General features: G+C 43.9%; 1 long non-coding RNA gene across 1 annotated transcript; it reads right to left on the reverse strand.

Annotated features, from left to right (window-relative positions):
- Nucleotides 1-14,192: 14,192 nt before the first annotated feature.
- On the reverse strand, nucleotides 14,193-47,419 carry LOC135229355 (uncharacterized). The gene is made up of 3 exons (XR_010320133.1): nucleotides 41,153-47,419; nucleotides 23,922-24,069; nucleotides 14,193-16,824 (listed from the first exon to the last, which is right to left on the reverse strand). It is a non-coding gene; the product is annotated as an uncharacterized LOC135229355 (long non-coding RNA).
- Nucleotides 47,420-72,089: the final 24,670 nt, after the last annotated feature.

A 72,089-nucleotide genomic window follows, 5' to 3' on the forward strand; every position in this document is an offset into this window, starting at 1 on the left:
TTTCCATATTCTAGGTTCTATATTCCATACTCTGTATTCTATATTGTACATTCAAATTTCTGCTCTATATATTCTTTATTTTTCTATAGGGTATATTTTTCTGTATTGTATAATCTATATTCTATATGCTATATTCTACATTCTGTATTCATGAACAGGCCCGAATAGTGGAGCCCGGCACGCACGAACAGGCCCGGATAGCGGAGCTCCGCAGGCTCGAACAAACCCGAATAACGGAGCTCCGTAGGCACGAACAGGCCCGAATAGAGGACCCCTGCAGGCAAGACGAGACCCAAAAGGACACTCCCGCAGTCAAGATTAGGCCTGAATGGAGAATTCCGCAGGTAAGAATAGTCCCGGATGGAGGGTCCCGCAGGCTAGAATAGGCCCGAATGGAGATTCCTGCAGGCAAGAATAGGCCAGAATAGAGGAGCCCCGCAGGCAACAATAGGCCTGAACAGAGTTCCACAGGGAAGAATAGGCCCGACCGAAGAGTATCGCAGGCAAGAATAGGCTCCAACAGAGAGTCCCGCAGGGAAGAATAGGTCCAAACGGAGAGCCCCGCAGGCGAGAATAGGCCAGAACGAAGAGTCCCCCAGGCCTGATAGGTCCGAAGAGAGTCCAGCAGGCAAAAATAGGCCTGAATAGAGGAGCCCCGCAGGCAAGATTAGGCCCGAAGAGAGTCCAGCAGGCAAGAATACACCCAGAGAGTCCTGAAGGCAAGAACAGGCCTGACCAGAGTCCCGCAGGCAAAAATAGGCCCTAATAGAGGAGCCCCGCAGGCAACAATAGGCCCGAATAGAGTCCCGCAGGCAAGAAGAGGCACGAACGGAGAGTCCTGCAGGCAAGAATAGGCCTGGAGTGCGCTGCAGGCAAGAATAGGCCCGAACGGAGATTCCCGCAGGCAAGAATAGGCCCAGAGTCCAGCAGGAAGTATAGGACCGAATAGAGGAGCCTCGCAGGCAAGAATAGGCCAAACACAGTCCCATAGGCAATAATAGGCCCAAAAAGAGGAGATCCAGAGGCAAGATTAGGCCCGAACAGAGAGACCCGAAGGCAAGAATAGGCCCGAGTACAGGAGCCACGCAGGCAAGAATAGGCCCAACCAGAGTCGCACAGGGAATAGGACCGAATAGTGGAGACCTGCAAGCACGAACAGGACCGAATACTGAAGACCCGTATGCATGAACAGGCCCGAGTAGAGGAGCCACGTACGCTCAAACAGGCCCAAATATCGGAGCTCCGCAGGCTCGATATGCCCTGAATAACAGAGCTCCATAGGCATGAACACTACCGAATAGAGGACCCCCACAGGAAAGAGGAGGCCCAAAAGGAGACTCCCACAGCTGAGAATAATAAAGAACAGAGTCCCGTAGGTGAGGATAGGCCCGAACGGAGAGTCCCGCAGGCGAGAATAGGCCCAAACAGAGAGTCCCGTAGGTAAGAAAAGGCCCGAGCGGAGAGTCCCGCAGCAAGAATAGGCCCGAATAGAGGAGCCCCGCAGGCAAGAATAGGCCTGAACAGAGTCCCGCATGCAAGAATAGGCCTGAAAAGGGGCATTCCTCAGGCAAGATTAGGTCCGAAGAGAGTCCAGCAGGCAAGAATAGGTACGAATGGAGTGTCCCGCATGCCAGAACAGGCCCGAACGGAGATTTCCGGAGGGAAGAATAGGCCCGAAAAAGAGTGCCGGAGGCAAGAATAGTCCTGAGTAGAGAAGCCGTGCACGCAAGCATATGCCCGAACAGAGTCCGGCAGGCCATAATAGGCCCGAACGGAGAGTCCCGCAGGCAAGAATAGGCCCAAATAGAGGAACCCTGTAGGCAAGATGAGGGCCGAGTAGAGTTCTGCTCGCAAGAATAGGCCCGAACAGAGAGTCCCGCAGGCCAGAAAGGCCCAAACGCAGAGTCTCGCAGGCAAGAATAAGCCCAGAGAGTCCCGCAGGCCAGAATATGAAAGAATGGAGAGTCCCCCGTCCAGAACAGACCCGAAGAGAAGTCACGCTGGCGAGAATACTCCCAAACTGAGAATCCCACAGGCCAGCATAGGCCCAGAGAGTGTTGCAGGCAAGAATAGACCTGAACGGAGAGTCCTGCAGGCCAGAATTGCCTGAAAGGAGACTCCCGCAGGTCAGAATAGGCCCAAACTGAGATACCCGCAGGCAAGCATAGGCCCAAAAAGGGGAGCCCTGCAGGCAAGAACAGGCCTGAACAGAGTTCCGCAGCCAGAATAGGCACGAATAGAGGAGCCCCGCAGGCAAGAATAAGCCCAAACAGAGTCCTGAAGGCAAGAATAGGCACGAGTAGAGGAGCCGTACAGGCAAGAAGAGGTCCGAACAGAGTCCGGTAGGCGAGAATAGGTCCGAACGGAGAGTCCCGCAGGCCAGAATAGGGCCGAAGAGAATTCACGTAGGCGAGAATACTCCCAAACTGAGAATCCCACAGGCCAGCATAGGACCGAACAGAGAGTCCTGCAGGCAAGAATAGACCTCAACAGAGAGCCCCGCAGGCTAGAAAGGCCCGAATGGAGAGTCACGCAGGTCAGAATACGCCCGAACGGAAAGTCCCGCAAGCCAGAATAGGGCCGAAGAGAAGTCACGCAGGTAAGAATACTCCCAAACTGAGAATCCCGCAGGCCAGAAAAGTCCCGAATGGAGAGACCCGCAGGCTAGAACAGGCCCAAATGGAGATTCCTGCAGGCAAGCATAGGTCCGAACAGAGTCCCGCAGGCCCAAATAGGCCCAAACGGAGATTCCCGGAGCAAGAATAGGCCTGAACAGAGTCCCGCAGTCAAGAATAGGCCCGAGTAGAGGAGCCGTGCAAGCAAGAAGAGGACCGAACAGAGTCCACAGGCAAGAATAGGCCCAAATGGAGAGTCCTGCAGGCAAGAATAGGCCCGAACGGAGATTACTGCAGGCAAGAATAGGCACGTACGGAGTCCCCTAGGCAAGAATACGCCTGAGTAGAGGAGACATGCATGCAAGAAAAGACCTGAAGAGAGTCCCGCAGGCAAGAATTGACTCGAACGGAGAGTTCTGTAGGCAAAAACAGGCCCAAATGGAGATTCCTGCAGGCAAGAATAGACCCGAACAGAGTCCCGCAGGCAAGAATAGGCCAGAACAGAGGAACCCCGTAGACACGAATAGACACGAATAGAGTCCCGCAGGCAAGAATAGGCCCGAGTAGAGGAGCCGTGCAGGCAAAAAGAAGCCATAACAGAGTCCCGCAGGCCAGAATAGCCCCAAACGGAGAGGCCCGCAGACAAGAATAGGTCCGAACAGAGAGTGCCGAAGGCCAGAAAGGCCCGAACAAAGAGTCCCGCAGGCAAGCATAGGCCTGAACAGAGTCCTGCAGGCCAGAATAGGCCTGAACGGAGATTCCCGGAGGCAAGAATACGCCCAAACAGAGTCCCGCAGACAAGAATAGGCCCAAGTAGAGGAGCCATGCAGGCCAGAAGAGGCCCAAAAAGAGTCCCACAGGCAAGAATACGCTCAAACGGAGAGTCCCGCAGGCGAGAATAAGCCCGGAGAGTCCCGCAAGCCAGAATAGGCCGGAACGGAGATTCCTGCAGGCAAGCACAGGCCGGAACAGAGTCCCGCAGGCCAGAATACGCCGGAACGGAGATTCCTGGAGGCAAGAAGAGACCCGAACAGAGTCCTGCAGGCAAGAATAGGCTCGAACAGAGAGTCCCACAGGCAAGAATAGGCCCGAACGGAGATTCCTGCAGGCAAGAATAGGCAAGTACAGAGTCCCACAAGCCAGAACAGGCCCGAACAGAGATTCCCACAGGCAAGAATAGACTTGAACGGAGAGTCCCGTAGGCAAAAATAGGCCGGAATATAGATTCCTGCAGGCAAGAATAGGCCCGAACAGAGTCCCGCAGGCAAGGATAGGCCCGAACGGAGATTCCTGCAGGCAAGAATAGGCACGAACAGAGTCCCGCGGGCAAAAATAGACCCGAGTAGAGGAGCCATGCAGGCAAGAAGAGTCCTGAATAGAGTCCCGCTGGCAAGAATAAGACCGAACGGAGTGTCCCACAGGCAAGGAAATCCTAACGGATACTCCCGCAGACGAGAATAGGCCCGAATGCAGAGTCCCGCAGGCCAAAATAGGCCCTAACGGAGATTCCCGCAGGCAAACCTCGATCGGAACAGAGTCCCGAAGACCAAAATAGGCCCCAACAGAGATTCCGGAGCATGAAGAGGCCCGAACAGAGTCCCGCAGGCAAGAATAGGCCTGAACGGAGAGTCCCGCAGGCATGAATAGGCCTGAATAGAGGAGCCCCACACGCACGAATAGGCCCGAGTAGCGGAGCCCCGCACGCACAAACAGACCTGAGTAGTGGAGCCTCGCATTCATGATCAGGCCTGAGTACCGCCCCGCATGTACGATCAGGCCCGAATAGCAGAGCTCCACAGGCTAGAACAGGACCGAATAACGGAGCTCCGTAAGCACAAAAGGCCCAAATAGAGGAGCCCCGCATGCAAGAGGACACCTGAAAGAAGACTCCCGCAGGTAAGATTAGGTCCGAACGGAGAGTTCCACAGGTAAGAATAGGCCCGAACAGAGAGCCCCGCTGGCAAGAATAGGCCCGAACGGAGAGTCCTGCAGGCGAGAACAGGCCCGAAGGGAAGTCCCTCAGGCGAGAATACACGCAAACTGAGAATCCCGCAGGCCAGCATAGGCCTTAACGAACATTCCCGCAGGCAAGCATAGGTCTGAACAGAGTCCCGCAGGCCAGAATAGGCCCGAACGGAGATTCCCGCAGGAAATCATAGGCAATAACAGAGTCCCGCAGGCGAGAATAGGCCCAAAAGGAGATTCCTGGAGCAAGAATAGGCCCGAACAGAGTCCTGCAGGCAAGAATAGGCCTGAGTAGAAGAACCGTGCAGGCAAGAAGAGGCCCGAACAGAGTCCCGCAGGCAAGAATAGGCCCAAACGGAGAGTCCTGCAGGCAAGAATTGGCCCGAATAGAGTCCCACAGGCAAGAATAGGCTCAAACGGATAGTCCCGAAGGACTGAACGGCCCGAATGCAGAGTCCCACACGTAAGAATAGACCCAAACGAAAATTCCCTCAGTCAAGCATAGGCCCGAACAGAGTCCAGCAGGCCAGAATAGACCCAAACAGAGATTCCCGGAGGCAAGATTAGGTCCGAACAGAGTCCTGCAGGAAGAATAGGCCCAAGTAGAGGAGCCATGCAAGCAAGAAGAGGCCCGAAAAGAGTCCCGCAGGCAAGAATAGGCCCGAATGGAGAGTCCCGCAGGTGAGAATAGGCCCGAACAGAGAGCCCCGCAGAAAGAATAGACTCGAACGGAGTGTCCCTTAGGCAAGAATAGGCCAGAACGGAGATTCCTGCAGGCAAGAATAGGCCCGAACAGACAGCCCCGCAGAAAGAATAGACTCGAACGGAGTGTCCCTTAGGCAAGAATAGGCCAGAACGGAGATTCCTGCAGGCAAGAATAGGCACGTACAGAGTCCCACAGGCAAGAATAGGCCCGAAAAGAAGTCATGCTGGTGAGAATACTCCCAAACTGAGAATCCCACAGACCAGCATACGCCCGAACAGAGAGTCCTGCAGGCAAGGATAGACCTGAACGGAGAGTCCCGCAGGCCAGAAAGACCCGAAGAGGGAGTCCCGCAGGCCAGGATAGGCCTGAATGGAGAGTCCCGCAGGCAAGAATAGGCCCGAATGGAGATTCCCCCACGCAAGCATAGGCACAAACAGAGTCCCGCACGCACGAACAGACCGAAGTAGGGAAGCCCCGCATGCACGATCAGGCCCAAATAGTGGAGCTCCGCAGGCTAGAACAGGACCGAATAACGGAGCTCCGTAAGCACAAAAGGCCCAAAGAGAGGAGCCCTGCATGCAAGAGGTGACCCGAAGGAGACTCTCGCAGGCAAGATTAGGTCCGAATGGAGAGTTCCGCAGGTAAGAATAGTCCCGAACGGAGACACCTGCAGGTGAAAATAGGCCCGAAGCAAGTCCCACAGGTGAAAATACGCCAAAACTGAGAATCCCGCAGGCCAGCATAGGCCTGAACGGAGATTCCCACAGGACAAGCATAGGCCCGAACAGAGTCCCACAGGCCAGAATAGACCCGAATGGAGATTCCCAGAGCTAGAATAGGCCCCAAAATACTCCCGCAGGCAAGAATAGGCCCAAATGGAGATTCCTGAAGGCAAGAATAGGCCCAAACAGAGTCCCGCAGGCAAGAATAAGCCCGAATAGAGGAGCCCCGGAGGAAAGAATAGGCCCGAATAGAGTCCCGCTGGAAAAAATAGGCCCGAGAAGAGAAGCCATGTAGGCAAGAAGAGGCCCAAACAGAGTCCCCAGGCAAGATTAGGCCCGAATGGAGAGTCCCACAGGCAAGAATAGGTTAGATCGGAAAGTCTCACAGGGAAGAACAGGCTCGAACGGAGATTCCCGCAGGCAAGAACAGGCCCAAACGGAAATTTCTACAGGCAACAATAGGCCCGAACAGAGTCCCGCAAGCAAGAATAGACTCGAACGGAGAGTCCCGCAGGCAAAAATAGGCCTGAATAGAGACTGCTGCAGGCAAGAATAGGCCCAAACAGAGTCCCGCAGGCCAGAATAGGCCCGAACAGAGAGACCCGCAGGCACGAATAGGGCCGAAGGGAAGGCTCGCAGGCAAAAATACGCCCAAACTGAAAATCCCGCGGGCCAGCCTAGGCCTGAACAGAGATTCCCGCAGGCAAGGATAGGATCGAACAGAGTCCCGCAGGCAAGAATATGCCCAAGTAGCGAAGCCCCGCACGCACAAACACGCCCGAGTAGCAGAGCCCCACAAGCACGATCAGGCTTGAGTAGCGGAGTCCCGCATGCATGAACAGGCCCGAATAGCAGAGCTCCGCAGGCTAGAACAGGACCAAATAAAGGAGCTGCGTAAGCTCGAGAGGCCCAGATAGAGTAGGCCCGCATGCAAGAGGAGACCTGAAAGGAGACTCCCGCAGGCAAGATTAGGTCCAAACGGAGAGTACCGCAGGCAAGAATAGGCCTGAAGGGAAGTCCCGCAGGCGAGAATAGGCCCTAGTAGAGGAGCCGTGCAGGAAAGAAGAGACCCGAACAGAGTCCCGCAGGCCAGAAGACGCCCAAACGGAGATTCCCGGAGGCAAGAATAGGCTCGAAGGGAGAGTCCCGCAGGCAACAATAGGCCCAAGTAGAGGAGCCGCGCAGGAAAGAAGAGGCCCGAACAGAGTCCCGCAGGCAAGAACAGACCCGAACGGAGAGTAACGCAGGCAAGAATAGGCTCAAACGGAGAGTCCCGCAGGCAAGAATAGGCCCGTACGGACAGTCCTGCAGGCAGGAACAGGCAAGAGCAGAGACCAGCAGGTAAGAATAGGCCCGAGTAGAGGAGCCATGCAGGCAAGAAGAGGCTCAAACAGAGTCCCGTAGGCAAGAATAGGTCCGAACGGAGAGTCACGCAGGGAAGAATAGGATCGAACAGAGAGTACCGCGGGCAAGAATAGGCCCGAATGGAGATTCCTTCAGGCAAGAATAGGCCCGAATAGATGAGCCCCGTAGGCAAGAATTTTTTTAAAGTCCCACTGGCAAGAAAACGTCCAGAGAGTCCCGCAGTCCAGAAAGACCCGAACGGAGAGTCCCGCAAGTGAGAATAGGCCCGAACGGAGAGTTCTGCAGGTCAGAATAGGCCCAAACGGAGAATCCCGCAGGCGAGAATGGGCCCAAACTGAGAATCCCGCAGGCCAGCACAGGCCGGAACGGAGAGCCCTGCAGGCAAGAATAGACCTGATCGGACAGTCCCGATGGCCAGAAAGGCCTGAACAGAGAGTCCCGCAGACGAGGAAAGACCCGAACGGTGAGTCCCGCAGGTGAGAACAGGCCTGAACGGAGAGTCCCGCAGGCCAGAATAGGCCCGAACGGAGATTCCTGCTGGCAAGCATAGGCTCTAACAGAGTCCCGCAAGCAAGGATAGGCCCGAGTAGAGTCCCGCTATCAAGAATAGGACCGAACAGAGAGTCCCGCAGTTCAGAATAGTCCGAACGGAGACTCTCGCAGGCGAGAATAGGCCCGAACGGATAGTCCTGCAGGCCAGAACAGCAAAGAACGGAGAATCCCGTAGGCCACAATAGGCCCGAATACAGGAGCCCCACAGGCAAGAATAGGCCTGAACAGAGTTCCGCAGCAAGAACAGGCCCGAATAGAGAAGCCCCACACTAAGGAACAGGCCCGAGTAGCACAGCCGGGCACGCACGAACACACCATGTAGCGCAGCCCTGCACATATGCTCTGGCCCAAGTAGCGAGGCCATGCACGCACGAACAGGCCCGAATAGCAAAGCTCCGCAGCCTAGAACAGAACCAAATAAAGGAGATCCGTAAGCACAAAAGGATCTAAGAGAGGAGCCTCGCGTGGAAGAGGACACCCGAAAGGAGACTCCCGCAGGCAAGATTAGGTCCGAACGGAGAGCTCGGCAGTAAGAATAGTCCCGAACGGAGAGTCCAGCATTCAAGAATAGGCGTGAATGGAGAGACATGCAAGCAAGAACAGGCCCGAACAGAGATTTCTGAAGGCAATAATAGGCAACCTCCGGTGGCACACTGCATATGCGTCACTTCTCCAAAGGCAAGGCCAAAATCAGGGCATCCAGGGTACCAGCAGTCCAGAGTCTGTGCATGGGGGCATAGGGATAACCTCTTTGAACTTACATGAGGGAGGCCTGGGCCCTGGATTGGCTCCGCTAGAGCTCCACGACCTCAGCTATTTTCCGGGATCTTTGGTCCGTGCCCTTGTGAGTGTGTGATCTCTAGGTACACTTCTCCTCCGAACACTCTCAAAAAGCCACCTGTGGATACCTGAGTGTGGAAATCAACATCGATCACCGGCTACAGTGTCACAGGTCACTAGGTGACTAGGCCCAGGCTGACCTTGGCTGTCTTCTGTCCAGGCAAGGAGCTTAATCCTTGAAAGGAAATGAGGACAAGTGGTCACTGGCCGACATCCTTTCTTTAATCCACACAGCGCTCTAGAAGAGGATAAACAGGCCACGTAGGCCAGGTGAAGGCTGAGTGCGGGGCCTAAGGCTTCTTTCCCAATCAGTAGGCAAGGCGCCTTCCCCAGCATCTATGGCCCCTCTCTGGATGTGTTCATTCAGAGGAATCTCTTCCTTCTACCCCTGAGACACATCACAAGTATGAGGGGCCTGACAGAGAGCCTGGAGATGAAACGGGGGAGGCTTCTGGCTGGACCGCTTCCCCGTGGGTAGACAATAGCAGGTAGTCTCTCTGGAAGGTCTTAGCTTCTGTTGATTGACATGGGCAATACAGTAGGGGCGGTCCCTGGCCAGGTGGAGCTTGTGGGCAGATGCAACCTCTCCGGCGACCAATAATCCCGCTGCTGCTTTGTTTGCTGAAAACCTCCCCCCGCCAACTCGGATGGGCAGAGAACATTCACCCACACCTGCCAGGGGCCTTTCCTGGGACTAAAGATCCCAACCTGGTCTCAACGTCGTCACCCTCTCAGCACACACCTTTCCTGCACACATAATCCTGCCTTTCTCCGTCAGTGCCTTATCCTACTCGGAAACAAAGCATGCCGCTCAAATAGGCCGATGCCGGGGAAATCGAGGAGACACTGCCATTTTCCAAATTTTTGCTGTCTACATGTCCCCGCCCCTGGTGCAAGGCTGCGTATGTGGCCGGGCTCCGAAGGCAAGGCCGAAATCCTGGCAGCCTGGGCCCCGGCACTCCAATGGTTTATGGACGTGGGGACACGGATGACCTGTTTGCCACATACAGGAGAAATCCTTGGGCCCTTCACTGGCTCGACATTCAGCTCCACAACGTCCACTCCTGGCCCTGGCCTTTGGCCGGTGCCCCATTCAACGTGTGCTCAGGAGCCATGTTTCTCCACCCATCGCTATCATTCTGCCACCAGGGGATATGTGAGTGTGGGAGTCACCATTTGTCACTGGCAGCAGCGTCACAACTCACTAGACTTCCAGGGACCCGCAGACCTAGGCTGCCTTCTGCCTCAGGCAAGGTCCCGAATCCTTTATCCCAGATGCTGACACCTGGCCACTGGCGGACATTCATTTTGATCAACACAGAGGTCTGAGTGAGGGTCAGCAGGCCGGGTAGGTGAAGTGAAGGCCGGGTGGGCGGGACTAAGGCTTCTTTGCCATCACCATGGAGACAGTCTCCCCACCGGAAGAGTAGGCGCAGCTTATGATGGGCCTGGTGACAAGACTCAGCCAATGGCAGAGATCCAGCCCGCCAGGCAGATGACACAGGGCCCTCCATTGTGACCCAGGACACCTAGTGGCCACAGGATTTGAGCACACCCTGGGAAAGGCTACGCAGGCACAAGGGAGCCCCTGGTGCGGACTGCTTCAGGGCATTGGCACAGCAGGCCAGGGTCCAATTTTCCCACTTTCCTCAGGATATCAGTACGCAAGACATCCCCACTCAGCATCTCCTGCCTCTCTCTCTGTCTCTCTCTCTCTCTGTATGTGTTCATTCTCTGAAATCTCTTCCTTCTCCCCCCCAGGCGCTTCACAGCTTGGAGTGCCTGACAGAGTGTCTAGAGACGAAAGAGCAAAGGGGGAAGGCCTCTGGCTGTACTGGTTGCCCAAGGGCAGAGAAGATCTGGTAGTCTATCTGGAAGGACTAGGGAGTAGTGATTGATTGGGGAGCTACATCACGGGTGAACCCTGGCCGGGTGAAGCTTGTTGACACGGGGCAGCCTCTCCGGAGACTACTAATTCCGCTGATAACATTGTATTCAAATACCCGGCTGAGTGCCATGGGCAGAAAACATTGACACATACCTGCCAGAGGCCTATCCTGGGTCTGAAGAGTCCACCCTGGTCTCCAGCGACTCATCATCTCAGCACACACTTTGCCGGCACACATGGAATCCGCCTCTCTCCAGGAATGCTTCTCCTGCTAGGAAACACAGGATGGCACTCAGCCAAAGGAGAACACAGGCAAAGTCAAATGAAGCCCGCATTTTCAAGATTTTGCTTCTGCTGGGCCACAGCCCCCGGTGGCACACTGCATGCGCGTCACTTCTCCAAAGACAAGGCCGAAATCCGGGCATCCAGGGCCCCAGCAGTCCAGAGTCTGCGGATGGCGGCATACTCTGCAGATGGTGCCACCTATTTGCCAAGCACAGGACGGAGGCCTGTGCCCTAGACTGGCTCCGCTAGGGCTCCACGACCTCAGCTATTTTCCGAGACCTTTGACCCGTGCCCTCGTGAGTGTGTGATCTCTAGTTACACTTCTCCTCCGACCACTCTCAATCCGCCACCTGCGGATACCTGAGCGTGGAAATCTACATCTATCACTAGCTGCAGTGTCACAGGTCACTAGGTGTTTAGGCTCAGGCTGACCTTGGCTGTCTTCTGCCCGGGCAAGGAGCGAAATCCTTCAAAGGAAATGAGGACACGTGCTCACTGGCCGACATCCTTTCTTTCATCCACACGGCGGTCCAGATGAGGGTAAAGAGGCCACGTAGGCCAGGTGAAGGCTGAGTGCGGGGCCTAAGGCTTCTTCCCCAATCACCATGGAGACAGCCACCGGAAGGCTGGCCGGAACTTCTGACGGGGACGGGTCACAAACACTGAGCCAATAGGAGAAGTCCAGCCTAACCGGCCAGTTCTGCAGAGCCCTCCATGGTACCCATGGACACACAACAGGCCCTTGTGTCTTTGGCCACAAAATCGAGGGCACCAGGGAATAACTTCACAGTAGCCAATCCCTGATGTGGACACGTTCGACACACTGGGACAGCAGGCAGGTACCTCTTTACCACTTACGCTAGGATGTCAGTAGGCAAGGTGCCCTTCCTCAGCATCTATGGCCCCTCTCTGGATGTGTTCATTCAGAGGAATCTCTTCCTTCTACCCCTGAGACACATCACAAGGATGAGGGGCCTGACAGAGAGCCTGGAGATGAAACGGGGGAGGCTTCTGGCTGGACCGCTTCCCCGTGGGTAGACAATAGCAGGTAGTCTCTCTGGAAGGTCTTAGCTTCTGTTGATTGACATGGGCAATACAGTAGGGGCGGTCCCTGGCCAGGTGGAGCTTGTGGGCAGATGCAACCTCTCCGGCGACCAATAATCCCGCTGCTGCTTTGTTTGCTGAAAACCTCCCCCCGCCAACTCGGATGGGCAGAGAACATTCACCCACACCTGCCAGGGGCCTTTCCTGGGACTAAAGATCCCAACCTGGTCTCAACGTCGTCACCCTCTCAGCACACACCTTTCCTGCACACATAATCCTGCCTTTCTCCGTCAGTGCCTTATCCTACTCGGAAACAAAGCATGCCGCTCAAATAGGCCGATGCCGGGGAAATCGAGGAGACACTGCCATTTTCCAAATTTTTGCTGTCTACGTGTCCCCGCCCCTGGTGCAAGGCTGCGTATGTGGCCGGGCTCCGAAGGCAAGGCCGAAATCCTGGCAGCCTGGGCCCCGGCACTCCAATGGTTTATGGACGTGGGGACACGGATGACCTGTTTGCCACATACAGGAGAAATCCTTGGGCCCTTCACTGGCTCGCCATTCAGCTCCACGACGTCCACTCCTGGCCCTGGCCTTTGGCCGGTGCCCCATTCAACGTGTGCTCAGGAGCCATGTTTCTCCACCCATCGCTATCATTCTGCCACCAGGGGATATGTGAGTGTGGGAGTCACCATTTGTCACTGGCAGCAGCGTCACAACTCACCAGACTTCCAGGGACCCGCAGACCTAGGCTGCCTTCTGCCTCAGGCAAGGTCCCGAATCCTTTATCCCAGATGCTGACACCTGGCCACTGGCGGACATTCATTTTGATCAACACAGAGGTCTGAGTGAGGGTCAGCAGGCCGGGTAGGTGAAGTGAAGGCCGGGTGGGCGGGACTAAGGCTTCTTTGCCATCACCATGGAGACAGTCTCCCCACCGGAAGAGTAGGCGCAGCTTATGATGGGCCTGGTGACAAGACTCAGCCAATGGCAGAGATCCAGCCCGCCAGGCAGATGACACAGGGCCCTCCATTGTGACCCAGGACACCTAGTGGCCACAGGATTTGAGCACACCCTGGGAAAGGCTACGCAGGCACAAGGGAGCCCCTGGTGCGGACTGCTTCAGGGCATTGGCACAGCAGGCCAGGGTCCAATTTTCCCACTTTCCTCAGGATATCAGTACGCAAGACATCCCCACTCAGCATCTCCTGCCTCTCTCTCTGTCTCTCTCTCTCTCTCCGTATGTGTTCATTCTCTGAAATCTCTTCCTTCTCCCCCCCAGGCGCTTCACAGCTTGGAGTGCCTGACAGAGTGTCTAGAGACGAAAGGGCAAAGGGGGAAGGCCTCTGGCTGTACTGGTTGCCCAAGGGCAGAGAAGATCTGGTAGTCTATCTGGAAGGACTAGGGAGTAGTGATTGATTGGGGAGCTACATCACGGGTGAACCCTGGCCGGGTGAAGCTTGTTGACACGGGGCAGCCTCTCCGGAGACTACTAATTCCGCTGATAACATTGTATTCAAATACCCGGCTGAGTGCCATGGGCAGAAAACATTGACACATACCTGCCAGAGGCCTATCCTGGGTCTGAAGAGTCCACCCTGGTCTCCAGCGACTCATCATCTCAGCACACACTTTGCCGGCACACATGGAATCCGCCTCTCTCCAGGAATGCTTCTCCTGCTAGGAAACACAGGATGGCACTCAGCCAAAGGAGAACACAGGCAAAGTCAAATGAAGCCCGCATTTTCAAGATTTTGCTTCTGCTGGGCCACAGCCCCCGGTGGCACACTGCATGCGCGTCACTTCTCCAAAGACAAGGCCGAAATCCGGGCGTCCAGGGCCCCAGCAGTCCAGAGTCTGCGGATGGCGGCATACTCTGCAGATGGTGCCACCTATTTGCCAAGCACAGGACGGAGGCCTGTGCCCTAGACTGGCTCCGCTAGGGCTCCACGACCTCAGCTATTTTCCGAGACCTTTGACCCGTGCCCTCGTGAGTGTGTGATCTCTAGTTACACTTCTCCTCCGACCACTCTCAATCCGCCACCTGCGGATACCTGAGCGTGGAAATCTACATCTATCACTAGCTGCAGTGTCACAGGTCACTAGGTGTTTAGGCTCAGGCTGACCTTGGCTGTCTTCTGCCCGGGCAAGGAGCGAAATCCTTCAAAGGAAATGAGGACACGTGCTCACTGGTCGACATCCTTTAACCAACACTGAGTCCCTGGTCAGCATCCTGGTGTCCTGGCAAGAAGAGCCAGGCACCTCCAGGAGCATCTGGAGGAGGAGACAAGGGCTGAAGTGACTGCCACACCTACTGGTGCTGCTACACATGTGGGAGACCGGGCTGCAGAGGGTCCAGGCATGGCCTGAAGGTCAAAGGAGAAGCATCTGAAGACGTGCTAGGCCTCTTAGGCTGAGAGAAGCAGGATGTCTGGACTGAAAATATGCACCCTTCAGGGAAGAACTTCATTCAGGCTTCTTAAACCCACCTCTCCTGGAAGATCCATCCTTTTAGCCTTGTGCCCCTTCCACGCCCCCTCTATTACATGGAGAGATCCAGCCCTAGAGCACCAAGGTGGAAGAAGGCCCAGGATAGCTGTCCAAAGACATGAGGTCCACTCCAAAGCTCCCCCCGCCAAGGAGAGAAGAGGACAAGACTCACCTGCAGTTGAGGTCTCAGGGCCCTGAGAATGAGCATAATGTTTGTAAGGAAAGAGAAATGGGATTTCAGTGGGACATGGAAGTCTGAGAAAGAGCCTCTGCAAAGATAGCTCTAAGGGAGGTGTGACTGTGAAGGTGGGCTGGTCACTGAGTTCTTTGTAGTACAAGGTACCAGACAGAAGCCAGACTCTGGAGGGAACCTGCCTGCCGGTGAGCAGTGGGCTTAAAACCCTAAACCAATGAGAATCGAATCCCTTCCCAGCAGCTTCTGCACAGATCAGTGATGTTTGCTTGGTCTTTCTCTTTTCTGTGGTCTAACCTGATCTGTCCTGAGATCAGAGAGTTGGAATAGAAAAGCCTGACTGAAATGAAATGAGCAAAGAGAAGACAAGGCCTCCTAAATCTGGTGAAGACAGAACACAGATAACCAAAGGTGAGGATGGGAAGAAAGAGATTGAGTTCCAAGTCCCATCACAGTATCCCAGGGCCTGGGAATCCCTGGAAGTGCCAGAGGTGTGTACTCCCTGGGAGATGTGACCCCAAGTGTCAGAGGAAGCCCTACGGAGCAAGGAAGGAAGGGCAGGGACTCTAGGATGGGCACTTCCATACAGGCTGCCCATGTGAATTTCTCAGAGTGACCGTGACAGATCCTGAGAGGGACAGTTTGAGGCAAAGGAAAGTAAGTTTTCTGAAGAGGGGTGAATTCCACAGTCTCCTGATAATGAAACAGAAATCCCGTCCTGCTCAGAGGTACTGAGTAGGAGGGATTGTGAATTCCCATCCTGCACAGAGGCTGGCTGGGAAGTTCGACTGTCTAAAGACAATGTGGCCAAAGTCTTTTTTATCTTTCAAAGATATATCTTCAACTTCCTGCAAATTCAATCCTGGAAAAAAGCCTAGAATATACAAGTGTGGGTTTTTCAGGAGAGCAACAAGGGGAGAAGGTGATAGTGGCATATCAGAGAAGGAAAACAACAGTCTAATAGTCCCTGTGTTACTTAATGAATCACACATGGTGTCCAGCATTCTTCCTTATCTGTAGACATGTAAATGCAGTAGATGTTTTAGCAATAACTGAATTAATCCTCACAGAATTCTTTTTGGCCATTTCCAGGTACAGAGACCAGAAGAAGTCATTAGTTACAAGAGCAAGCAATAATTCGCTGGTCTGAATTTTGTTCAATATCTGTGTTTGCCCTTCATAGATTGATAAAAGTCTCTGAATCTGGCATTGAAGACAGTGTTTTCTCTATTGTTATGGATTGAATAGTGTCCCCCAAAATGTGTGTCAACCTGGCCAGACCATGATTCCCAGTATTGTGTGGTTGTCCTGCATTTTGTGATCTGATGTGATTACTTATGTGTTGTAAATTCTAACCTCTGTGATGTTAATAAGGCGGGATTAGAGGCAGTTAGGTTAATGAGGGAGGACACAATCTACAGGATTAGGGTGAGTCTTGAGTCAGTCTCTTTTGAGATACAAAGAGAAGAGTCAGCAGAAATGAGAGGGACCTCATACCACCAAGGAAGAAGTGCCTGGAGTGGAGCACGTCTTTTTGACCCAGTGTCCACGCGCTGAGAATTTCCTAGGCCAGGGGAAGATAGATGACAAGGACCTTCCCCCAGAGCCACAAAGAGAGAAAGCTTTCTCCTAGACCTGGTGCCCTGACTTCAAACTTGTTGCTTCTTAAACTGTGAGAGAATAAGTTTCTGTTTGTTAAAGGCATCCACTTGTGGTATCTCTGCTATAGCCACACTAAAAAAAAAACTAGATAACTAAAAAACACATATATGAAATAGTCAAAAGAAAAAAAGTTTCAAATACACACACATACATGTATGATGTTATTAAACTTTAAAAGCTTTTACATTCTTATAACACATTTAACAATAGAGATTTGTATATAGAAGTTATAATAAGAGCCATCCCCACATAAGTATATTGTACCTGCTCCCCTGAAGTGTCCAGTGTCCAAAGATACATATGTACCCTTTTACACACTTCTTTTTGCCGGGACACATGTAAGTACATTCATTTGTTTGTTTTTATGGAAATTAGGTCACACTCTACCCATGTTTTTCTCTGAATCACTCTTCACTTGGTCAATATCATGAGTCAGAATCAGGCCAGGGGCTGACTGCAGAACAGATGATCAGTTGCTCATATTCACGTTCAAGTTGAAGCTGAAGAAAATTAAAACAAGTCCATGAGTCAAAGTATGCCCTTGAGTATATCAAACCTGAATTTAGAGACCATCTCAAGAATAGATTTGATGCACTGCACACTAATGATCGAAGACCAGATTAGTTGTGGGATGATAGCAAGGACATCATATATGAAAAAAACAAAAAGTCATTAGAAAGACAGGAAAGAAAGCAAAGACCAAAGAGGATGTCACAAGAGACTCTGAATCTTGCTCTTGAATGTACAGTAGCTAAAGAGAATGGAAGGAAAAATAAAGTAAAAGAGCTCAATAGAATACCTGAAAGGGAAGCTGGAGAAGACAAAGTATGATAATATAATGTGAACAGATCTGGAGTTAGAAAACCAAAAGGGAAGAAAACACCTGGCATTTCTCAAGCTAAAAGAACTGAAGGAAATATTCAAGCCTCTAGGTGCAATACTGAAGGATTCTATGGGCAAAATATCGAACAACAGAGGAAACATCAAAAGTAGATGGAAGGAATACAAAGACTCAATACACCAAAAACAATTGGTCGACGTTCAACCATATCAGGAGGTAGCATAGGATCAAGAGCTGATGGTACTGAAGGAAGAACTCCAAGCTGCACTGAAGGCATTGGCACAAAACATGGCTCCAGGAATTGATGGCATACCAAATGAGATGTTTCAACACAGGGACGCAGTGCTGGAGGTGCTCACTTGTCTATTCCAATATATTTGGAAGACAGCTACCTGACCAAATGACTGAAAGAGATCTATATGTGTGCCCATTCCAAAGAGAGGTGGTCCAACGCAATGCGGAAATTATCGAGCAATGTCATTAACATTACATGCAAGAAAAATTTTGCTGAATTTAATTTAAAAACAGTTGCAGCAGTACACAGACAGGGATCTACCAAAAATTCAAGCTGGATTCAGAGGAAGACATGGAACGTGGGATATCATTTCTGATGTCTGATGGATCTTGGCTGAAAGTAGAGACTATAACTAAGATGTTTACCTATTTTTGTTTACTATACAAGCACACTCAACTGTGTGGCTCATGACAAATTATGGATAGCTTAGCAAAGAATGGGAATTCCAGAACACTTAACTGTAGTCATGTGGAATATCTACGTAGACCAAGAGGCAGTCATTTGAGTAGGGCAAGGGGATACCGTGTGGTTTAAAATCAGAAAGTTATGTGTCATGGTGGTATCCTTTCACCATACTTACTCAATCTGTATGCTGAGCAAATAATCTGAGAAGCTGGTCTGTAAGAAGAAGAACATGGCATCAGTTTTGGAGAAAGATTCACTAACAACCTATGATATGCAGCTGATACGACCTTCCTTGCTGAAAGTAAAGAGGACTTGAAGCAGTTACTGATGAAGAGCAACCACTACACCCTTCAGTATGGATTACACCTCAACATAAAGAAAACAAAAATTCTCACAACTGGACCAGTAAGCAACACCATGATAAATAGAGAAAATACTGAAGTCATCGAGCAATTCATTTAACTTGAATCCATAATCAATGCCCACAGAAGCAGCAGTCAAGAATTCAAACAATGTATTGCATTGGGCAAATCTGTTGCAAAAGACCTCCTTAAAGTGTTGTGAAGGAAAGATGTCACTTTGAGGACTAAGGTGTGCCTGAGCAAAGCCATGATATTTTCTATTACCTCACATGCTTGAGCAAGTTAGACAATGAATACGGAAAACCGAAGAACTGATTCATTTAAAATATGGTGTTGGCAAAGAATACTGAATATACCATGGACTGCCAGAAGAATAAACAAATCCATCTGGGAAGAAGTACACCAAGAATGCACCTTAGAAGCAAGGATGGAGAGACTTCGTCTCACGTGCCTTGGACATATTTTCAGGAGGGACCTGTCCCAGGAAAGGCTCATCATGCTTGGAAAAGCTGAGGGTCAGAAAAAAAGAGGAAGGCGCTCAACAACATGAACTGACACACTGGCTGCAAGAATGGGCTCAAACATAGCAATGATTGTGAGGATGGTTCAGGATCAGGCGGTGTTTCATTCTGTTTTACACAGGATCGATGGCCTCTAACAGCCACAACTAACATATGTAAGCATATATGGGTGTGTGTGTGTGTGTGTGTGTGTGTGTGTGTGTGTGTATACCCATTGCCGTCGAGTCGGTTCCAACTCATAGTGACCCTACAGAACAGAGTAGAACTGCCCCACAGAGTTCCCAAGGAGCGCCTGGTGGATTCGAAATGCTAACCTTTTGGTTAGCAGCTATAGCTATTAACCATTATGCGACTAGGGTTTCCATATAAAAAAAAAAAAAAAATTTTTATATATATATATACACACACTCTTTTTTTTTTTTTCATATATATGTGTGTATATATATATTCTGTTCACCAGTTTTGCATCTCTAGAGATCCCAGGCTAAGACATTTGGTACCTACACTGGTTCCAGAGGAACCAAATCTTAAGGACGAGTTTTCTGAATTGATTCTCAAGTCTGGCTAATCTTAAAGGCACTGATGACTGCCTCCAGTAGTAAATAGGCTATTGCTAATCCATGGTGGGAGGTGACAATAGAAATACGCAAAATACTACTACAACTGGATCAAATATTTGTGAGAGACAAGGCTCTGCCTGATTACATATTTGATACTTTTCTATAATTTTGTCAGAATAAGAATAATAAGGAAGCTGCTTGGTTGGTCCTGCTTTTGCTAGCCACACTGGTGAATGAAAGAAATGGACTCAAAGCTCAAGCACCACATACAAGATCTGAAAGCTGCCACCTGTGCCCAGAAAGAAAACCATATTTCTTATAGTAACAAGGCTAATGCTGCCAAAAATAAACTCAGATTCTTATCATAAGAGTGACTGAATTAAAGCGCCAGTTGAATATCCAACCTCAAATGGTTTCTGAAGTTAAAGTAAGGGCACTGATTGGGAAGAAATGGGATCCTGAAACTTGGGATGAGGACATATGGGCAGACAGTCAGGAAGCAGGGGACAATGAACCTCCAATTTCTGTTGAATCGCTCTTCCTAACAGAACCAGACCTCTTACTCCCATCTGAAGAGATTCTCTAACTTTGCCGGCTAAGCCACCCTTCCCAGTAAAACAATTATCCCTTCCACCTCCATCTGATGAGATTACCCCAGCTGTGCCTGAAGTGTCTTGTTTGAGTTGTCTCCTGGGGTGGTATCTGGGGCATTGCCTGGGGTATCACCTTAGGCAGATGCCTTATAAGACACGGCTGAACATCCCACTGCCACTGTCCATTTTTGCTTCTAGACCTATACCTAGACTTCAGTCCCAACAAGCCCCAAAAGGTGAGCTATGAAGTGTGACCCAGGAAAAGCTATGCTAAACTCCAAAAGAACTGCTTGATTTTTCTAATATATACATACAGAAACCTGGTGAATATGTGTGGGAATGGCTATTATGGGTGTGGGATAACGGTGCAAGCAACATAAAGGTGGATTAGTCTGAGTTTATTGATATAGACCCAGGAAGCATAGATTCTTCATTCAGTGTTTCAGCTTGAGAGGTTAGAAAAGGATCTCATAGTTTATTTGGCTGGTTTACTGAAGCATGGATTAAGTGGTGGCCTAAAATAAATCAAGTGGAAATGGCAGATCTGCCATTGTATACTGTAGGAGAAGGTATCCAAAGGCTGAGGGAAATTGGAATGTTAGAATAGATTTATTAGGCTGGACCCACAGACCCACACACGGAGTGCCCAGAGGGCTCTCTTTTTACCATAGCAGTGAGGTACAAATTTGGGAAGCAAGCCCCAGCATTATTGAAGACTTCTGTGGTTGCTATTTTATGTAAGTAAGAGTCCACAGTGAGAACTGCCCTAACTGAATGAAGACACCTGACTACAATGCAGTTGACTGGACCCCATGGTGGTAGCAGCCAAGTGGTGGCACTCAATCAACAAAGACAAGGTGGGTGTGGTTACCGTAACAGACAGTAGAGTCAAAGCAGTAATCAGAACAGTCTGCTCGCGTGGATTTATGGCATTGGCTACTTAGTCATAGTGTCCCTGGGAGTGAAAGAGCTGGGAAATGTACATCTCCTGGTACCTAGCGTCTTAGATATCTAGTGCTCCTGTAACAGAAATACCACAAACGGATGACTTTAACAAAGAAAATTATTCCCTCACAGTCTGGGAGGCTATAAGTCCAAATTCAGGGTGCCAACTCCAGGGGAAGGCTTTTTCTCTCTGTCACTCCTACGAGAAGGTCTTTGTCACCAATCTTCCCCTGGACAAGAAGGTTCTCAGCACAGGGATCCTAGGTCCAAAGGATGCACTGCTCCTGACACTTCTTTCTTGGTGGTACTGAGGTCCCCCTGTCTCTCTGCTCTTTTCTCTTTTATATCTCAAAAGAGATTGACTTAAAACACAACTTAATCTTGTAGACTGAGCCCTGCCTCCTTAACATAACTGCTTCAAATCCTCGATCATTAACATCATAGAGGTATGATTTACAATACATTGGAAAATCACATCAGCTGACAAAATGGTGGATAATCGCACAATACTGAGAAGCATGGCCTAGTCAAGCTGATATATACATTTTGGGAAGACAGAATTTAATCTGTAACACCTAGTATGCAGCTATCGACCTGTTAATGCCTTTTTCTCCATACCTGTTTCGAAGTATCACCAGAAACAGTGTGCCTTCTCTCTGACCTAAGTATATAAAAAAAAAGGACCAAATAATGTACAGGAATCTCTGTTACATTTTCTCCATCTTACCATTATTTGGCCTCATACGCAGACCCAGTCACTTAATTGCGCAGCAGAATGAAGAGATTAAAGCCCCAACATTCTTGCCAGTGGACCAGGAAGGTAGCTGCTCAGACATCAGAGAGCCTCAGAGAGACAGAGACCAGGCAGCTCAAGAGAGGGATACCATAAAGTTGTTTTTCATACCCCTCCCCACTCCCACAGTTGCATATGCTTTGCTCTGACCCTAAAAAGTAGATCAATCCTTTGAGAACTGCGTTATGGGTTAGAACACCAACAAGGTCCCAGACTGAGTGACACTCCCATAGATTACATCCAAATATCACTGCAAAGTCTTCAAAATCTGAACTGACATCTGAGCCACAGCACACAGAAGTTGGGAAAGAACATGCAGCCTGAACATAACTGGGTCAAGTGATTCCTAAAACAAACAACATCGACATTTTCTGTAAGATTGAAGTAAGACACAGTCTTGGAAACACAGACAAAAACTTTAAAAAGCTACTTTAACCATGCTCAAAGAAGTAACAGGCACAACTTAGAAAAATAGAAAAATACACAGAAACCATTCACAAATGAAAATTTTAGACAGGAAAAACAGAAAAATAGAGATAAAAAATTCACTTGATCAGCTCTACAGCGGAATGCTGTTGACAGACAAAAGGATCAATGAGATGAAAACAGTTCAATTGAAAATATACAATCTGAAAACAGAGAACAAATATTGCAAAAAAATGAACAGAGCCTCAAAAATATCTAACATTTATTTATTGGAATTCCATACGGTGTAGAGAAAATATGTGGTGTAGAAAAAAGTATCTGAAGAAATACTGGCTCAACACTTTCCCAATTTGTTGAAAGACATAAACTTACAGATTCAAGAAGCTATGCAAACTCCAACAAGTTAAACTCACATAATTTTACGCCCAAATGCCTCACGGTCAATTGTGGAATAACAAGGACCAAGAAAATATCTTCAAAGAAGCTAGAGAGAAAACAACTCATCTCACACAGGAGAAACAATTGGAATGACTCTGTATTCATCATCAGAAGCCATGGAGGCCAAAAGGCTGTGAAAACAACATTTTTTCAACACTGAAAGAAAAGAAACATTAACCCAGTGTTCTATAGGCTGTTATTTCCTTCATGAGTAAAGGAAAAATATTGACATTCTCAGGTGAAAGACGCTTAAGAGAATTCATCGCCACCAGACTTGCTCTAAATGAAACACTAAAGGAAGTTCTTCAGGTGGCAGGCTTGGAATTTCAGGAATTATGGAAAGCAACAAAGTGGAAAGTATCTTCGGAAGTTCGCCCTCCACCAAAGATTAGACAGGTCTATAAAACAAACAACAACACACGTGAAGAAAGTGTTTCTTAGTTCAATCATGTGTATGAGACCAAAAGTACAAAACCAGCCCAAAAGCACTGAAAAGAGGGCAGGATGGAACAGGAATCATGGCGGATGGAAACGGGGAACTGGAGCATAGGAGAGGACAATATTGACACATCATGAATATTGCAACCAATGTCACAAAACAATTGTGTATAAATGGTTGAACAAGAAAGTAATTTGCTCTGTAAAGTTTCAAATAAAGCACAATAAAAAATAAAAAAAAGTGGTAGGTATCTCGGTAAACATATTATGCCAACCCTGTTGTCACTGCACAACATGGCGCAGGACTCCCCTCTTTGGATAGACTTTCTAGCCTATTGGAAAAACTTTGGAATATACTCTTGGTGGCAAATTAGTATTAGAGAATGGGATTATTTTGAAAATATGAGATGTCTGTACTCATGCCTGGTTAATAAACTGGATAATAATATTTTCAGAGCGAAATGAGATGTTCTAACAGAAAAATAGGCCTGAATTCCCACGTGGGCCATGAGCCTACTACTCTGAAAGTCTTTCCCAGAGAGGCATTTCAGGCACTTCTAGAGCAGCAGGAGCGCTGGGGAATGCAGGTGTCAACCTCCCCCAGGGCCTTCTCTGAGGGGTAAGTACCTGCTTTAGTACTGAGCTTAGTGGTTCATAAATTGTCATTCTGCATAAGGTCTTCAGGTTCAAGTCTGTAATCCAGCTGGGATTCTGTGTGTGCTGCATCTCTGCATCAAAAGAACATGCTTCTAGAAGCAGAATGCCAGGAGAGAGGCGGTTGGACAGTTGGCGTTGGGGGGTGCTGCGCAGACAGGGGTGCCCGAGGGAGGCACAATATAGTCATTCTGCAGCAGGTCTAGTCCTTCTGCACAAGAATTAGAATGCTTCTCAATGCACAATAGTTTACATGCAGGACATAAACAAAGTTACTGAAGGACAAAGTTGAACAGTAAACCAAGCCACTCCCTGTCAATCCTTACCTGAGAGGGTCTTCATCAGGACTTCCGGGGATGGAGAAGGAAACAGTAAACGCTGATTTATTTTACCTCTTCCTTCCTCAAGAAACAGGAACTGGTGTTAAGATGTCAGGTGTCAAGCCCCAAACTCCTCTTCTGGTCTGTATTTAAGCTGTATAATAAAACTGGGAATCAGGCAATCAGCCATGAGCAGACAGACCCAGGAGTATTTCCAGTGCCCCACATCTTTGAGCTCCAGTGAGATCCTGTTCTTAGTCCCTAGATTAGCAGAGGAGCTGAAAGACTGAAATTCCGCGTTTTCAGGCAACTTGGGCTTCAAGCAGGCACTTATTGCTAAAGTCGTATTTCTCTGTGTTAATTTATGATCCTTAACTCAAATCCGGACTTTGAAGCTCATTTTGATAACTCCTCATTAGTCTGCCTAGACAAGAGTCTGCTCACAGTCAGTGATGACAATGGAGGAAACAAAGTCCCTAGCCCAGAGGAGGGACTGTTCCCCAAATTTGGGGCAATGCCCCTGGGGAGCATCGGCGAGGTGCACTGTGGCCTCTGTGGATTTGCCTTCTGCTCCTGGAATTGCACCCTGGGGGCCTCCATATGCAGACGCAGAGTCCGTGGGTGACCACAACTCCTGCCCTTCTGGGTCATCGTCCGGACGCACGTTGCGATATGCTTCCTGCCCTCCTTCCCAGCATAAGTGCTGCGATCACACGTGGCAGAACCAGTTCCCAGGTCCAGACCCTAGGTCTTGCCCTCCTTGGCCTTAGGCTTCCCCTAGTCCTGGGGGAACCCGCAAGCCTGGCGGGTGCGAGGTTAGCACCCGGCTGGGCGGGCTTGGGCCTGTCTCAAAAGGCTCATGGCGCACGCAGGTTCCACCTCCTTGGAGTCTGCAGGCTGGCGGTGGGCAGCCCGGCATCTCCTGCCTCCCTCGGGCGCCCTCTCTGGGCAGCAGCTCCCCTCCCCCCGCCCCGCCAACCACCCAACAGTCGCACTGCCTGCTTTCTGCTTCTAGAAGCGTGTTCTTTTGATGCACACATGCACACACACAGAATCCCAGCTGGATTACAGACTTGAACCTCAAACGCACAACTTTAAAACTACTAGACTGGGGAGGGGGGGTATTGGCAGTGAAAAAAGGAAAAAAAAAATAAGAAAGAGAACAATTACAAAAAAAGTATTAGAAGACTGTAACCTCACGTTATGGACTCAAGAAGGCTGCGGATACACAACTACGTAGATAGCATACTGTTGTCTCTTTCTTTGCAAATAAGTCTTAGATGAGGGAATTTGGTACCGGGAAGAGTTGCAGAGCCTGACTTTGGGGAAATCTGGGATTGATTAATTGGCTTGCATGAGGCTACAAGCCCTGATAATCAATATTTAAAGATGAGATTCGAGCAATCTAGAACATGCATCAGAATTTTTTACAAGTAAATTAGCACCAGAAGAGGCCTTTAACCACTAAATAAAATGGGTCAGTAGTTCAAGATCTCCCTACAAAGAAAATGGCAGACCTAGATCGTTTCCAGTCAGGTTCCAGCAAACATGCAAGAAACAGTCATTTTAATCTTGTACATAGTCAACAGAGATTAGAAAACCATGAGATACTCCCCTAACTTGATCCTTATGGCTAGTTTAAAAATGATAACAAATTAGAGAAGGAAGGTAGAAGAAGAGTTAGAGGACAAGCACACTCAGTAACTGAGATGCAAAACCCTACATAAGATGCCAGCAAAGGAAATCCAGCAAAGGGTAAACCACGTAACATGCCATGATCAAGGCGGTTTATTGTAGGCATACAAATTTGAGTGGACATTAAAGATTTAGTAATTTCATTCACCACATGCATAGGTGAAAGAGGAGAAGACATATGCTCACCTCAAGAGATGGGGGCAAAGCAGGTTGATAAAATCCAATCACACGGAGAGATAAGGACTAGGAGCAAACATGGAACAGAAAAGGAGTTCCCGAACGTGGAAAACTACAACTAGCATGATAGTTCATGGTGATGTGTGGGACATTCTCTTTAAAATTAATAAAAAATAAAATAAGGATGCTTCTATCATTATTTTTATTAAACATTTAACACTGGAAGTGTAAGCGAGTACAAAAAAAGTATAACTGCTATTCATAGATTATAGGACTGTCTCCATTGAAAACCGTAGAAAATATTGGAATTAATAGTAATCATAAATAAAAAATAAATTGAAATTTCAATGCGTCAGCATCAAGCGGACTCTGTCATAGCTCTTAGGTGAAAGCAAAGGACACTGATAGGGAAAGAGCAGGTTCGGGTGGGCTAGACCAAGGAGGGAAGAAAATTATTCTGCACTGGGCTGACCTTATAAGCACGGGTAGGTGTGTTAGTTACCTAGTCCCTCCATAACAAAAAATAACACAACTGGATGGCTTTTAAAGGACAGAAATTTATTTTCTCACAGTTTAGCAGGTAGTAGTTCGAATTCAGGGCATGGCTGTAGTGGGAGGTCCTTCCTTGTCTACCTCAGCTTCTAGTAGATGCCAGCAATCATTTGTGTTCCTGGCCTTCTAGAAGCATCTGTCTTCTTTGTCTGTCTTCCTTTTCACCTGTTTGTGTCTGTCTGTGTGTATTCTGCTCCTTTTATAACTAAGAAGAGTTAGGCTTAGGACCCACCCTACATTGGTATGACCTCATTCACATAATAAAAGCAGGCCCCTTATTTCCAAACAAGGTCAGAATTACAGGTACAGGGGTTAGGATTTCCACATACATTTTGGAGGGACACAATTCAATCCCTAACAGTTGATTTACCAGATATTCTGGATTGAGAGTACTCACATGAACAGCTGAGAGTAGTTCCAATTCTTTGCTACATTCAGTGGCTGAAACTTGTCTCAATGGTCACCCATAGGAATGCTGGAGCAATTTATTGTGCAGGACCTGGCCTACCATTCCTAATCATGTCCATTGTGTGGAAAAACACACACTCCCATCACCGAAGCCTTGAGAAATTCATCGATAAGAACGGAATGGTGGTTGGAACCAAGAATTGTTTCATAGCCTAGATAACATGGTGCAGCTGTTAGATATTCACATGGAGATGTCAGGTAATAAAACTTCACCCCACATGGGGATGTCAAGGATAATACCAACGGCTAATGTTCATTGAGTACCTACACTGGTGCTAGGCACTCCTGTGCTTTTCCTTTCATGTTTGCTTTTCATGATGGCCATATGAGGAATGTATCATTATAATGCATAAAGAGGTCAATACAGAGAGTTAGGCTCACATTTGAATATATGAGTCTGGACCCAGGAGGAGTTTGAATGGATGGAGGTATAAACCTCACGTCCTTAGCTACAAATAGACAGCAGTAAACTCACTGAGGCATCCTAGAGGGAGGGTGTCAGTAGAGAGAGGAGCAGGCACCAAGCCCAAGGGTACTCGGGTATCTAGAAGCCTGCCAGGTGAACAGCAGCCAACAAGCCTCTCTGAAGTCCAGTGTGGTTCCTGGAGGGTTGTCTGTCCTTGCTCTCAGCTGCATTTCCCCAGTGCTCCTCCCACCTGCACTGGGTTGTCCCCTTCATGAGGACAGGGACAGTGTGTACCTTTCACCACTGTATCTGCATAACATAGACTACTTCTGGCCCATGGAATATACTGACTGAATGAAAAATAAACAAAGGATAAGTACGTAAAATCCTTCGTAGTTGATACCTTGAAATACATTAAGGGGCTTCATGAGTAAGAGGGAGAAAAATTGATCAGGGCTGCTTCTGAGACCATCCCTTAGGCGTAATGAGTGTTAAACAACACTTAAACAAAGAGATTTAATGGCAGAGATGTATGTTAAAAAGATGTAAGTATAGCTTAAAGATTACTAGAAACATGCACATTATTGCAACTATAGTCAAATCGCTAAAAACCATATAGTACATGCACACAGAATATTACAAAGTAATTTAATGCCCTCATTAAAAAAAAACAAAAAAAAAATTACCATGAAAAGACTAATGTTGAATGAAAATATCAGGATATAATATCTGTGTTAATATACATAAATGTGTGTGCTAATACACACATAAAACCAGTTGCCATTGAGTCAGTTCTGATTCATGATGACACCAGTGTGCCAGAGTAGAACTGTACTCCATAGGGGTTCCAATGGCTGAGTTTTCGGAAGTAGGCTGCCAGACCTCTCTTTCATAGCAATTCTGGGTGGACCTGAACTCCAACTTTCTGTCAGCAGCTCAAGATATTAACCATTTGCATCAACCAGAGACTCTAATACACATACATGCCAATATAAGCAAGAAAATAGACATATCGGAACGTTAATAATTTATTTGATGCATTACGTATGCTTTCTTGTTTTTTTTTTTTTTTTTTGCATACTTTCCCATTGCTTCCAAGTTTTTGAGGAATAGAATGTACTTCTGGAAAAATTCATGAGAGATTTTTAAGTAATGAAATAATTAACAGAAACAGAATGAGTAAATCTGTGGCAAGGCAGCCCATGAACCCAAGATTACAGTAACACTGGTATGAAAAGCAGAATTGTGGAGTCCTGAAGCTCAGTGGTTCCATGCATCCATCAGGAAAGAGGGAAGAGCAAATAAACAAGGAGAAAATACAGTGAGCCAGAGGAGTGGGAGCCCTCTGTTGTGGGCACAGTTTTCTCATGAAACTTTAGATGGACACAGTGGGTGGGATTATCCACTTCCATCATACAAACATTTTTATTACCCTTGATTTTAACAGAACTATGTTATAAAAACAAATAATAAAATAAAGTATAATAAAAGAATAAATCTCATCAGTGGACTACTATCATTTTCCCCAGCCACTGAGGAGGGCAGGAGACACACAAGGGAAGGAAGATGGAGCAGTGTGAAAACTCATGCTAAGTGGAGAGGAGAGTGTTTCTGAGACAGGCCTTAGCTGCTACCACCTAGGGAAGTAGGCAGCCGTGCACAACCAACTGGAAGAAATGGCACATTATTTCTGAGACCTACTCCAGCTCATAACAAATTATGGATAACATGGGGAAGAATGAGATTTCCAGGACACTTAACTGTTTTTATGAGAAACCTGTACATAGAACAAGAGGCAGTCATCTAAACAGAACAAGGAATACAGCATGGTTTAAAGTCAAGAAAGGTGTGCATCACCGTTGTATCCTTTCACCATATGTATTCAACCTGTATGCTGAGCAAATAATCTGAGAAGCTGGTCTGAAGAAGAATAAGGCATCAGGATTGGAGGAAGACTCATTAATAACCTGAGATATGCAGATGATACAATCTTGCTTGCTGAAAGTGAAGAGGCCTTAAAGCATTTACTGCTGAAGATCAAAGACTACAGACTAACAGCCTAACAACTGGACCAATAAGCAACATCATGATAAACGGAGAAAATGTTCACGTCATTAAGGGCTTCATTTTTACTTGGATCCACAATAAACACCCACGGAAGCAGCAGTCAAGAAATCAAACGACACATTGCATTGGGCAAATCTGCTGCCAGAGGCCTCTTAAAGTGTTCAAAAGTACAGATGTCACCTTGAAAACTAATGTGCGCCTGACTCAAGCCATGGTGCTTTCAGTCGCCTCATACGCACACGAAAGGTGGGCAATGAATAAGGAAGACCAAAGAAAAATTGAAGGCATTGAATTACGGTGTTTGCAAAGAATATTGAATATACCATGGACTGCCAAAAGAATGAACAAATCTGTCTTGAAAGAAGTACAGCCAGAATATTCCTTAGAAGCAAGAATGGCGAGGCTTCGTCTCACATATTTTGGACATGTTGTCAGGAGAGATCAGTCCCTGGAGAAGCAGGTCATACTTGGTAACAAGTGGCCACAACAATCGGCTCAAACATAACGACGACTGTGAAGGTGACGATAGGTAGTTTAACATACATTTTGACCCATATGAATTAAAATTTAAACAATTATTTCATGCCTTTTTGTAGGGGTTTTAGAATATACAATTAAAATAAATGTAAACAATTAATAGAAAAAATCTCTGAAAATAAAATTTAATTTTTTTAAATCACTGCTCCATACCCCAGATCTAAATGGCTTGATATAAAGCACTGGTCTTTGTGATTCACAAAAAGGAGGTGCCAATTCCTGGAGGGGGGATGGGAGGATAGAGAGAGTTGGAAGCTGGCAAAATTGTCACGAAAGGAGAGACTGGAAGGGCTGACTCATTAGGGGGAGAGCAAGTGGGAGTACGGAGTAAGGTGTATACAAACTTATATGTGACAGACTGACTTCACTTGTAAACGTTCACTTGAAGCTCAATAAAAGTTAATATAAAAAAAAAGCCCAGCCCTGACCAATGTTTGCTTAAAAACTTTGAAAGTTTGTTCCTCTCTAAAATAAAGCAGGGTCTAACTTTAAAAATAAATAAATAAATGTAAACAATTATTAGAAAAAATCTCTGAAAATAAAATTTAATTTTTTTAAATCACTGCTCCATACCCCAAATCTAAATGGCTTGATATACAGCACTGGTCTTTGTGATTCACAAAAAGCAGGTACCAATTCCTGAACAAGAACTGAAGTGACAGGAGAAACCCCCCATGCTGTTATAGCCCTGAGTATGGGCCCTAATCCAGTGATCTGTCTTCATTAATTCCTTTTCATTTCATCTCTGTGAAAGAGGGGAGGGAGAAGGTGAGAGAGGGTTACATGTGCCTATTCTGTTCTTTAGCATCCAGTTCACTGCCAGGAATAAGTATTCGTAAGAGTCTAAAAAACGTTAAAGTACAAATAAGGAGGAAAACCTCCTAGTATATATATGTATTCGGTGGCACAAAGAGTTAAGTGCTCAGCTACTAACTGAAAGGTTGGCAGTTTAAATACACTCAGAGTTGCCTTGGAAGAAAGGCCTGGCAATCTACCTCCAAATAGTCATAGCTATTGAAAACCGTATGGAGGGCAGTCCTACTCTGAAAACTCACGGGGTCGTCATGAGTGAAAATCTACACAATGGCAACTCGATTGGTAATCTATATATGGCATAAATGTTCGGAAAATTAGTTTCTGAACATATACGCGGCATACAGAATACACTGCACATTAGTATTATGTGCCAAAACCCACTGTCATCAAGTCGATTCTAACTCACAGTGACCCCAAAGGACAGAGTAAAACTGCCCCATAGGGTTTTCACTGAAGCAGACTGCCACGTCTGTCTCCTACAGAGAGGCTGGTGGGTTCGAACCACTGACCTTTCAGTTAGCAGCCAAGTTCTTTAACCACAGAGCCACTAGGGCTCACTGCTGTCATGTACGGTGATTACATAAGCAAATTCTGAAACAAACTGCCTGGGTTTAAATCCTAACTCAATTTATCAGCTGGGTGATCTGGGCACGTTACTTTACCTCTCACTGCCTCAGTTTCCCATTTCTAAAATGGGTCTTATTCAAAAGGTTGTTACGCAGGTTAAATAAAACACACAAGGCACTTAGAAAAAGGCCTTACACACAGAATGAACACAATAATTGTTAGCTTTCATAATTATTAAGGGAATACAGACAAACGGCTAGGTTGAAGGAACTTCCATTGAGAAAGAGCTGAGTTCCAAAATTCATGTGTAAAGTCATTTACATCAACTGTTATGTATGTTTAGATTCAAGTGATTACTGAGGTGTGTTATGATCTTGAACAGAGTTCTGGGGACTATACAGGCAGACTCTGCATGCCCTTCTCCTGCACATCCATTCCATCTCCCTTGGAGCCCAGACATCATGTTATCAATTAAACCCCTCCCACGCTGGTGGTGTACTGTTTAAGAGCTACGGCTGCTAACCAAAGGGTCATCAGTTCAAATCCACCAGGCGCTCCTTGGAAAGTCTATGGCACAGTTCTGCTCTGCCCTATAGGGCCGCTATGAGTTGGAATAGACTCAGTGGCAATGGGTTTTTAACGGGTATGAGGTAACTGTGCAGTGCTTAAAGACATACCAAAAGCAACCACGAACACAAAAGTATAGTAAAAGGTTCTTATTTCAGAGTAGCAAAACCTTAGTTTCTAACACAGTGGTGAATTAGGGTGGACTGTGGATCAAGAGGAGCCCTGGTGGCATAGTGGTTAAGAGCTCAGCTGCTAACCAAAAGGTCAGCAGTTCGAATCCACCAACTAGTCCTTGGAAACTCTATGGAATAGTTCTATTCTATGCTATAGGGTCTCTATGAGTTCGAATCAACTAGGGTCTCTATGAGTTGGAATCAACTTGATGGTGACAAGTTTGGTTTGGTGGGTGTCATGGATTGAATTATGACCCTAAAAAATGTGTGTCTCAACTTGGTTAGGCCATGATTCCCACTATTGTGTAGTTGTCCTCCATTTTGTGATTGTAATTTTACTTTAAGAGGATTAGGGTGGGATTGTAACACCACCCTCACTCAGGTCACCTTTCCCTGGGGTGTGGCCTGCACCACCTTTTATCTCTCCAGAGATAAAACCAAAGGGAAGCAAGCAGAGAGTTGAGGGCCTCAGACTATCAAGAAAGCAGCACCAGGAGCAGAGCATGTCCTCTGGACCCAAGGTCCCTGCACCTGAGAAGCTCCTTGACCATGGGAAGGCTAAGGACAAGGACCTTCTTCCAGAGCCGAAAGAGAGAGAAAGCTTTCCCTTAGAGCTGATGCCTTGAATGTGGACTATTAGCCTACTTTAATGCGAGGTATTAAATTTCTCTTGGTTAAAGCCATCCACTCATGGTATTTCTGTTACGGCAGCACTAGATGATGAAGACAGTGGGTCAAGGTGGAAGGGGTGGATGAAGGACAAAAAAAGAAAAATGGACAACAGGAGAAATATAAGAATTCAGAGAACTGTGAAAATTTAATTCCTGAATATACTTTCTTTCTCCTCCCTATAACTGGAAGGACTTTTCTCATATACAGCATATATAAGTAAATCCTGGCAATATTTAAAACACTTAGATTTTTGTAAAACTCATTCTCTGAAAACTCATGGTGGCCCCATTAATTTGTGGCTTAAAAACAACTCAGAACTAAAAAGAAGCATAAATAAATAAATAAAGGCACTGCTGTCATTTGCGGGTGATATTCTTTTCCTGCTATCCACAACCCACACACTCGGGTTAATTTTCCAGGGTCAGTGTTCATAGACCATCCTCTTTCTCGCACCACCACCCCACCACCCTTAATTATTTAGAAAAGGCAGGGCCAGTCAGTGCTCCAAACATCAAGATTTCTCTCCAAAATGCCAACTGGCACTTGGGGAGCAGGCTACATTCTCAGCTATCAGCACTTCCACTAGCCCCTGCAGATAAGGAATGTGTCTCCACTGAACTGTTCATTGTAATTAAAAAAAAAAGTAAAAAAACTGTTTCTTAAAAAAAAAAAAAAAAAAAAAACCAGGCATTTCCCTATTACCCACCCACCCCACTCTCCCACACCGAGTGCTCCCCTCACCACACACACACTCAAATATTTCCTACCAAGGGTGTGTCCCAAGCACGGGGTCTGGCTCCGCTCTTCTTTTACACCCCTTGGAGGCCTCTGGAGAAACCATACTTTTGGTTGGCAATTCCCTGAACCCTGCCTATTCAAGCTGGCACTTATTCAAAAAGGCAGGTGAGTCTTCAAGTCAGGTTTTTAAAAGGAGTTTAAGAGGTGCCAGGTGATATGCCTACTCACCCTCAAATTTCTCAAAGGTAATAATTTCTTCAGATGTTTACAATGTCTCTACTATGGGTTAATTAAATCCCTTAGGATGGTGGGCATAGGAAAATCCTCCATCTCAATGCCCCCCATTTCGAAAAAAAGAGAGGGGAATCTCCAAAATTACAAATTTCAATTTCTACATACTTGATTGAACTAAGGAGTAAGTTCCTCACATGTGTTATTCTTGGTCTGAGTCCTGGTGGTGCAGTGGGTAAGAGCTAAGCTGCTAACCAAAAGGTCTGCTGTTTGAATTCACCAGCTGCTCCTTAGAAACCGTATGGGGTAGTTCTACTCCGTCCTATAGGGTTGCTAAGAGTTAGAATTCACTGGATGGCAATTGGTTTGTTTGCTTTTCAATCTTTGGCTGAAAGGTAGACTTTGTTATCAATTTATTAAATCAACTGGTAATTTGCTGGATATTTCTCATACACGAACTTATGATGTCTTCAAATCCAGCTAATCAGGTTTAGGGAGAGAGAAACTTCTCTACCTTAGCTTCCCTGCCACTCCCACACCTTTTTCACTGATTTCCATGCCCTGTTTAAGTAACATCACTCATCACTTCTCACTGTCTAGGTTATCTGAGCCAATTCATGGCAGTCAATTCCACCTGAGCCCTAGGATACCCTCATTTACATACTCTGCCCTGTTCCTTCACCAATGGCTGACCTCACATCTCCCCTTGAATGTCTACTAGGCATCTCAAACTTAATGTGGTTCAAATAAAATTCTTCGTCCAAGTGTCTTATCTACCTCCCAGTCTTCCTTATCTCAGCAAATGTTCTCACTATCCTCTGGGTTGTTCAGGACAAAAACCTAGAAATCATCCTTGATTTCTCTCCTTTATTCAAATCTTGCATCCAATCCATTGACATATTCTGGACTCTTGGCACTACCTTAACATAAATCCTGACTCTATCCACTTCTCACTACCTCCACCTTACATCCACCATCATCTCTTGGTTAAAACTGGACTCCATGCACCGATCTTCCCTCTTATAATCTACATAACAGCATCATTTCAGTGGCTTCTCATGGCAATTAGGAAAAATTCCCAAATCCTTCCCATGGTCTTTCATGATGCGGGATTTGCTCACCATACTAACATCATTTCCTAACAGTCTTCCCTCGGTTCACTCCACACTAGCCATGACTTATTTCCTGAGCTTCCTCAAACGTGCCAAAACACTTGGTTATTTAAGGGCCTCAGAAACAACTCTTTCCTTTATTGGCAATATCCCTCCCTTCAGAACTTCATACAGCTATTCTCTCCTTTGATATAGGTCAGTTATCTCCTCAAATATCCTGCTCCCATAAGCCTTTACTATTAATCTAAAACAGCTCACCCCACTCATTCCCTCACATGCAACTCTGTCTTATTTTCAAAATATTTAGCTCTCCTTGACATTTTTTGTTAATTATTACCTGTATTTTTTCTGGTTGAGAATATATGCAGCAAAACATACACCAACTCAACAGTTTCTACCTGTACAATTTAATAACACTGGCTACATTCTTGAAGTTGTGCAACCATTCTTACCCTCCTTTTCCGAGTTGTTCCTCTGTCATTAACATAAACCCACTGCTCCTTAAGGTTCCTATCTAATCTTTTCAGTAGCTGTTGTCAATCTGATGCCATGTAGACAGTTCTTAAAAGAGCATATGCTCAAGGTGGACCATTTTTATTAGTTAAGTAAGCTAATGTTCTGGAGCCCTCATGGCACAGTGGTTAAGTGATACGGTAGCCAAGCAAAAGAAGAGCAGTTTGAATCCACCACCTGCACCTTGGAAACTCTATGGGGCAGTGCTATTCTGTCTTACAGAGTCTCTGAGTTGGAATCAACAGCAACAGCTTGGTTTTTTCTTTTTCATACTTCGGTTTTAAGATGATTCAAGGGAATGCTTTTGGTGTAATGTTTAAAGATTATCTCACGGCAATAGTTTCAGGAGTTCATTCACCCTCAGTGGCTCCAAAAAGTCTAGGGTTCATTTGAAATTCTGTTCTGCATTTTCCCCCTTTTGATCAGGGCTTTTCTATGGACTCTTTGATCAAAATGTTCAGCGACAGCAGCTGGGAACCTTCTGGTTCTTCTGGTCTCATGGCATGCTAGATGTTCTTCTAAAAAACATGAGTGGATGCTGAAGGTTATCAAATACTTATTTTATTACACCTATTAATATAATCACATTTATTTTTCCTGTACATATGGCAAATTATACTGATTCATTTTCGAATGTTAAACTAACCTTGAATTCTTGGGATAGACCCAACTTGGTCATAATATATTCTTCTTTAGAGTATTGCTGGGTTTGTTTTGCCTATTTATTTTTATATTTTGCATCTATGTTCATCAGTGACATTGGCCTGTAATTTTCCCATCTTGTGCTGCTCTTGTCAGGTTTTGGTATCAATATTCATTCTACAAGCTTTATAAAATGAGTTTGGGTATATATTTCCTTTTATATTGAAGAATTTGTGAAATATTTCTTGAATATTTGGTAGAATTTGCAGGAAAAGCCATCTGATATGAAGTTTTCTTTTTGAGAATAGTTTGAGCTCTAATTCAATTGTATTAACAGTTGTGGAATTACTTTTGCTTCCTGTTTCTTCTTGAATCGTTGTTATTAACTTACATGGTATGATACGTTTGCCTACTTTACCTAAATTTGCAAATTTATTGGCTAATACGGTTCATAACATTCTCACATTATCTTTATGTTCTGCAAGATCTGTAGTCATTTTCTTTCTAATTCCTGATATTCGTTTTTTATATCTTTATTCTTTTTCACTTGATCAATCTTGCCTAAAGTTTGTCAATTTTACTAGCATTTTCTAAGAATCAACTTTAGTCTTTGTTGATCGTCTGTTGCATGTATTCAATCATTAATAGAAACAAAAATTCCTATGAATGTTTGTTTCTGGTTTTTTCCCAACATTTTGAATGGATGTTTAACTCACTTATTTTTCAAGATTTGTTCTTTCCAATTATATTTTTAAGGCTATAAGTTTCCTATATTATATTGTCTGTACTGCACAAATTTTTATATGCACTATGTTCATAATTGTTCACTTCAAAATGTATTCTAATTTTCATTATGATGTCTTTTTTGACTCATAGTATTTTAAAATATCCAAGCACATGGAGATTTTGTATTTTCATTTTCTAAGATGGTTTTTTTTTTTTTTTTAATTATGGTGTACTAACATAAAAAAAAAATGGAGATTTTGTATTTTCATTTTCTAAGATGGTTTTTTTTTTTTAATTATGGTGTACTTACATAGTATCCTCTATATTATTGCAGACTCTTGAAATTTGTTGAGACTTGCTTTATAACACAGTATACAGTTAATTTTTATACACACTATGTATGTGCATGAGATGAATGTATATTCTTTCATGGTTAGATAATACACATACACATATATCAATTTGGTATTTTTTTTACATGTTAAATCTTCTGTATCCTTGATAATTTATGGACTTCTATGTTTCTGAGGGGTGTGTTAAAAATCTATTATGATGCATGATGTCAAAAGGAGCCCCAGTAGTGCAGTGGTTAAGCACTCAGCTGTTAAACCTTTTGATTTGATCCACCAACTACTCCACAGGAGAAAGATATGACCGTTCCCTTCCATAAAGATTACAGCCTTAGAAACCTTTGGAGAAGTTCTACTCCATCCTATATTCACTATGAGTCAGAATTGACTCAACAGCACACAAGAAAAAATGTATGATGTGATGGAAACTCAGAAGTACGAAGCTAAAAAGAATTGGTCCTACCTCCAGGGTCAAAGGATGAAGGACAGAGAAAACAGCAGAGACATCCAAAAGCTTGGAAAAAGGGCTGAGAGGACAATGGTTGGTGGTTTAAGGGCTTTGAAGGGCTACCATATATACTGAGGAATCTGAAGTGCAATGTTCTTGCCTAAGGATGAAGACATGCTCATAAAGATCCTGACAAAGCTTTAGGCTTGCACCTCTGGTTGATCTTTGGGCTCCATGGGGGCAGGAAGTGAAGGCTAGGGCAGAGTTTTAGGCACTCTTGCTTAGCATTGAAAGAACGTACCAGTTCAGAGCCAATCTGCAAAGACTGGGATAATGTTACTTTTTCTTTTTGGCTACAAGCATTTAAAGAAAGCACTGTCATGTCATGAACTGACTGCTGAGAAAACAGAACAGAACTTCAGTGTCCACACATGAGAAGACATACAATCTTTGCAGAAATAGTTTGGAAACATCACTAAGCAAATGGATGACTGGCCCTCAACAATTAAAAAAAAAAAAAAGCAAACCCTAATGACAGGAGGGAATCTGATTTCCAGAGTTACATTATAATATTTAAGATATCCAGTTTGCAACACACTATTCTAAGTCATAAAAAGAAAAAAGAAAAGGATGGTTCATTTGTTAAGAAGAAAGAAAGAAGAGAAATGAACAGAAAGCATCCCTAAGGAAACACAGATATTGGGATTACTAGACAAAGATTTTAAACCAATTGTCTTAAATTTCCTCAAAGAGCTAAACAAACCATAGACACACACACAAAAAAAGGAAACCAAGAGAAGAATGTATGAACAAGTAGAAAACATTAATAAAGAAATATTATACAAAAGAACCAAATAGAAATTATAGAGCTGAAAAGTTGAATAGCTGAAATAAAAATTTCATTAGAGGAGCTCAACAGCAGATTTGAGCAAGAAAGCAGGAAAATGTAAACTTGAAAAAGCACAACTGAAATTGTTCTAACTGAGGAGCATAAAGGAAAAAGAATGAAGAAAATGAACAGAGCCTAAGGGACCTGCGGGACAACATCAAGCATACCAATATACTCATTAAGGGAGTCCCAGAAAGGAAAGAAAGATGAAACGACAGAAAGAATATTTAAAAACATAATGACTGGAAGTTTCCCAAATGTCATCTAGATATCCAAGAAGCTCAATAAACTCAAAGGACAGTAAATACATAGATATCCACAGACAGACATAATCAAAATGTCAAAAGACGAAGACAGAAACTTGAAAGCAGCAACAGATAAGTGACCCCTAATGTACAAGAGAGTCTCAACAAGTTTAACTGTTGATTTTTCATCAGAAACCATTGAGACAAGAAAATAGTCGAATGATGTATTTAAGGTACTGGAAAAAAAATACAGAAACAAAACTATGAACCAAGATGTCAATATCTAGCAAAACTATCTTTCAAAAATGAAGGGGAAATTAAGACATGCCCAGATACACAAAACCTGAGGGAGTATGTTAGCAGCAGAACTGCCTTATGAGAAATGCTACAGGGAATCATCCTGGCTGGCACGGAAGGACACTAGACAGTAACTTGAAGCCATAAAAAGAAACGAAGACTCCGTAAAGGTAACTACTTAGATAAAACAAAGTCAGTAATATTTTTATATCACGCCTCTCTTTTTTTCATATATGATTTAAAGCACAAATGCATAAAAATACTTACACATCTCTCTTAATGGACACACAATGTATAAAGATGCAATTTTTGTAACAGCAACGTAAGTAGGGGAGGTAACTGAGCTGAATAAAAGCAGAATGTTGTATACTGTTGAAGCTAAATTTGTATTAATTAAAAGAAGATTGTTATAAACATAAGATATTAATTGTAATCCTCATGGTCACCACTAAGAAGTTAAAAAATATAAGGAAAGGAAACAAGGAGAGGATCAAAATTGTACACTTGAAAAAAATCAGTCAAACACAAAAGTGGACGGTAGTGAAGAAAATGAGAAACAAAATACGTATATGACCTACTACAAAGTAGAAGACATAAGTCCTTCCTTATCATTAATCGCTTTAAATTTAAATAGATTAAACTCACAATTGGGATCATTAAAGTTGTGTGTCAACTTTGTTGGACCATGATTCTCAGTGCTTTGGCAGTTATGATGTAGTTTAGCAGTCGTATAACGAGGCAATCATTTCCATGATGAGATGTGATATAATGTGATTACCTCCATGATGGGATCTGCTGTGAGTAGCCAATCAGATCTAAGGGAGTTTCCTCGGGGGTGTGGACTGCATCCAATATAGGTGGACTTTCTGGCAAGGCTCTTGAGCTTTTGCTCACTCTGAATCCTGCAGCTGGCTCCTCTTCATCTGATCTCAAGTTTTTGGGACTTGAACTCTCAGCTTACCTTCCAATTTTGGGATTCACCAGCCTCCGCAGTCTGTGAGCCGCGGCCTACCAGCTTACCTGCCGATCTTGAGATGTGTCAGTCTTTGCAGCCTGTGAGCCACAGACCTGTTGTATGACCTGCAGATCTTGAGTTCTGCAGTCCCTGCATCTATGTGAGTCAGGAGAAGCCACAAGCCTGACCCATGGACTTGAGACTTACCAGCCTCTACAGCCTCGTGAGCCATTTTCTTGATATAAAGCTATTTATATAAAAATATATATATATATACACCTCACTGGTTTTGTTTCTCTAGAGAACCCAGCCTAAGATACCAATTAAAAGACAAACATTGGCAGAATGCATAAAAAAATCATTCGATTGCTATTAAGCTGATCTGACTCATGGTGACCCCTCCCCTCATGTGTGTCAGAGTAGTACTGACACACAAGTGTGTCAGTTCAATGGCTAATTTTTCAAAAGTAGATCACCAAGCCTTTCTTCCAAAGTGCCTCTGGGTGGACTCAAACCTCCAACATTTTGGTTAGCAGCTGAATGCATTAACCGTTTGTACCTCCCAAGGACTACAACATGTATCTATGTTTATTTCTGTATTACTTCTCTTTATACTATATACATACATACACATATACATACACACACACATAGACATCCATGAGTGGTTCATACAGATGCTTTGGACTTCAACTAGCAGGGCTCTATTAATTATTGATAGAAAAGTACTGATACCAGTTATAAATACGTATTTGTCCATTTCCCCTTTCAGATTTATTAGTTTTTGTATTTTGGAGCGCTGTTGTTAGACACGTACACATTTAGGAGTGTTGTATCTTTTTGGAGAATTGAATCTTTATTATGTTATGTCCCTACTTATTCCCAATAATACTCCTTTTTCTGAAGTATAATTTGTCTGATATTAATACAGCCACTGCAGTAGAACTGGATAATTTTCAACCATTTCAATAGGTAGCATAAGATCAAGAACTGATGGTATAAAAGGAAGAAATCGAAGCTGCATTGAAGGCATTGGTGAAAAACTATCCTCTCTCCACCATCTTCACTAACCCTGACACCAACTGTCCCTCACACAGCACTCCCTACTTCTCTGCCGGGTTCAATAACTCATTGCAATGGCCACACAGAACTCATAGTCCATATTCACGATTATGGGGTTTATTAGGGAAGTAACAGTTATAGCTCAGGCTCAACGACACTCAGAATACAGTTCTTCTATCAGGACAGCCTCTTCCCTCCTGTGCTCATAGGCGTGCCTCTGCCTGGCCTTGGGCCGGCCTCTCTCCAAAGGCACTCAGCTTTCCTTCTCCATGGGCCATCATCTCCTATAGCCGGGTCCCTGTTGCTCGGTCTCTCCTGCCATGGCATCTTACCATCTTCAGGGTTACAGCTTCCTCTCTCTATCTCAGTCTCCTGCTTCTAGGAGCTTCTCAGTGCAGGGATCTCAGGTCCATAATATACGCTCGGCTCTTGGCTGTTCTTCCTTGATGGGAGTTGAATCCTCCTCTTTGCTCTGGAACTGGTTCTCTTTGAAGGGAAAATAAACAATCCCCTTGGTGAGCCACAATTACCCTATCACACAGTCCTGCCCAAGCACCAGGGTGGATGTTATAAGACCATGGCTAGAAAGGCCACACAAAGTAAACAATCACATCACAGTACCTTGGACTCATTTTTCAAGTGAAGTACCAAAAATCCCATACAAACAGATTGGTAAAGAATATAATCAACAGCAAGAACATTTTCATACTTATGTTTTCTGTATTTGGAAGAAATCTATAGCACTATTCTTATTTTGCCAATTTAAAGGGATCACAGACATTAGTGGTAGATGTTGCAGTACCAGAAAACTCTCTGGTGAAACAGTCTGTGAGCAGTCTTACAAACACGGATATTCCACCAGAGTCAAAAGAATGATGTTACATATCATCAAAGAGAACATTTCAAGATCTAGCCTGAAGTACAATGTTGTCACTGATAGGCTAAAATCCATACACTTACAAGAAAGACTAGTTTATATGACTATTCAAATTTATGCACCAACCACTAATGCCAAAGATAAAGAAATTGAAGATTTTAAACAACTTCTGCAGCCTGAAATTGATCAAACATGCAATCAAGATGCATTGATAATTACTGGTGATTAGAATGTTAAAGTTGGAAACAAAGAAGGAAAAGTAGTTGGAAAATACAGCATCGCTGAAATAAATGACGCCAGAAATCTCATGAAAGAATTTTGCAAGACCAGTGACTCATCCACTGCAAATATTTTTTTTCACCAACATAAACGGCAACTATACACGTGGACTTTACCAGATGGAATACACAGGAATCAAACTGACTACATCTGTGGAAAGAGAAGATGGGAAAACTCATATCATCAGTCGGAACAAGGCCAGGGATCGATTGTGAAACAGACTGTCAATTGCTCACATGGAAGTTCAAGTTGAAACTGAAGAAAAGTAGAATAAGTCAAAAAGGGCCAAAGTATGACCTTGAGTATATCTCACCTGTATTTAGAGACCACCTCAAGAACACATTTTACGTGTTGAACACTAATGACTGAAGACCAGACGAGTTGTGGAATGACATCAAGGACATCACACATGAGGAAAGCAAGAGATCCTTTAAAAGACAGGAAAGAAAGAAAAGACCAAAACGGATGTCGGAAGAGACTCTGAACGTTGCTCTTGAATGTCGAGTAGCTAAAGTGAAAGGAAGAAATGATCAAGTTTTGAGTATTGAGACGCCACCAGTGATCCCTCTTACAAAAAAGACCAGAAAAAACAAGTGAAGCGATTATATTTATGACAAGCTAGGAGCCCTGAACATCAAAGGTAAAGTTAGAAAACGGACTGAGCGGCAGGGGGAGGGAGAGACTATTCAGAAGTGGAGAGGAGTTACTGGACCTGAACAGCCAGGAACCCTCAGGCACCGTTCCCTGGAGCGACTGCAGTGGGGCTGGCAGTGGCGTTCCACAGGCGTTTAGCTCAGGGAAGGACAGCAAGTTGCACAGACTACTCACACCTCCAGAACAAGAGAAGAACGGCACTCTCGGCAAAAGCTAATTACTTGTGTTTATTTTACCACGCCCCCAGCCCCCAAGCCGGCTTCAGTGGCTGTCAACTTCCCTGGGCCTGAGATAGGCCCTGGTACCACTCTGAGCCATTTCTCCATCCTTGAAGAAGGTATAAGTTCACAACTGAGGGAAAGATAATCTGCCAGCTCAATTAAGCTGGGGAGCTCAGGACAGAAGTAGCTCTTGTTCAGGCACAAACGGTCCATGGGCTTTGAATACCTTTCACCCCAGCATGGACCTGTGTGGGCCCATTTCAGGAGAATACGCCCTTGTTGCCAGACTGCAACTGTTTCAGCTGAACGGTGGAAAGATGGGTGTTTGATGTTTGACACTGCTTTGCCTATTAAACAGGGTCTTCACCTACCCACATCAGGGGCCTAAGGACTGCTGGCTCCACCCACAATACCTGGCCACCTGTGACAGGGCTCCAAGGATAAGTAGTACCGCCCAGAACTTACAACCAAAAGCATTGGGTACCCATCGCCCTTCTGCAGAACCCACCCGTGTGCTCTACAGAACAGGGATGCACTTTCCTCACAGACACTCAGAGCACAGCTGTCAGACCCCTGCCTTGATCAGACTCGGACCCCCTACTGCAGCCAGATACTTCTGCCTACACCAATAACCCCTGCCCCTCTAAGACTGTAGGACAGAGCCTGTACCTTACACTTTATGACCAACTACCTGGGCACCTGAGTTGAATCCATACAAGAAAAGTAAATGAACTCCTAGGCTCATATGCCTGGTAACAGTGCTAGCCATCTGGTGATAGTACATTAGAGCTTCAAAGGTGAAAATAATCAACCTAGTGCACTCAAGCAGCTTATTTGGGAATACCAAAACTAAACAAAGCAAGAATCTAGGATACAAAAAGCAAGCATAAAATAAACTAATACAATAACTTATAGATGGCTCAGAGACAACAGTCAATATCAAATCACATAAAGAGGCAGACACGGGGGCAGGACCAAGATGGCTGACTAGGTAGAAGATTCCGCTTATCCTTCTTGAAACAAAGACTCGAAAAAACAAGTGAACTGATTACATAAAGGACAATCTACAAACCCTGACCATCAAACACAGAACTAAGGAGTTGACCTGAGTGACGGGGGAGCGAAAGCCACGCTGCAGCAGGGACTGCTTCCGGAGCCAGTGTCCCACGCCGCAGCCTTGAGCCCTCGCGGTTTCCTGGTGTCAGAGTGGTGGGGCTGATTGTGGTTTACTGAGACAGGGAAGAACAGATATAGGCCTAACCCTCAGGACCAACCTCAGAGGGGACCCAGGCAGCACACGCAGGCTCCACACAGACGCGGCTGACAGGGAAACGAAAAACTATAGGGAAGCAGCGACTGGTTTTGGAGCCTGGAGTGCAGCGTCCCAGAAAGGAAACCTTGGTGCTGGGCTTTGGACTAAATGTGGGGGAGCCGATTGTGGCTTCTTGAGACAGTGTGAGCATGGATGCAGCCCTAACCCTCTGGGACAGTCTCAGCAGGGATCCAGCCAGCACACACGAGCGACACAATGCTCTGGAATCTCAGAAAAAACAGTTCTCACCAAACAACATAAGTAACTTTGTATGTTTTGCCAGGCTACTCTCTTCTATATATCTGATTCCACCCCTCATTGCCCCAGCCAGCTTCATTAACATTGGAATCCTCTGTGCCAGAGAGTGAAGTGCACTGCTGAATTTTTTTCTTCTTTCTTTTCTAACCCATTCTCCTGGCCTGAGAAAAGCAGCATTTAACAATCAAAGAAAAAATCCTTCCCTGACTTCCCTAAACTGAAATAACAGTACAGAATCAGCTCCATCCAGGCATTAACAGACCCATAGTCTTTGGCTTTCACCCTACAGGTAACTAGGTGGCTATTACAATGTAAAGGCAATTCTGATAGAGATCTGACCATAATTGTTTTAGCTCAGCAGTGGAAAGGCAAGTTTTGGAGGTCAGATACCTCTCTACCTACTAAACAGAGCCCTCGCTGATCCACACCAGCGAACTGAGGGCTGAGACTCCACCCACATCACCTAGCCACCTGCTAGAGGGGTCTGAGAATAGTGACGCCTACCCAAGCATTGGGTGCCTAAGATACAGCTGCAAAGCCCACCCACCAGAGTGCTCTAGAGAATAGAGCCACACCTACCTCACTGACACTTGAAGGAAGGCTGTCAGCATCCTGCCCTCCTCGAAATGTGACCCCCTGCCACTAATAGAAACTGGTGCATACAACCATCACCACTACTCCTCTAAGATAATAGGTGAGAGCCTACACCACACACTAGGTGACCAGCTATCAGGACACCTGAGCTGATTCTATTCAAGAATAGTGAATGGACTCATACACTTATATACCTGGTAACAGCTCAGGCAAGCTGGTAACAGGACGTAAGTGATTCAAAAGCTACATCAATCACGATACCACAATCTAGTAGCCCATCTGGGTGTACTGTAACAAAACAAAATAAGAAGATAAGACTCAGTGAGCAAATATAAAATATTACAATATCTTATAAATGGCTCAGAGACAGCAGTCGACATCAAATCACATGAAGAAGCAGACCATGATTCCTTCTACAAACCCCCAAATCAAAGAATCAAAATCATTCCCAGATGTAGATACATTCCTAGAATTGCCAAATGTAGAATATAAAAAAATTATATACAGAATGCTTCAAGACATCAGGAATGACCTCACAAATGAAATAAGGCAATCTACAGAAAACACCAAGGAATACGCGGATAAAGCAGTTGAAGATATCCAAAAGATTATTCAACAACATAGTGAAAAAATTAATAAGCTGTAAGAATCCATAGAGAGACAGCATTCAGAAATCCAAAAGATTAACAATAAAGTCACAGATTCAGACAACTCAATAGGAAGTCACAGGAGCAGAATAGAGGAACTGGAATGCAGAGTGGGGGAGCTGGAGGATAAGACAATTGACACAAATATAGTTGAAGAAAAATCAAATAGAATTTAAAACTATGAAGAAACCCTAAGAATCATGGGGTACTCTATCAAGAATAATTTGCGTGTGATTCGAGTTCCAGAACAGGGAGGGATAACAGAAAATACAGAGAGAACAGTGGAAGATCTGATGGCAGAAAAATTCCCTGGCATTGTAAAAGATGAAAAGATATCTACCCAAGATGCTCACCGAACCTCATACAAAATAGATCCCAAAAGAAAATCACCAAGACATATCATCAAACCTGCCAAAACCAAAGATAAAGAGAAATTTCAAAAGCACCCAAGGATAAAAAAAAAGTTACCTACAAAGGAGAATCAATAAGTTTGCACTACTCGGCAGAAATCATGCAGGCAAGAAGACAATGGGATAACATATATAGAGCACTGAAAGAGGAAAAACTGTCAGCGAACAATCATATATCCAGCAAAATTCTAAAACATGAAGGTGAAATTAAGATATTTACAGATAAACACAAGCTTAGAGAATTTGCAAAAACCAAACCAAAACTGCAAGAATTACTGAAGGAAATTCTTTGGTCAGAAAATCAATAATATCAGATACCAACACAACACAAGGTCACAGAACAAAACATCCTGATATCAACCCAGATAGGGAAATCACAAAAACAAAATAAGATTAATTAAAAAATTGCTCAAAACAGGGAATCATTGATGTGATTATATAAAAGATTACGATAGTGAAAAAAGAGGGACTAAATACAGGAGGCTTAGAAATTACATATGGAGAGGAAACCAAGGCGATACAGGGCGAAACAACTTAGGTTTTTACTTACTCAAACCAGGGTAAATATTAAGGTAACCACAACAAGGTCTAACAATTCCATACTTCAAAATAAAAACCAAGATAAACATAACGACTCACCAAAATAAATTCAACTACTATAAAAAGGAGGAACACACATTCTACAAAGAAAAACTCAGCACAAAAAAGTAAATGGAAAATGAAATTGTCAAAAACAGGTATCAAAATGACAGCACTAAACTCATACTTGTCTATAATTACACTTAATGTAAATGGACTAAATTCACCAATAAAGAGACAGAAAGTTGCAGACTGGATAAAAAAACACGATCAGTCTGTATGCTTCCTAAAAGAGACACGCTTTAGAGTTAAGAGACACAAATAAACCAAAACTGAAAGGATGGATAAAAATATATCAAGCAAACAACAATCAAAAAAGAGCAGGAGAGGCAATATTAATTTCCAACAAAATAGAGTTTCAAATTAAATCCACCACAAAGGATAAAGAAGGACACTACATAAAGATTAAAGGGACAATTTACCAGGTACATATAACTGTATTAAATATTTATGCACCCAATGATAGGGCCACAACATTCATAAAACAAATGTTAACAGAATTAAAAAGTGAGATAGACACCTCCACAATTATAGCAGGAGACTTCAACACAACACTCTCGGTGAAGGATAGGAAATGCAGTAAGAAGCTCAATAGAGACACGGAAGATCTAAGTGCTACAATTAAACAACTTCACTTCATAGACTTATACAGAACACTCCACACAACAGCTGCAAACTATAATTTCTTTTCTAGTGCACATGAAACATTCTCTATAATAGATCACATATTAGGTCATAAAACAAGCCTTTGCAGAACCCAAAACATTGAAATATTACAAAACATCTTCTCTGAATGAAAGACCATAAAAGTAAAAATCAATAACAGAAAAACCAGGGAAAAGAAATCAAATGCTTGGAAACTGCACAATACCCTGCTCAAAAAAGACTGGGTTATGGAAGACCTTAAGGAGGGAATAAAGAAATTCACAGAATTCAATAAGACTGAAAACACTTCCTATGAAAACCTTTGGGACATGGTGAAAGCAGTGCTCAGAGGTCAATTTATATCAATAAAGGCACACATATTAAAGAAGAGCCAAAATGAAAGAACTCTCCCTACAACTTGAACAAACAGAAAGAGAGCAACAAAAGGAACTGTCAGGCACCAAAAGAAAGCAAAAAATAAAAACTACAGCAAAATTAAATGAATTAGAGAATAGAAAAACAATTGAAAGAGTTAACAAGGCCAAAAACTGCTTCTTTGAAAAAATTAACAAAATTGATAAACCATTGGCCAGACTGACTAAAGAAATACAGGAAAAGAAACCAATAATCCGAATAAGAAATGGGATGGGCCATATCACAACAGATCCAACTGAAATTAAAACAATCATATCAGATTACTACAAAAAATTGTATTCTAACAAATTTGAAAACCTAGAAAAAATGGATGAATTCCTAGAAACACACTACCTACCTAAACTAACACAAACTGAAGTAGAACAACTAAATAGACCCATAACAAAAAAAAGAGATTGAAAAGGTAATCAAAACACTCCCAACAAAAAAAAAGCCCTGGCCCTGATGGCTTCACTGCAAAGTTCTACCAAACTTTCAGGGAAGACTTACCACTACTACTGAAGGTATTTCAAAGCATAGAAAAGGACGGAATACTACCTAACTCCTTCTATGAAGCCAGCATAACCCTGATACCAAAACCAGCTAAAGACAACACAAAAAAAGAAAATTACAGACCTATATCCCTCATGAACATAGATGCAAAAATCCTCAACAAAATTCGAGCCAGTAGAATTCAACAACATATCAAAAAAATAATCCACCATAACCAAGTAGGATTTATACCAGGTATGCAAGGTTGGTTCAATATTAGAAAAACAATTAATGTAATCCACCACATAAAAAAAGGACAAGAACCACATAATTTTATCAATTGATACAGAAAAGGCATTTGACAAAGTCCAACACCCACTCATGATAAAAACTCTCAGCAAAATAGGAATAGAAGGAAAATTCCTCAACATAATAAAGGGTATTGATACAAAGCCAATACCCAGCATCATCCTAAATGGAGAGAGCCTGAAAGCATTTCCCTTGAGAACGGGAAACAGACCAGGATCCCCTTTATCGCTGCTCTTATTCAGCATTGTGCTAGAGGTCCTAGCCAGAGCAACTGGGCTAGACAAAGAAATAAAGGGCATCCAGATTGGTAAGGAAGAAATAAAATTATCTCTATTTCCAAAGACATTATCTTATACACAGAAAACCCTGAGGAATCCTCAAGAAAACTAATAGAAGGGTTCAGCAAAGTTTCAGATTACAATACAAACACACAAAATCAGTTGGATTCCTCTATATCAACAAAAAGAACATTGAAGAGGAAATCATCAAATGAATACCATTCACAGCAGCCCCCAAGAAGATAAAATACTTAGGAATAAACCTTACCAAAAATGTAAAAGAGCTATACCAAGAAAACTACAAGGTACTACTGCAAAAAAAACAAAAGGGACCTACGTAATTGGAAAAACATATCTTGCTCGTGGATAGGAAGACAACATTGTAAAATTGTCCATTCTATCAAAAGCCATCTATAGATACAATGCACTTCCGATCCAAATTCCAATGACACTTTTTAAACAGATGGAGAAACAAATCACCAACTTCATATGGAAGGAAAAAAAGTCGCGGATAAGTAAAGCATTACTAAAAAAGAACAAAGTGGGAGGACTCACTCTGCCTGATATTAGAACAAATTATACTGTCACAGTAGTCAAAACAGCCTGGTACTGGTACAGCAACAGACACATAGACCAATGGAACAGAATTGAGAATCCAGATATAAATCCATCCACATATGAGCAGCTGATATTTGCCAAAGGCCCAGTGTCAGTTAATTGGGGAGAAGATAGTCTTTTTAACAAAAGTTGCTGCTGTAACTGTATAGCCACCTCCAAAAAATGAAACAGGACCCCTACCACACACCATGCACAAAAACTAACTCCAAATGGATCAAAGACCTAAACATAAAATCTAAAACGATAAAGATCATGGAAGAAAAAATAGGGACATTAGGAGACCTAATACATGGCATAAACAGAATACAAAACATTACCAAAAATGATGAAGAGAAACCAGATAACTGGGAGCTCCTAAAAATCAAACACCTATGCTCATCTAAAGACTTCACCAAAAGAGTAAAAAGACCACCTACAGACTGGGAAAAAGTTTTCAGCTAAGACATCTCCACCCGGTGCCTGATCTCTAAAACCTACATGACTCTGCTAAAACTCAACCACAAAAAGACAAACACCCCAATTAAAAAATAGGCAAAGGATATGAACAGACACTTCACTAAAGAAGACATTCAGGCAGGTAACAGATACATAAGGAAATGCTCTCGATCATTAGCCATTAGAGAAATGCAAATCAAAACTACAATGAGATTCCATCTCACTCCAACAAGGCTGGCATTAATCCAAAACACACAAAAAAATAAATGTTGGAGAGGCTGTGGAGAGACTGGAACACTTATACTCTGCTGGTGGGAATGTAAAATGGTATACAACCACGTTGGAAATCAATTTGGTGCTTCCTTAAAAAGCTAGAAATAGAACTACCATACAACCCAGCAATCCCACTCCTCGGAATATATCCTAGAGAAATAAGAGCCTTTACACAAATAGATACATGCACTTCCACATTTACTGCAGCACTGTTTACAATAGCAAAAAGATGGAACCAACCAAGGTGCCCATCAATGGATGAATGGATAAATAAATTATGGTATATTCACACAATGGAACACTGCACATCAACAAAGAACAGTGACGAATCTGTGAAACACTTCATAACATGGAGAAACCTGGAAGGCATTATGCTGAGTGAAATTAGTAGCAAAAGGTCAAATATTGTATAAGACCACTATTATAAGATCTTGAGAAATAGTTTAAACTGAGAAGAACATATTCCTTTGTTGTTATGAGGGGGGGAGGGAGGGAGGGTAGGAGAGGGGTATTTACTAAAGAGATAGACAAGAACTACTTTCGGTGAATGGAAGAACAACACTCAACACAGTGGAGGTCAGCACAACTGGACTAAACCAAAGCAAAGAAGTTTCCTGAATAAACTGAATGCTTCGAAGGTCAGCAAAGCAGGGGCAGGGGTTTGGGGACCATGGTTTTAGGGGACATCTAAGTCAACTGGCATAATAAAATCTATTAAGAAAACATTCTGCATCCCACTTTGAAGAGTGGCATCTGGGATCTTAAATGCTAGCAAGCAGCCATCTCAGATGCATCAATGATTCTCAACCCACCTGGATCAAGGGAGAATGGAGAACACCAAGAACATAAGATAATAACGAGCCCAAGAGACAGAAAAGACTACATGAACTAGAGACTACATCATCCTGAGATCAGAAGAACTAGACAGTGCCGGGCCACAACCAATGACTGCCCTGACGGGGAACATAACAGAGATCCCTTGAGGGAGCAGAACAGTGGGATGCAGACCCAAAATTCTCATAAAAAGACCAGACTTAATGGTCTGACTGAGACTGGAAGGACCCCAGTGATCATGGCCCCCACACCTTCCGTTTACCCACTACGGAAACCATCCCCAAAGCCAGTTCATCAGACATGGGTTGGACTAGACAATGGGTTGGAGAGGGATGCTGGTGAGGCGTGAGCTACTTGGTTTGGGTGGACACTTGAGACTATGTTGGCATCTCCTGCCTGGAAGGGAGATGGGTGGGTAGAGGGGCTTAGAAACTGGCAAAATGGTCACGGAAAGAAAGAGTGGAAGGAGGGAGTGGGCTGTCCCATTGGGGGGAAAGTAATTGGGAATATGTAACAAGTTGTGTATAAGTTTTTATGTGAGAGACTGGCTTGATTTGTAAACTTTCACTTAAAATACAATAAAAATTATTAAAATAAAAAAAAAAGAAGCTGACCCATGATTGCTTCAACAAGCTCTCAGAACTAAGACTCAAGGAATCTTCTGGATGAAGGTGCAATCCTGGAATTACCGGATAGAGAATACAAAAGATTAATATACAGAACTCTCAAAGATATCAGGAAGGAAATGAGGCAAAATACAGAACAAGCCAAGGAACACAAAGATAAAGCAGCTGAAGAAATTAAAAAGGTTACTCAAGCACATAATTAAAAATTTAATAAGCTGCAAGAAACCATAGAGAGACTGCAATCAGAAATTCAGAAGATTAACAATAAAATTACAGAGTTAGAAAACTCGATAGAAAGTAAGAAGAGCACAACTGAAGAACTGGAAGGCAGAATTACTGAGATAGAAGATAAAACTCTTGGGACCAATATATTTGAAAAGAAACCAGATAAAAGAATTTTAAATGAAGAAATCCAAAGCATCATGTAGGACTTTATCAAGAGAAATAACTACGAGTGATTGCAGTACCAGAACAGGGAGGGCTAACAGAAAATACACAGGGAACTGTTGAAGATTTGTTGGCAGAAAACTTCCCTGATATCATGAAAGATGCTCATCAAATTCCACATAAGGTGATCTCAAAAGAAAGTGACCGAGACATATAATAATCAAACTTGCCAAAATCAAACATAAAGAGAATTTTAAGAGAGGCTAGGGATAAAGGAAGTCACCAAAAAAGGAGAGTAAATAATAATAAACTTGGACTACTCAGCAGAAATCATGGAGGCAAGAAGGCAATGGGATGACTTATACAAAATATTGAAGGAAAAAAATTGCCAACCAGGAATCAAACCATAACCCTGGCCCTCTGGCCTTAGCCCTCTAACTCTAGCCCCTAAGCCCTAAGTCCCAAAGCCCCTAAGACCCTAAGCCCTTAGGTCCTAACCCCCAAGGCCCTAAACTCTAACCCTAACCCAAACTCTAACCCCTATACCCTAAACCCTAAATCCTAACACCTAACCCCTAACCACCCTAACCTTAACGACCCTAACCCTAACCCTAACACTCGAACCCTAACCCTCTAACGCTAACCTGAAACCCTAACCCTCTAACTCTAACCCTCTAACCCTAGCCCTCTAATCCTAGCCCTAAACCTAACCCCAACCCCCAAACCCAACGCCAAACCCTAAACCTCAAATCCCTAGCCCTAAACCTAAGAATGGGTCTAAGCCTAATCCTAAACTGTAAACCCTAACACTTAAAACCCTAACACACAAAACCCTAACACCCTTAGCCCTAACACATTCAACCCTAACATCCTAAATGCCAAAACCCTAAACACTAACACCCTTAACCCCAACCCCTAAACCCTAAACTTAAACGCTAAACCATCTAACCCTCTAACCCTAATACCCTAACACTAAACCCTAAACCCTAACCCCAGCCCCCAGCCCTAACCCTCACTCTAAGCCTTAAACCCTAAACCTTAAGTCCTAAACCCTAGGCTCTAAGCCCTAAGCCCTAAACCTTAAGTCCTAAAACCCTAAACTCTAAGCCTTAAGCCCTAAACATAACCCTCTAACCCTAAACCCTAAAACCTTACCCCAGACCCATCCCACATCCCTAAACCTGAACCCCTAAACCCTAGCCCTAACCCCTAACCCTAAACCTCTAAACCATACCCCTAATCTTCTAACCCTAAACCTCCAACCCTAACCCTCTAACCCTAACTCTCTAACCCTAACCACAACACCAACCCCAACCTCTGAACTCTGAAACCCTAACCCCCTAACCCTAAGCCTCTGAACCCTAAGCCTAAACCCTCTAACCCTAAACCCTAACCTTCACCCCCTCACACCCTCACCTTCTCACTCCCTCACTCTATAATCTTCTCAACCTCTAACCCCCTCACCCTCTAACCCCTCACCCTCTAACTCCCTCAATCTCTAACCCCCAAACCTCTAACACCCACCCTCTTACCCCAAACCACATATCCCAAACAAACCCAACACCAACCCCAACCCTAAATCTAAATCCTGACCCCTAAAACCTAACCCAAACCCTAATGACTAAACCCCAAAACCCTAAACCCCCAAAACTGTAAACCCCAAACTGCAACCCCTAACACCTAACCTGTAAATCCAAACTCTAACCTCAAATCCTAAACCTAAGCCTAACACCTAACCCCAACTGAAAAACCCTAACCCAAACCCTAACAACCCTAACCCTAACATCCCTAACCCCAAAACCCTAACCCCAACCCCTAACCCCAAACCCTAACAACCAGAACTCTAACAACCCTAACCCTAACATCCCGAACCTCAAACCCTAACCCTTTTTGTTAGCAGCCGTAGCACTTAACCACTAGCCACCAGGGTTTCCATGAGCAGTCACAGGAATAGACATATGCACACCCGTGTTCACTGCGACATTATTCACAGTAGCAAAAAGATGGAAACAACCTCAGTGCTCATCCACAGAGGAATGGATAAACAAACTACGGTACATACACACAGTGGAACACTACACAACAATGAAGACCAATGATGAATCTCCGAAACATCTCACACCATGGATGAATCTGGAGCACATCATGCTGACTAAGTCAATCACAAAACGACATATACACTAAGAGACCACTATCATAAAAACTCATGAAAACATTTACACACAGAAACAATCCTTGATGTTCACCAGGCAGACGGAGAGTGGGTAGAGAAAAGCTAACTAAACAATAACCAAAAAAAACAAACCCACCGCCGTCGAGTCGATTCCAGCTCATAGAGACCCTATAGGACAGATTAGAACTGCCCCATTGAGTTTCCAAGGAGCGCTTGGTGGCTTCGAACTGCAGACCTTTGGTTAGCACTGGTGGGTCTTAACCACTATGCCATCAGGGTTTCCAACCAAACGACAGATATGTGGTAACTCTGGTGAAGGAAGAGACGGTACACAAGACTGGGAATCAACCTCAGCCTCACTCTAACCCTAACCATAACCCTAAACCACTTGTGCCCTAGCCTAGTAACCCCAGCCCTAACCCCAACCCCCAGCCACCTAAAACCTATACCCCTCAACCTAACTCCCAAACCTCTAACCCCCCAACCTGAACCCCTAACACCAAACCCTAACCCCTAATCCTCTAACCCTTCTGCATCTCTGGGCCTCTCGACTCTCCGTCTATTTCCTCCCTCCAAATCCTACTAACACTCAGTGGAATTTTGAAGTTTGAGCTGTGCTTTGCTTCTTGTTGTCTCCACCGGTCCCATCAAGGCACTGCATCATTTATTTGCTCTGCTTCACTATTGAGTTCCAAAACCATGGCTTAGAATCACCTGACACTGAACCTCAGCGATTCGGCGCAAGGCCGCGAGAGGGCGTGCGCACCGCCGGTTCTGTTCTGCCCACCAGACCCTCCGAGCATGGGAACCTCCTGGACCTAAGCCGGGACGACCTGGGTACCGCTCCAGTGGCGACAGCAGAAGCTTTTCTTCCCGAGGGACCCAACGCCCCAGGGCGCTCTCTCAATACTCCCATTAATGCTATGATTATCCTAACCCACTCCTTCTGCGAGACCTAGTGGGTCCTCGACCAGGCCCAGCCTTCAGGACCCGCAGCCCCCTGCCGTGGTCATGTACAGGAACCTGCAGGGCCGCGCCCTCCCCGCCCAAGCTCTGCCCCTCCACACCCTGATGCCCTGCAGGCCTCTACTAGGTCCCCGCCCAGGGGAGAGTTGTCGCCCCGCACGGGGGGGGGGGCCACGAGGAAACATTCGGAAACCACCCCCCAGGCACGAAGCCGACTACCCGTATTGAGACCGTGTGAGCAGGGCTGCCCCGCCGACTGGAGCCTGCAGGGCATCACTCACGTTTGTCAGCTTCTCACCGCCCTCTGGGCTCAGGGTCCCAGAGCAGCCAATCCCCCCCGGGGGGGGGGTGGTCCGTCCGCAGGGGCTGGAAGATCGGGTTGGTGCCCATGGCCGGAGCGCTTAAAACCCTTAGAAACCCTCATAAACCGTCAGCTCCAGACCTTCAAATGTCAGCCCGAGAGACACCTAATCTCCAACCTAAAAAAAAAAACCACACCTGTTGCCATCGAGTCAATTCTGACTCATAGCGACCCTATACGACAGAGTAGAACTGCCCCACAGAGTTTCCAAGGAGCGCCTGGTGGATTCAAACTGCCAACCTTTTGGCTAGCAGCCTTAGCACTTAACCACTACGCCACCAGGGTAACCCACTGAACCCACTGCCACCAGGGTAGAGGCTCCAAATGCCACCAGTTTGAGGAACCCTCAAATCCCCTCAGCACCAGAGACCGCGTCCACAGCTACCGCTACACAGCGCCGCACAAACGTTTAAGTTAACAAACAACATGGGCGCTCAGGACCCCTTCCTGCTACCCCCACCCCCGCCACCCAGAGGGGGAGCGGGACCCGGCATCCACACTGTTAACAGACACTGAATCGCTGCTGCTTCCACAAGGAGTAGGATCCCCGCGCTGCTCCACAGATTCCCAGGACCCCTTCCTTTCCAGGTGGGGCCGGGGCCGCGCCGAGGCCCCAGCCCCGAGAGTAGACCAGCCCGGCGCGGGCGCGGGGTGCCTCAGCCTCCCAGGCACAGCGCCCAAAACAGTAAGGGGCAGTGGGGCCTTGGGCGGGGGATCGCTCTCTCCCCGCCCCTGGCACCCTACGGAGTCTGGTGGGGGTGGGACGACGAACGGGGGCGAGTGCCCCGTCCTCAGTCTGGAGTCTCACCCCCCCGGGCGAACTCTGGGCCTTGGTTTCCCCCCCTGGCAGAGGGAGCAGGTGGGGGGCGGGGGGGGCAGGCGCCCATCCCCCAGCTTGGCCCGCAAACCCGCCCCGGGCAGAGGAGGGACCTTGGCGCAGCCCTGGACACGGCCTTTCTCCCCAAGACCTTCAAGCCCCCAGGCCCGAGGGCACTCCGCAGCTGGATCCCGCGGCTGGACCCCCCCCCCCGCAAATCCATGGGGATGAAATTTCGCAGACCAGCTGCGTCTCCCGGGCCAGAGGCTCCCTCTCTCCCTCTCGCAGCCCCTAGAGTGGCTGCGTCCGCCCGGCCCCGCACCGCATCCGCCCCTGGGGATCACTCGGGACGGGGTACGCCGGAGGGGGCGATGCCAGCTGCTAACCCAACGTCCGGACTCCCCAACCTCTGGAGCCCACGGGATGCTGGGACTGGGAACCGCCCTCCTGGCGCCTTCCCTCCACACCTTCGAGGGGCCGGGCTTGTTCAGTCTGGGAGCGGGTCCCTCCACCCACCTGCCGGAGTTTCCTACCTTTCAGAAACCACGGCACGGAAAGCAGCATGAACACCGTCCGCTGTAAGGCGCGCCATCCAGCCCGGGCCCCTCACCACCCGTCCAGGCGCTTCCGGGAGTAACTGGCTGGACGGCGAGGAACATGGCTGCCGGCCCCGCCCAGCGGCCCGGGTGTGGGGCGGGCGTGGGGGGGTTGGGCCTCCAGAGGGGAGGGTGGGGTCTAGAAGCAAGGACAACGCCAAGGTGTGCGGGGTGAGGAGACGGGAGACGTCAGGAGAGGGCCCTCTCGCGTGCAGAGTTAAGTATTGGAGGTGCAACGGTTAAGTGCTTGGCTAACTGAAAGGTGGGCCGTTGGAACCCACCAGCTCAGGGGTTGAAAAGATCTGGAGATGGGCTCCCATAAAGATTCTAACCAAACAAAATCCAAACCAGTTGCTATTGAATCAATTCCGACTCATAGTGACCCTATAGGGCAGAGTAGAACTGCCCCATAGGGTTTCTAAGACTATAAGTCTTTACAGAAGCAGACTGCCATGTCTTTCTGTAAATAATCAACTGGTGGATTCGAACTGTCCACCCTTTGGTTAGCAGCCGAGCTCTTAACCATGGTGCCACCAGGGCTGCGCCATAAAGACTGCAACCTAGGAAACCTTGTGAGGCAGTTCTAAGTTGTCATACAGGGTTGATATGAGTCAGAATCTCTTGATGGCACACAACCATGATTGTACTAAGAAAAATTCCTCCAAGCATCTGCCTACATGACCCCTGAAGCACATATGCATGCACGCTATCAAAGCAGTGCGGCCAAAGACAGGAAATTGGGATAGAGACATTATAGACTGCACACTGAAAAGTGATTTCTGAGGGGCATGCAGCTCAAGCGGAGGAGGTAGCATACAACTAAATGCCCTTCTCCTTCTATTGTTCAATGGTCTTCAGAAAGAATGTGTCCCAGGAATTAACTGTAGCCCAGGAGAACTTGAAGACAGCAAATACAGAGGACCGGTCAGGATGCTTCTGCAGTGGTCAGGGTGAGCAGTGATGGTGGTAGTGCAGGTGGGAACAGTGGGCAGGCTTGAGGTGTACTTTGGAGCTTGAGCTGCCAAGAATTGCTGGTCAATCAGACGTATGGGATGAGGGGAATGGAGAATCAAAGGAGACTTCTAGAATTCAGGCTACCATGAGCGCATGGTCACCAGAGCCATTCTCTACCATGTGGAAAACCATGGAGGAACAAGCTTGAGAAAATGACCAAAAGATTTTTTTCTGGACATGTTAGATTTGGATGTCTGAGTTCGTCCAAGTGTGGAGAACAGTTCCCAGCTGTGGATACCACTCTGAGGTAGAGTAGTTTTCCGGGTTCTAAGAATTTGAAGATCATCAGCCTATAGCTGATTTGAAAGCCACTGGTGGTGCAGTGGTTATGCATTTGGCTGCTACCAAAAGGTCTGCAGTTTGAATCTACCAGTCGCTCCTTGGAAACCCTGTGGGGAAGCTCTACTCTGTCCTATAGGGTCCCTATGAGTGAGAATCCACTCAATAGCGACTTTTTTTTTTGTTTTGTTTTAGTACTAAGCTCAGAAAAGTTGTGTGTCAGGGTTGTATTTTTTCACAATACTTATTCAAGCAGTTCGAATCTACCAGCCACTCCTTGGAAACCCTATGGGTCAATTCTACTCTGTCCTTTAGGGTCGCTGTGAGATAGAATTGACCCAACAGCAATGGACTTAGAACTTGGACTTAGAGGAGCCCTTTCTTTGTCAAAGCTGAAAGTTTTACTTCATACTTTTTAAAAACTGCCATGTCTCATGTTACATGGCTACCCTTACAGGAGCATTTTTGGTGCTAACTTGACTTGTCCTTGGTGAAGGGCTCTGTATTCATTTTCTAGGGCTGCCATAGTAAATTACCAAAAACTCAGTGTCTTTAAAAAAACATATAATCCATACAGTCCAAGAAGCTGGACTCTATGAAGAAGAAGGGGCACCAGGATTGGAGGAAGACTCATTAACAGCCTAGACATGCAGATGACACAACCTTGCTTACTGAAAGTGAAGAGGACTTGAAGCACTTACTGATGAGGATCAAAGACTTCAGCCTTCAGTATGGATTACACTTCAACATAAAGAAAACAAAAATCCTCACAACTGGAACAATAAAAAAATCACAATAAACAGAGAAAATACTGAAGTCGCCAAGGATTTCATTTTACTTGGATCCACAATCAACACCCATGGAAGCAGACTTCGAGAAATCAAATGACATATTTTATTGGGCAAATCTGCTACAAAAGACCTCAAAGTGTTAAAAATCGAAGATATCACTTTGAGGACTAAGGTGTGCCTGAACCAAGCCATGATATTTTCAGTCGCCTCATGTGCAGCTAAAGCTGGACAATGAATAAGGGAGACAAAAGAACTGAAACTTGAATTATGTTGTTGGTGAAGAATAATGAATATACCAAGGACTGCTAGAAGAATGAACACACCTGTCTTGGAAGAAGTACAGCCAGAATGCTCCTTAGAAAGGTGGGTGGCAAGACTTGGTCTCACGTACTCTGGACATATTATCAGGAGGGATCAGTCCCTGGAAAAAGACATCGTGCTTGGTAAAGTAGAGGGTCAGTGAAAAAGACAAAGATCCTCAATGAGACAGATTGAGACGGTGGCTGCACCAGTGGGCTCAGACATAGCAATGAGAAAGGCCCAGGGCTGGGCACTGTTCCATTCTGTTGTACACAGGGTCACTATGTGTTGGAACTGACTCAACAGCACCTAACAACAACATCATAAACTCACTAGATCTCCTGGGGATAGAATGTCATATTCACTGTGGAGTAGATAGTTTGTCTGTTTGTTTACCATATTTACTAATACTATGATTTACATTTGATAACTTCCACAATCAGTTGGATCGCTTTTCTTTGGAATGGACACAAACATGCATCTCTTGCAGTCTGTTGGCCAGGTACCTAGCTTCCAAATTTCTTTGCATAGTGGAATGGGCATGTACAGGGCTGCATCTGTTTGTTGAAACAACTCAGTGGGTATTCTGTCAGCTCCTGGAGCCTTGTTTTTTGCCAGTGCCTTCAGTGTAGCTTGGACTTCTTGCTTCACTACTACCAGTTCTTCATCATATGCCACCTCATGAAGCAACTGAGAGTCGACCATTTCTTTTGGTACTGTGACTCTGTGTATTCTTTGCATCTTTTGTGTGTGTGTGCTTTAAGTGAAACTTTACAAATCAAGTCAATCTCTCATACAAAAATTTGTATACAGCTTGCTATGTGCTCCTAGTTCCTCTCCCACTAATGAGACAGCACACTCCTTCTCTCAGCCCTGTATTCCCCGTGTCCATTCAGCCACTTTCTGTCCCTCTCTTCCTTCTCATCTCCCCTCCAAACAGGAGCTGCCCACATAGTCTTATGTGTCCACTTGAGACCAGAAGGTCACTCCTCACCACTATCATATTCTATCCTATAATCCAGTCCAATCCCTGTCTGAAGAGTTGGCTTTGGGAATGGTTCCAGTCTTGGGCCAAAAGAAGGTCTGGGGACCGTGACCTCCAGGGTTCCTCTAGTCTCAGTCAGATCATTAAGTCTGATTTTTTTATGAGACTTTGAGGTGTGCATCTCACTGTTCTCGTGCTCCGTCAGGGATGCTCTGTTTCGTTCCCTGTCGGGGCAGTCTTCGGTTGTAGACGGGCACCATCTAGTTCTTCCGGTCTCAGGCTGATGTAGTCTTGGATTTACGTGGCCATTTCTGTCTTTTGGACCCATAATTACCTTGTATCTTTGGTGTTCTTCATTCTCCTTTGCTCCAGGTAGGTTGAGACCAATTGATGCATCTTAGACGGCCGCTTGATAGTGTTTTTAAGACTGCAGATGCCACTCACCAAAGTGGGATGCAGAATGTTTTCTTAATAGATTTTATTATGCCAATTGACCTAGATGTCCCCTGAAAACATGGTCCCCCAACTGCTGCCCCTGCTACTCTGGCCTTCGGAGCATTTGGTTTATTCAGGAAACTGCTTTTGATTTAGTCCAGTTACGCTGACCTCTCCTTTATTGTATGTTGTCTTTCGCTTCACCTAAAATAGTTCTTGTCTACTATCTAATTTGCAAATATCCTTCTCCCTCCCTTTCTCCCCACCCTCATAGCCATCAAAGAATATTTTCTTCTCTGTTTAAACTATTTCTTGAGTTCTTATAATAGTGGTCTCATACAATATTTGTCCTTTTGCAACTGACTAATTTCACTCAGCATAATGTCCTCCAGATTCCTCCAAGCTATGAAATATTTCACGGATTCATCATTGTTCTTGATCTGTGTGAAGTATTCCATCGTGTGAATGTACCACAATTTATTTATCCATTCATCTGTTGATGGGCACCTTGGTTACTTCCATCTTTCTGCTATTGTAAACAGTGCTGCAATGAACATGGTTTTGCATATATCTGTTCATATAAAGGCTCTTATTTCTCTAAGATATATTCCAAGGAGTGGGATTGCCATATCCTATGGTAGTTCTATTTCTACCTTTTTAAGGAAGTGCCAGATTGATTTTCAAAGTGGCTGCACCATTTTAAATTCCCACCAGCAGTGAATAAGTGTTCCAGGCTCTCTACAACCTCTCCAACATTTATTATTTTGTGATTTGGGATTAATGGCAGCCTTGTTGGAGTGAGATGGTATCTCATTGTAGTTTTGATTTACATTTCTCTAATGGCTAATGATTGTGAGCATTTCCTCATGTATCTGTTACCTGCCTGAATGTCTTCTTCGTTGAAGTGCCTATTCCTATCCTTTGCCCATTTTTAAATGGATTATTTGTCTTTTTGTTATTGAGTTTTTGCAATATCATGTAGATTTTAGAGTTCAGATGCTGATCAGAAATGTTATAGCTAAAAACTGTTTCCCAGTCTGTAGGTAATCAGTTTACTCTCCTGGTGAAGACTTTGGATGAGCATAAGTGTTTGATTTTTAGGAGTTATCTAATTTCTCTTTGGGTACTTGTACATTGTTAGTAATGTTTTTATTACAATCCCACCTTAATCCTCTTTAACATAAAATTACAATCACAAAATGGAGGACAACTACAGAACACTGGGAATCATGGCCTCACCAACTTGATACACACATTTTTCGGGGGGGACATAATACAATCCATGACATCCACCTTTTAGTATATTTTGGGGACTGGCTCTTTTAGTCAGAAATAGGTTGAATAAAAGTGCTTACTTACCAGCAGTTTCCCGACAGTGTTGGTGACGGATCCCCAGTTGGATACACACAATCACACTGACTGCATTTGCGGTGCCTCAGCAAGTCCCACTTGCCTTCATAACACCGATCTCTAGAACAAAACACAGCTCTGTAAGCAAGTCAGTTAAAAATAAAGGCATTGGATATTGAACATCACTAAAGACATAAGTGCATATTGGTTCTGTGTTGGCTGCCAGAATCTAATTCTCTTAATTAATTCATATTTTTTGTAGATATTTTTCTTGCTCCATATACCCAGAGTTCTGTGTACATATAATGAACATTCTACACGTAGTTTTCTCACAAATATTACCCAATATCATTCATTTTTTTGACCATTCACTCAATGTTCAAGAATAAATTGAAGTATAGGAAATATTCTTACGGTTATTTAACTCTAAGGATGAAGAAATTGCATAGTGGGTCTTGGCTCCCTTTAGAAATTCTCTACCTGATGCAGTTCCACACAGCAACACGGGCCTTCATCTCAGCACAGGAAGAAAGACAGCTTTGTCTCAATATTTGCCACTGCTCTTCACCTTCTATTAAGGTAAAAATTCTTCAGCCTGCCAAGAGCATTGTTCAAGAATTGGCTCCAAATCTCTCCTTGAAAATTACAGTGAAAAATCTTATAAAAATGTTAAGTTTTATTATTAGGCAAACCACTATTTCATCAAATCATCGTCTCTATATAAATTTTTCACCACTATTTTTTTTTTATGTGGCTTAAGACAACAATCAGGTGTGTAATAATGTGTATATCATTACATTTCAAATTATAAAGTGATGTTCCAATGGTTTAAAGAGTTGGAGGGACTATTGTGGCTAGAGAATACTGAATCAAAAAATATTTTGACATGAAAGTTACAACAACAAATATGTTCCATAACTATAGGTGTACTTGTAGGTAAATGTTTAATGTAATAATTCGGATGGTTAAAAAAGACAAAAACAAATAAAAACACATTAAACAGCAGAATAAGTCAATAGATACCTATTGTCATGACAGATACAAACAGAAAACAAAGAATAAAAAATAAGTGCAGCAGAGGTTACCAGCGTTATGTAAAAGAGAGGAGAATCTTGACACCGAAATAAAATAGCTAGATGCTTCAAAATGTGCATCCAGCAGCTTTTCCCTTTAGCAGGTGTTGCAATTTCTGATTTATTGGAATTAAACTAGTTGTCCATGTCATTCAAGTATTATTTTAATGCAATAAATCATTTTACAAGTCCCATGCTGTAGAAAAAATGCTTAAATCATTACATAAACATAGCTTTGCTCACAACTCTTCCCATTCTGAATGCATTACTTTTCCCTTTACCACTTCCTAAATAGCTGTGAAAATCTTCACAGTGCTGTAAACCCAAGTTCTAGTCCCACCACCATTTTATGTGATACTGATCACTGTGTGTCCCTGTGAAGTCTTTTTTTTTTTTTTAACATCCTATATATATATATATATTTTTTTATAGCACTATGGTCACTATTGTCGACTCAACATGTTTACTGCCTTATTGCGCTCTTTACCTGTTGTTGAAGCCTTGTTATTTACTTTTAAATGTCTTTCTTATTTCTCTACCTTAACACTTAAAACAGTGTTTCATTTTATTTGCTGTTGTTTTTTTCTTTTATTATATTCTTGTCCACTCAGAGTTCAGGCATGATTAAAAAGTAATTACATTTTTGTGGAGACAGAATGGGATTTAGAATCAAGTTTCAATTACCTGAGTTTTACTTCCTTCATTGACTAGCTGCATATCGGCAATACTTACTGACTATAAAACTTAATTTCAACATTTGTAAAACAGGTTACAATCTATCTATGCTTTTTTTAGATATATACATTTCTTTTTAATTTCAAAATATAAATTCACCAAAAATGATGTTAACATTTAGATTTTTCTTGTGTTAAAAAAAACTAAACCAAACCTGTTGTCATCAAGTTGATTCCAACTCATACCGACTCTATAGGACAGAGGAGAGCTGCCCCATAAGGGCTTCCAAGGAGTGGCTGGTGGATTTGAACTGTAGGCCTTTTGGTTAGCAGCCAGGTTGGAATCCGCTACATCACCAGGATTCCTTTCTTGTAATAAGTCAGATAAATTGATAAGCTTATATTCCAGCTATGTATTTAGTGCATGAAATATGTCAAAGAGAATTATGTAATGTTTAAAATTTTAAATGTAAATTAATCAAAAATTATAATAAATTCCAAATAAGTAAGATCAAATGATTAGCTCCAGTTCTCAGTAGGGGTTTAAATGCCTTTGAGACCAGTTGGTGCCCCTGTTTTCACCCATTCTCAATGGCACAAACTCAGCATCAGTCTCTGAATAGTGATTATGATACTAACACAGTAGACAGTCAGGAGTGGTTGGGCTACTATTTTCACAAGTTTTGCTGGCTAATAGATTTAAATTATCTTTACTGTCTAATATTTCTTATCTTTTACTTTTGGAGAACGAAGTCAATTGTTCATGTCATATTATGTATGGTACAGCCCAGAGTGTTTGTAGTGTTCAATACTTTAAATTTCTCACCACTTTCATCATTACTTTTTTGTATAGGAAACTCAGGAATCAAATAGGTATTTTATACTGTCCAGCAATGCTTACATTGTAAGTATAAAGTGGGAGCCATTATAACGTTAAGGGAAATATCATTGATACAATGTTGGCTTTTTAATTACGCAGATTTGTATTTGTAATCCCACTCTGCCCTTAATTGGCTGATGACTTTAAGTATGCTTCTTTACTTTCCGTAGCCTTGATTTACTCTCCCACAAAATGGGATCATGACCCTCATCTGGAAAGAATATGTATATATATATGTATATATATATATATATACATATATATATATACATACGTATGAAACTTACTTCTGACAATGGATGAAGCAAAGCCAATACTAACAAATATTGCTATTTCTTCTACCTGCCTTCTTTACTCACTCCAAGCTTCTAGACAGTTTGCTCAGATACGTTTCCTTCCTTCCCGTCTTCTTTCTTTCTATGCTACCTCTTTTTGTTTCCCTTTCAGTTTCATTGTGAATTCACAAACACTAGGTTGAATTTCAGTGTTTATATGCTATTGGGGGTATGCATCTAAGTAAGCAATTTACCTTCCTGAAATTAAAATATAGATAATTCCTGCACTGCCTGCCTCACATGGCATGGGAAAGTTATTTAAAATAGTAAGAAAATATAAATATGTTACTTATTATCTATTGAATCCATACATCAGGCTAGATAATTTAACTGTCATGTTGAAGTGATAAATTTATAAATATAGATATTAATATTTTGTTATTAATGTAAGAAGAGTAAGTTAGAAACCTAATATGAAGAGCAGGTGAGGATTTCAAAAGGATTGGTTCTCAGAAGGGTAGGACTAGAACAGTAATAATCAAACAAAATGTAAAATATGTTCATAGCAGGAACATACAGAAGGTTGCTTCTACAATGGTGTTTAAAATAGAATAATGTATATTTGATTAGACAATCATTTATGGGAATAAAAAGATTAAGAAAATTTATCCTTACCTGCAAAGTCTTAGAACCAAAAAACCAAACCAAACCCAGTGCCGTCGAGGTGATTCCTACTCATGGCGACCCTATAGGACAGAGTAGAACTGCCCCATAGAGTTTCCAAGGAGCGCCTGGCAGATTCAAACTGCTGACCCTTTGATTAGCAGCCATAGCACTTAACCACTATGTCACCAGAGTTTCCACAAAATCTTAGAAGCAACAACATATTCATCATATTTCATCCAGAACATTCCGGACGTCCTGCAGTCATGCATTTGAACTCATTTGTGCAGAAACATTCATTTTTATAGCTACTTACCTTCCTGGTGGTTACATCATTGGCTCCTAAAGACCAGAAAAAGAACCAAATGCAATTTGGCTGTCTTGACTGGGTCCCAAAGAAGACTCTTAAAGTTAAACAAATGAACAGAAATATCTTAAACAAGCAATATCTTCTAGGTGCAACTGCTTGTGTGTGGCACGAGGAAAATAAACACTAATCAAGGTAACTTAATTCTCAGTGAAATGAAACCACATATGGAAACATGGGAATTTTACTCTTCCTTGATAATTACATCATCTAGAATCATCTCATGTGAGATTTTTATCATAAAGGAAGGGTTCATGGAAAGGAGATGCCTGACTGGAGCCAGCTGTGGATTATTCTTAATTGCCTCTCCACTCTCACATTCCCAAAAGGAAGGAGGATATCAGGGCTTAATATGACTCAAGTAAAGCATGAGAAAATGGAATATGTTTACAAATGTCAACACAACTATTTGTAAAATAATTCGATATTTATTAAATCTTTTTGTGAGAAATGAAGTGGCTCTAATCAGACTTAAATAAATGGGTTGACTAATTTTTTTTTTGTTAATATTTGAATGTACCATGCAACTAGGTTGATGGAAGTTGTATATAAAAGTTATCCAAATCACTCAGTAGGATGATTTCGAAGAATCTGAAAAAAGTTAGGAAAATAAATTTGAAATACTGTGGCACTATGAGTCAACCAGAATTACAGAGCATTCAGTAAATTGGAGTAAAAAAGAACTGAAGGTATCATTTTCAAATTGATTGTTGTTGTTAGGTGCCATCAAGTCTGTTCTGACTCATAGCCAACCTATGTATCACAGAACAAAACACTGCCTGGTCCTGTACCATTCTTAAAATCGTTACTATCCTGGAGCCCATTGTCGCACCCACTGTGTCAATCTCTCTCTTTGAGGGTCTTCCTTTTTTTCCGCTGATCCTGTACTTTACCAAGCATGATGTCCTTCTCCAGGAGCTGATCTTTCCTGACAACATGTCCAAAGTATGTAAGACACAGTCTCGCCATCCTTGCTTCTAAGGAGCATTCTGGTTGTACTTCTTCCAAGACAGATTTGTTCCTTCTCTTGGCAGTGCATTCAATATTCTTTGCCAACGCCACAATTCAAAGGCGTCAATTCTTTTTTGGTCTTCCTTATTCATTGTCCAGTTTTCACATGCATATTGGGCGATTGAAAACACAATGCCTTGGGTCAGGCACACCTTAGTCTTCAAGGTGACATATTTGCTTTTCAACACTTTAAAGAAGTCCTTTGCAGCAGATTTGCCCAATGCAATGCGTCTTTTGATTTCTTTCTTTTTTTTTTTTTTAATTTTTGTTGTGCTTTAAGCGAAAGTTTACAAATCAAGTCAGTCTCTCACACAAAAACTTATATACACCTTGTTACATACTCCCAATTGCTCTTCCCCGAATGAGACAGCCTACTCCCTCCCTCCACTCTCTCTTTTCATGTCCATTCCTCCAGCTTCTAACCCTCTCTACCCTCTCCTCTTCCCTCCAGACAGGAGATGCCAACACAGTCTCAAGTGTCCACCTGATCCAAGAAGCTCACTCCTCACCAGCATCCCTCTCCAACCTGTTGTCCAGTCTAATCCCTGTCTGAAGAGTTGGTTCCTGTCCTGGGCCAACAGAAGGTCTGGGGGCCATGACCACCAGGGTCCTTCTAGTCTCAGTCAGACCATTAAGTCTGGTCTTTTTACGAGAATTTGGAGTCTGCATCCCACTGCTCTCCTGCTCCCTCAGGGGTTCTCTGTGTTCCCTGTCAGGGCAGTCATCAGTTGTAGCTGGGCACCATCTAGTTCTTCTGGTCTCAGGCTGATGTAGTCTCTGGTTTATGTGGCCCTTTCTGTCTCTTAGGCTCTTAATGACCTTGTGTCCTTAGTGTTCTACATTCTCCTTTGATCCAGGTGGACTGAGACCAATTGATGCATCTTAGATGGCCGCTTGCTAGGGCCGAAGACTCTAGATGCCAATCTCCAAAGTGGGATGCAGAATGCTTTCTTAATAGATTTTATAATGCCAATTGACTTAGATTTCCCTTGAAACCATGGTCCCCAAACCCCTGCCCCTGCTACTCTGGCTTTCGAAGCATTCAGTTTATTCAGGAAACTTCTTTGCTTTTGGTTTAGTCCAGTTGTGCTGACCTCCCCTGTATTGTGTGTTGTCTTTCCCATCACCTAAAGTAGTTCTTATCTACTACCTAATTAGTGAATATCCCTCTCCTTCCCTCCCTCCCATCTCTCTTAACCATCAAAGAATATTTTCTTCTCTGTTTAAACTATTTCTTAGTTCTTATAGTAGTGGTCTTATACAATACTTATTCTGTTGTAACTAATTTCACTCAACATAATGCCTTCCAGGTTCCTCCATGTTGTGAAATGTTTCACAGATTCATCACTGTTCTTTATCAATGCGCAGTATTCTGTCATGTGAATATACCATAGTTTATTTATTCATTCATTCATTGATGGGCACCTTGGTTGCTTCCATCTTTTTGCTATTCTAAACAGTGCTGCAATGAACATAAGGGTGCATATATCTGTTCCTGTAAAAGTTCTTATTTCTCTAGGGTATATTCCAAGGAGTGGGATTGCTGGATCTTATGGTAGTTCTATTTGTAGCTTTTTAAGGAAGCGCCAAATTGATTTCAAAAGTGGTTGTACCATTTTACATTCCCACCAACTGTGTGTAAGTGTTCCAATCTCTCCACAACTTCCCCAACATTTCTTGTTTTGTGTTTTTTGGATTAATGCCAGCCTTGTTGGAGTGAGATGAAATGTCATTGTAGTTTTGATCTGCATTTCTCTAATGGCTAACGACCATGAATATTTCCTCATGTATCTGTTAGCTACCTGAATGTCTTCTTTAGTGAGGTGTCTGTTCATATCTTTTGACAATTTTTTAATTGTGTTATTTGTCTTTTTGTAGTTGAATTTTTGCAGTATCATGTAGATTCTAGGGATCAGGCACTGATTGGAAATGTCATACCTAAAAACTTTTCCTCAGTCTGGGTAATCTTTTAACTCTTTTGGTGAAGTCTTTGGATGAGCATAGGTGTTTGATTTTTAGGAGCTCCCAGTTACCTGGTTTTTCTTCTGCATTATTAATAATGTTTCATATACTCTTTATGCCATGTATTAGGGCTCCGAACAGTGTCCCTATTTTTTCTTCCATGATCTTTATCATTTTAGATTTTATATTTAGGTCTTTGATCCATTTTGAGTTTGTTTTTGTGCATGGGGTGAGGTATGGGTCTTGTTTGATTTTTTTGCAGATGGATATCCAGTTATGCCAGCATCATTTGTTAAAAAAAACTGTCTTTTCCCTATTTAACTGTTTTGGTGCCTTAGTCAAATATCAACTGCTCATATGTGGATGGATTTATGTCTGGATTCTCAAATCTGTTCCAGTGGTCTATGAATCTGTTGTTGTAGGAGTACCAGGCTGTTTTGACTACTGTGGCAGTATAATATGTTCTAAAATCAGGTAGAGTGAGGCCTCCCACTTTATTCTTCTTTTCCAGTAATGCTTTACTTATCATTAAAAAATGTCATTGGACTCATTAGACATGGATTGGACTGGACAATGGATTGGAGAGACAGATGATGAGGAGTGAGCTACTTGTATCAGGTGGACACCTGAGACTATGTTGGCATCTCCTGTTTGGAGGGAAGATGGGACGGTTAGAAGCTTACAAAATGGTCACCAAAAAAGAGACTGGAAGGAGGGAGCGGGCTGTCTCATTGTGTAGTAAGGCGTATATTATAAGTTTATATGTGAGAGACTGACTTGATTTGTAAACTTTCACTTAAAGCACAATACAAATTATTTTTAAAAAGTTGGAATTTGGCTCAGAATTGCATTAAATCTATAGATTGCCTTTGGTAGAATAGACATTTTTATAATGTTAAGTCTTCCTATCCATGAGCCACGTATGTTTTTCCACATAGGTAGGTCTCTTTTGGTTTCTTGCAGTAGTGTCTTCTAGTTTTCTATGTTTAGGTATTTTACATCTCTGGTAAGATGTATTCCTAAGTATTTTATCTTCTTCGGGGCTATTGTAAATGGTATTGATTTGGTGATTTCCTCTTCGATGTTCTTTTTGTTGGTGTAGAGGAATCCAACTGATTTTTGTATGTTTGCCTTGTATTCTGATACTCTGCTGAACTCTTCTATTAGTTTCAGTAGTTTTCTGGAGGATTCCTTAGGGTTTTCTGTGTATAAGATCATGTCATCTGCAAATAGAGATACTTTTACTTTTTCCTTGCCAATCTGGATGCCCTTTATGTCTTTATCTAGCCTAATTGCTATGGGTAGGACCTCCAGCACAGTGTTCAATAAGAGTGGTGATAAAGGGCATCCTTGTCTGGTTCCCTATCTCAAGGGGAATACTTTCAGGCTCTCTCCATTTAGGATGATGTTGGCTATCGGTTTTGTATCAATGCCCTTTATTATGTTGAGGAATTTTCCTTGTATTCCTGTTTTGCTGAGAGTTTTTGTCATGAATGGTGTTGAACTTTGTCAAATGCCTTTTCTGCATCAATTGATGAAATCATGTGATTCTTGTCTTTTGTTTTATTTATATGATGGATTACATTAATGGTTTTTCTAATGTTGAAACATTCCTGTATATGTGGTATGAATCCCACTTGGTCATGGTGAATTATTTTTTTTTTTGATATGTTGTTGAACTCTATTGGCTAGAGTTTTGTTGAGGATTTTGGCATCTAAGTTCATGAGGGATACAGGTCTGTAATTTTGTGTGTGTGTGATGTCTTTACGTGGTTTTGGTATCAGGGATATGGTGGCTTCATAGAATGAGTTTGGGAGTATTCTGTCCTTTTCTGTTTTCTGAAATACCTGTAGTAGTAGTGGTGTTATCCCTTCTCTGAAAGTTTGGTAGAACTCTTCAGTGAAACTGTCCGGGCCAGAGCTTTTTTTGGGGGGGGGGCAGTTTTTTGATTACCCTTTTCGCTTCGTCTTTTATTATGGCTCTATTTAGTTGTACTACCTCTGTTTGTGTTAGTTTAAGTAGGTAATGTGTTTCTAGGAATTCATCCATTTCTTCTAGGTTTTCAAATTGTTAGAGTACAATTTTTCAGAGTAATCTGATATGATTCTTTTAATTTCAGTTGGGTGTGTTATAACATCGCCCATCTCATTTCTTATTCGGGTTATTTGGTTCCTCTCCTGTTTTTCTTTTGTCAGTTTGGCCAGTAGTTTATCAATTTTGTTGATTTTTTTCAAAAAAACTAGCTTTTGGTCTTATTAATTCTTTCTATTGTTTTTCTGTTTTCTATTTAGTTTAGTTCTGCTCTAATTTTTATTATTTGTTTTCTTCTAGTGTCTGTGAGTTTTTTTTTTGTTGCTCTGTTTCTATTTCTTCAAGTTGTAGAGATAATTCTTTCATTTTGGCCATTTTTTCTTTTTGTATGTGTGCATTTATTGATATAAATTGGCCTCTGAGCACCGCTTTTGCTGTGTCCCAAAGGTTCTGTTAGGAAGTGTTTTCATCTTATTGGATTCTATGAATTTCTTTATTCCATCCTTATTTATTTTTTTTAATGTCTTCTATAATCCAATCTTTTTTGAGCAGGGTATTGTTTAGTTAGTGTTTGATTTCTTTTTCCTGCTTTTCCTGTTATTGATTTCCACTTTTATGGCCTTCTGGTCAGAGAAAATGCTTTGTAATATTTCAGTGTTTTGGATTCTGCTAAGGCTTGCTTTATGACCTAATATGTGGTCTATTCTATAGAATGTTCCATGTGCACTAGAAAAGAAAGTTTAGTTGGTTGCTGTTGGGTGGAGTGTTCTGTATATGTCTATGAGGTCGTGTTAGTTGATTGTGGCATTTAGATCTTCCGTGTCTTTACTGAGCTTCTTTCTGGATATCCTGTTCTTCAGCGAAAGTGGTGTGTTGAAGTATCCCAGTATTATTGTGGAGCTATCTATCTCACTATTCAATGCTGATAGAGTTTGTTTTATGTATCTTGCAGCCCTGTCATTGGGTGTGTAAGTATTTAATATGGTTATAGCTTCTTGGTGTATTGTCCCTTTAATCATTATATAGTGTCCTTCCTTATCTTTTCTGATGGATTTAACTTTAA

This window comes from Loxodonta africana, unplaced genomic scaffold (genome assembly GCF_030014295.1).
Source record: "Loxodonta africana isolate mLoxAfr1 unplaced genomic scaffold, mLoxAfr1.hap2 scaffold_28, whole genome shotgun sequence".
Classification (NCBI taxonomy): domain Eukaryota; kingdom Metazoa; phylum Chordata; class Mammalia; order Proboscidea; family Elephantidae; genus Loxodonta; species Loxodonta africana.